The sequence below is a fragment of the Lutra lutra genome, chromosome 13, assembly GCF_902655055.1.
Source record: "Lutra lutra chromosome 13, mLutLut1.2, whole genome shotgun sequence".
NCBI lineage: Eukaryota > Metazoa > Chordata > Mammalia > Carnivora > Mustelidae > Lutra > Lutra lutra.
The window spans coordinates 62386557-62449418 of NC_062290.1; the positions used below are offsets into that span (position 1 = coordinate 62386557).

Consider the following 62862-nt stretch of genomic DNA (forward strand, 5'->3'; position numbering starts at 1 on the left):
GGCCTCAATGGAAAGGGTGTGTTAAAACAACTGACATAGCATAAAACTCCAATTTAGGCCGGCCAACTGAAAAAACACACACCATTTTCTCCTGACTACAAGATATCCATTCCACTAGAAGACCTCAGAATGAGGATTCTTAGGAATTTTCCAGAACGTACAGACTTTGGAAGTAGATAGCTTCTACCCAAGATGACAGGGTAAGATTAACTTTCTGATTCTACAAAATCCTTTTTCTTTCCCTTTGCCCATTATCATATATTGATGCTCTCCCTTTTCTCTCTCTGATTTCCATTATCTTCATCCTGTTACTTTTGACCCCCTATGATCATCAGGACTGCCTGACTCACAGGCATGGAGTCCCACTGAGCATAGCATATGACCAGGGGATTCACTTCATAGTAAACAGCGTCTGGGAATGAGCCCATGGCCATGGGATGCACTGCTTGGTATCATGTATTGCACCCAGGGAAACTAGCCTCATAGGACGCTGAAATGCCCTTCTAAAGGCACAAGGTACCATCTCTAAGGCAACACCCTGAAAGGGAGAGTGTTATCCTCCAGGATATACTGCATTCATTAAATAAGAAACCCCTATATGGTGGTGTGCCCCCCAGTAAGAAGGATAGATGGCCTGGGAACCAAGGGGCAGAAGCAGAAGTGGCCCCACTAACCATCAGTCCCAATGACCTACTGGAAGATTCTGTGCATCCCATCCCCACACCTTTGGGGTCTGCAGGGTCACACTTCCTCAATCTCATATGAATCTGGTCAGCTTATTATGAGTCTTCAGTTGGACTTTTTTTCTTCCGGTTGGACTTGACTGGAACTTATTGTTTTATTAGGAAATTAGTTGAGGGGCACCTGGCTGGCTCAGTCAGAAGAGAATGTGGCTCTTGGTCTTGGGTGTGTGAGTTTGAGCTGCATATGGGGTGTAGAAATTACTTCAAAATAAAATCTAAGAGACACCTGGGTCACTCAGTCAGTTAAATGTCTGCCATAGGCTCAAGTCATGATCCCAGAGCCCTGGGATCGAGCCCCGCATCAGGCTCCCTGCTGCCTGTTTCTGCCTCGGCCTGCTGCTCCCCCTGCTTGTGCTCTCTCTTTTTCTCTCGATCTGACAAATAAACAAATAAAATCATTTTAAAAAATAAAATAAAATCTTAAAAAAATATAAAATAGGGGTGCCTGGGTGGCTCAGTCAGTTAAGCCTCTTAAGGCTCTGGTCATGATCTCAGGGTCTTGGGATCAAGCCCTGTGTCAGGCTCCCCACTCAGAGTCTGCTTGTCCCTCTGCCCCTCTTCCTGCTCATGCTTTCTCGCAAAGAAATAAATAAAATCTTTAAAAATAATTTTAAAAATAAAATATCACTTAAAAAAAGAAAAGAAAATTTGTTGGATTTGCTTATTTTCTTGACTGTGGTGATGGTTTCACTGGTATATGTATGTGTCATAACTCATCAAGTCATACATTTTAAATAGTTTACCTCAAAATATCCACAAAAAGAAAAAAATGGGACAGTGACGTGAAATACATGATCTCAAAAATATTAAAACTTCAATAGGGATTTCGATAAAAATATAGAAACTAAATAAGAAAAATCAAGAAACCCTTCAAAGAAGTAAGTAAGGCATGATTCAAAATTAACCAAATATATTTTCATAATAACTCTAACAGCTCTCTTTAAAGGTTGGAGTATCTTAAAGATAAGTCCTCACCTACTCAAGTCAGGATGGGCTTGGGTGTGCAGACTGGGGCAGGGCCTAGGGAGAGGGATTGCTCTATAAAACCAGAGAGAAGAATGACCATGCTGGGCAAAGTGGCAGCGGGTGGGGCCTGGGAGAGAGGGAAAAGGGACAGCAGGGCAGGATGCTGCATGGGTAGAGGAGGAAGAGTCGAGAGCCCTTGGGAGCAGAGCAACACAAAAGGGACTTTGGGAAGAAAAGAATTAATCAGAGAGGATCCTGAAGGTGATTTCCATGGTGTGTGCCATGGGCCTCTTTCTCTCGGGTCTCTCCTGCACTATCTTTAGCAAAAGCTGCATTGCTCACTAGTTTTTTTTTTTTAATATGAAAGTGGATTCTTCTGGAATACTGAAGGGGGTGGGATAAGGTGTACGCCTGTGTTGATGCAAGACAAAAACAGATTATGCAGAGAATGAGAGATTTTGTGCCCTTCCTCAGAAGAGATCTCCTAATTGAAGAAAATGAACTGAGGACTCTACACAGAAAACCCTTCTCTGAGATTTTCTTAAAAAAAAAAAAAGAAAGAAAAGAAAATAGAAAGTAGAAAATACTTTTATCCACTTTATAAATGAATAAAAGGGAAGGAACGTAGAACTCCATTAATGCATTATAGAAAAATTATCCATGAATTATGATCTATCCGTGAATAAGGTCTAGCAAGGAAAGAGTAAGAACTGAGCCCAAGCTCCTCATTCATTGTCTCTCAGCATCAATGCAGAAGGAAGAAGAGGAGCAAAGAGGGGGCATTTGCCTGTTCAGGCCAGAGCTCTCAAGAATTAAGCTTATCATAGGGAAAGAGAGGAAAAAATAAAACAAGACGAAATCAGAGAGGGAGACAAACCATAAGAGACTCCTAATCATTAAAAAAAAAAAAAGAAAGAAAGAAAAAGAAAACAAAAAACTGAGGGTTACTGGAGAGGAGAGGGGTGGGGGAATGGGGTAACTGGGTGATGGACACTATGATGTGATAGACATGATGTAATAAGGACTGGGTATTATACAAGACTGATAAATCACTGACCTCTACCTCTGAAACCACTAATACATTATGTTAATTAATTGAATTTAAATAATTTTTAAAAATTTTTAAAGAGTTAAGCTTAGTCTCTCCTTTCCATGAGACCCTGGTCTACAGTCTCCTGCTAGAGTCCACCCCTCTCTGAAAACAAAGTTCTCAGCAAGGAGACTCATAGGAAGGAATCAGACCTGAATGTTTTTGAGTTCCCTGCCAGGTCCATCAGTGGAAATGAAAACTGATGGAGCTGGGCAGTGGGTCTTGCCCACTAGATGGCGGTGTGAGGTACAATGGTAGGACTCTAGGTCCTGATTGGGGACAAATTGTCTAACCTTCCTAAGGCTCATATTCCTTGTTGAGATATCCTTGGCCTGCGTCCCTCACAGCATGGTTATGAGGATCTGATGGGATAAAGTAAAAAGCGCTATTCCATACCTGAGCCCGTCAGTTGCTGTCACTGATTTGATCTTATACATGAATGCTTGGGGATTTCAGAGTCTCATGTCCCAAAGGACCATTTTACTCAGCCTCCTAGATCCTTTTGCTGTTCCCTTCACCACACGTGACCGAGTCTCCTGGTGTCCCAGGTAGGAGAGCTTGCCAGAAAGGAGCTCATGTGACATGGGACCTGCTTGCTCTTTGGAAAAGTATTGATCAGTCTCTTTCTTCTTGTACTTCTATTCCTAGCATGGCCTATGTGATTCCAGGGCCCTGCTGCAGCTGAACTTGAAATGGGAAGGTAAACTTAAAGGGAGGGAATGTGAAAGAAAGCCCCTGTGTGAGAAATTATAGAAGTGTCATGAGGTCATTGATGTAGGGGAACAAGACTCCTGCCAGGCCTGCTGGGTCCCCCATCCCCACCTTGCTCCTGGCTGAGGCCTGTACTTCTTGTCTTGTGCTGCCACCTGGGCTAACTTCTTCACGAGGGCAGCAAGATCCCTGCTGGGAAAGCTTCCCCTTACCCTGAGGCCTGTCTCTGGGGGACTTGCAAGCAGGTGCATTGAGATGGTAGCCTCTCTCCCTCAGTCCTGATATCTGAAAGTTTCTGAATATACAAGTCAGGAAAGGAGTGCATTTCTGGATTATGGAGGAGAAAGAATAGGAGGAGGGGTATTTCCCAAACAATTGAAGCACATCAGTAAAATCTTCTGGGACTACATTAGTCTCTTGCCGACACAAGGGACACCGAAGTTTCTCAACCCTTGTGGAGTAACATAAATAAACCAGAGCAACTGCACCATCCTCGGTTCCCAAGCCCTAAACACTGGAGGGAGGTGGGAGGCTCTCTGCACAGAAATGGAACCAGCTCTCCCAGAGTCTCCCCTCTCGGCAGTCCTTGGGGCTACTGTCCTGGTCTCTGGACAGGGTTGATCCCCACTAGTGTCTTTCTTTATCTTATTTAGTGGATTCCCTAATGGGTCCAGTTCATACCCAGGCTGAAGAATCCCCACTGGCCTCAGTCCCTACCCCAGGACCCACCTCCAATTTCTCTCCCACTATGTCAGCCCCAGTTAGAACCTGTGGAATGTCCTTCCTAGACCCCAGGATGAAGTATAGTCTCTCACCTAAGGGAAATTCAATCCCTGGATTGGCACCTGTAGAAGCAGCTGGAACATTTGTGATGTTTGTTCTCTTTTATTTCAAAGATCTCAGGAAATCTTTAATCCTTTGGCTCCCAACAGTCTTCAGTTTAACAGTACAGGAGATTCTCTGTCTCAAGTACCAGGCCCCATCCTTCGTGGAGAATTTCCTAGCAAGGAGATCCGGGGGCAGCTGGAGCATCACCTTTGAAAGCCTCATCCAGCACTCAGCCCATCTAGTACAGATACAGTCTCAGGGCAAACTAGCAGGGACTTCTCAGCCAAAGGGCAAATGTGGACCTTCACAATCCTCTGCCTTAGGTGCCAAAGGAGCAGGGAAGGATCTAGGCCAGATGACACAGAGGCATCCAGGAAGTTTCCATGTGAGGGGCTTGGCAAAGTGCCAGGTAGGGAATGGCCTCCAAAGAGTATGGAGCATAGCCCACTCCCCAACGATAATCTAGTATTTAGAAAGCTACCCCATGAGGAGCTTAGGGTCTGATTCTGAAGAGAGTGACTTGGTATGCCACTAGGGAATAACTCATCAAAGGGTTCAAAGGAGAACCTAGACGAGAAGCAACTGGAAAACACCCTAAAGATTCACTTGGACAAAAGTTTGGGTAGATATCTCCAGCAGGAGACCTTGTAGGTGTGTGTAGTTCATGGTTTGTTGCCAACTGCTCCCTCATTGAAGTACTATAGCTCATAGGAAACTGGAAATTTGGCACCTTCATGAATCAGGAACACTGCCTGAATACCTCTTGGAAGCTCTCCTTCCTTAATCCAGGCATTAGATAAGCACTAAAAGACCAGGTTTTATAGTTTGGGGTATAGACGAGGTAGAACTTACCTCTCAAGGTCATTGAATCCATACAGTTGTTACGTTGATAGAGACTCAATCATGATTTCTTCCTGGTCCACATTTCTCTCCCAGCCACCCATGTTTGAGGGATGGCTAAGCCAAGGTTCCTTATTAGCTCTTTGAAAGAAACCATTCATTGCACAGGTCCGGAGACAAGCTGATGGCAAAAAATGCAGTTCCTAGCCTGGACAGTCCTCTCCTTGCCTTTCCAGTGTGAGCAAGGAAATCAGAGGGCTCTGAGATGTTGGTCATGGTTCACACAGGACTGTCAGTCCAAGGAGAGGAGGAGACAAACTTTTGCCCATTATCATGGACAAATCGTAGCACAATGTCACTGTATGGGGGACAAGAGAGGTAGTCCAGAGTCACTCCAGACAAATGATGGCAAGACATGTCCTAAGGGATAAGAGTACTGTTGTGTACCCAGACTCCAGCCATGAAGGAGTAGTGCCCCACAGGCAGAGAACAGAGAGAAGAGTGTCTGGACGGGATCCCCACAGAGAGATCTTCTTGGAGTTTCCACTTTAGAAAAATACTGGAGGTAAGTTCACAGATTCTCTCAAGGATCAAATGGTCCAGGAGACAGTAAAGTCCAAGAAGACTTCAGCTACTAAATTATAATTGGAAGATGTTCTGAGAATCAGTGAACTAAGAGATCCTCAGAAACTAAATGTCTGAGTGGCCAAGGGGCTCCAGTGGCCAAGTATTGTCCCCATCCCAAGCATCAGCTACCCAAGATCTGGAATAGCCAAGCCTTTAAGAACAGCTTACTGATGGAATGGAAGTAGAGATGCAGAGCCAACATCAGGGTTTTCCAACCGAAGTTCCCCTTGCCCCAGAGAGCCTGCCTACTTAATTTCCTTGAAATTATAAATCAATTTGAGAGTTGATATCTTGATACTATGTCCTCTGATTCACATTGTAGGTATTTCTATTTCTGCAATTTCTCTCAGCAATGTCCTGTAATTTTGTGTACAGACACCACACATATCTTGATAAAATTTTCCCTATGTATTTCATTTTATGTAAATGGCATTTTCATTTAAAATTCCAATTGCTCATTACTAAAATATAGACAAATTTTATTGTTTTTTGACCTTATATTCCATACTTTGTTAAACTCATTTATTAGTTCTACGTGGCTTTTGTTGATTTAGGATTTTCTTCATAGATATGTGATCTGTAAATAGGGAAATTGTATTTCTTTCATTCTAATCTCTATGCTTTTTCTTTTTCTTGCCTTACTGCTAGTACCTCCAGTACAATATTGAAGTAGTGTGTGTAGACATCCATGTCTTGTTCTTGATCTCAGGGTGGAAAGCATTCAGTCTTTCACCACTAAATATGTTGACTGTAAGTGTTTTGTAAATTGCCCTTTATCAGACTGAGGAAGTTCCCTTCCATTCCTAGTTTTGATTGTTCTTTTTAAAAAAAATTTTTATTTATTTATTTGACAGAGATCACAAGTAGGCAAAGAGGCAGGCAGGGGAGGGGAAGCAGGCTTGCCACTGAGCAGAGTCCGATGCGGGGCTCGATCCCAGGACCCTGGGATCATGGCCTGAGCTGAAGGCAGAGGCTTTAACCCACTGAGCCACCCAGACACCCCTTGAGGGTTCTTTTAAACCAGGAATGGATATTAGATTTGGTCAAGCACCTTTTCTGCATCAACTGAAATAATGTGTGTTTTTTAAGATTTTATTTATTTGTGAGGAAGAGAGAGTGTGTACACAAGTGAGGGGGAGGGATAAAGCACTACCACTAAGCAGGGTAGCTGAAGAGCGGCTGGATGCCAGGACTCTGAGATCATGACCTGAGCCGAAGGCAGATGCTTACCCCGACTAAGCCACCCAGGCGCCCCAGTTTTTTCTTTCTTAGTTTGTAAATATGATGACTTACACTGATTGATTTTTTTTTTTAATGTTAAACCACCACACATTCCTTGGATAAATCTTATTCAGTCATGATGTATTATCCCTTAATATATTGTTGGATTAAATTTCCTAAAATTCTGTTTTAAAACTTTTGCAACTATATTCACAAGAGATAGCAGCATGCAGTTTTCTTTCTTGTAATATATTTTTTAAAGATTTTATTTATTTATTTGACAGAGAGAGATCACAAGGAGGAAGAGAGGCAGGCACAGAGAGAGGAAGGGAAGCAGGCTCCCTGCTGAGCAGAGACCGATGCGGGGCTCGATCCCAGGACCCTGGGATCATGACCTGAGCCGAAGGCAGAGGCTTAACCCACTGAGCCACCCAGGCGCCCCTCTTGTAATATTTTGTTTGGTTTAGGTATCAAGGTAATTTGGGATCTCAAAATGAGTTGAAAAGTATTCCTTTTCATATTTTGAAAGTTTTTTTAGAATTCTTTTTCTTCCTATAAAAAACAATCCTTGACAGACTTCCCCAGGGAAGCCATCTGCATCTGAAGCTTTCTGTGTTGAGGTTTTTAAACACAATCTGAATTTGATACATGGGCTACTCGGGTTATTCATTTCTTCTTAAGTAGATTTTGATAACTGGTATCGTTAATATTTTTTATTCATTTCATCTAAGTTGTAAAATTTATTGGCATAAAGTTGTTCATCGTAATTCCCTTAAACTATCTGTAGAGTCTAGAGAGGTGTCACATCTCGTTCCTGACATTATTAATTGGTGTCTTCTCTTTCTCTAATCAGTCTGGCCAGAAGTATATCAGTTTTATTGATATGAAAGAACCAGCTTTTAGTTTTAGTGATTTCCTATCTTTTTTGTTTTCTATTTCATTGATTCCTGCTTTGATCTTTACTATTTTCCTCCTTCTGCTTACTTTGGGTTTCATTTGCTCTTTTGTGCTGTCATTTATTGGGATTTTAGCAGGCAGCAGAAACAAATGCGTGGATTCACGCTATGTTTATCCAGAAATCAGAGATGTGATTTGAGAGAAAGAGTTAATGAGCTCGGTTTTAGTTTTCTTTTCTTCTTTTTCTCTTTCTCTCTTTCTTCTTCTTCTTTTTTTAATGGAACTGCCATTTGTAGATTCTCCTGGCTGGAAACTTTGAAGTTAGTATTTAAGAATGCTGGTTCTGCAGTGTGACAAGACTCTGGATTTATATCCTAAGGGACTTATATCCCTTCCTAGCTATAAAGTAATTAAATGTCCCTGAGCCTCAGTTTGCTCATATGTACAATGGAAACATCATCATCTTTCCTTATAATGAGTTAACCATGTAAAGCTCCACCTGACCCATAGAGCTTGAAAACCATCAGCTATTATTAACTCTTTTATTACCTTTATCACAAAAATCTATCCTACCCGAAAAGACCCCTTCCTATTCAAGGACTTTTTTTCATGTTAATCCCTATTAGATAAACCAGATTTCTACTGCTCCCTTCAAGAGTGTGGTAGCTAGGGGCACCTGGGCGGCTCAGTGGGTTAAAGCCTCTGCCTTCGGTTCAGCTCATGATCCCAGGGTCCTGGGATCGAGCCCCGCATCGGGCTCTCTACTCAGCAGGGAACCTGCTTCCCCCTCTCTCTCTACCTGCCTCTCTGCCTACTTGTGATCTGTCAAATAAATAAATAAAATCTTAAAAAAAAAAAGTGTGGTAGCTAAATATTAAAAGTTAGCTTTTGTAACAAACCACCCTAAAATTAGTGCTTGAAATAACATTATTTTCCTCTCACGTTTCTTTGTATTGGCTGGGCTGTTTTTCTGGTCTAGAATAACTCAGATCTAGATGATATAGGATATCTTTATTTACATGCATGGTGACTGGTTCAGTGTCATCTGAGACTCAGCCATTTATTTCTAATTATCCAGTAGCCTAATCTAGGCTTCTTCATGAGGTAGTAGAAGGATTCCCAAGAGGAGGAAGGGGTAAGCTCTGATGACCAAGTTTCTCCCACCTTATGAACCTGTGGACATTTTGTGCTTGGCTTCCCTAATTTTATGTCAATTGTTTTCCCCTTATAGTCATTTGCAAACACTCTATACTCACGTCTGACTATCTATTAAAGATATCTTTGAATGTGACCTTTTATCTTGGCAAAGATAGGAAATTAGGCAAAGAACTAAAAAAGAAAAATATCCAGTTCTAATATGAGACCTGGATAATCTGCCTAACCCCTCTGGGATTCAGTCCTGCCTTGGCTCTGCCAGTTCTCTCAGACCTCAACTCCTCTCCCAATGCAGGCAAGAGCCTGAGCCTCTAAATCAGTTGAACAGCCCCACTCCACCCACAACTCATAGGCTCTGCTCTGCCACCTGCCAACATGCCAGCCGTCCTTCCTCCAAGTCTGCCCCACCTCCACCTCAGCACAGCCCCCTTACCCAGGGACACAGTTGATCACCAGCTCCAAGCTTCTCCTTTCTTGCTGACCCAGTTTCCATTCCAACAGTGGGTAAGGGCCAGCTCTGGGGAAACAGGAACAGCAATCCCCAGCAGTCACATAGTCTGTGAGCTTACTAAATAATGCTTCAGTGGGTGGAACTGACGAGTGAATGGATCCTACAAGCAGAAACCCATCCCTTAGTCCAGATCGGATGGACTGCACAGGCTTGGTGAATACAGGGCTAAGGCACTCTCCACGGCTCAGCCCCGTGCCAGCAACGCCATTTGCACAGTGCCTGTTTTTTGCCTGGAGGCACTATGTCTTATCCAAAACCCTCTCTCTGGAAGAACAGAAAAAGTCAGTGCACCCTCGTCTAGGCTCAGTCAGTTTATCTGCCTCAAACTGGCTCAGCTCCACAGCTGATACATGAAACCTGGTCTGTTTCTGGTTTTATGATCCACATGTGATACTCCAGAAAAAAACAAAAATGTCTCTAACTCTATTTACCAGACTGGGGGTGGGGGGGTACATATAGTTACGTATTTCGATACGTAAATCTAACTTATTTAAGATAGAACCTTTTGCTCTCCTTATGCTCCACATACAAAAATGTGTGTTCATCATTTTAAAAATCCACAGCATACTGAAGAGAATAAAGTTCCCTTTCTCAATGAGTCCCCAGAGACTAACCCCTAGAATCAATTGTTGTTAACAATATTTTTATTTATCATTCCAGAAATTTTCTACATGTGTGTAAACATGGATTTCTATAACTTCATTTTACACAAATGAATAGAATGTTTTAATACATACTTAGTATTTAGGTCATTTCTAAGTTTTTTCACATGGCCCTATGACTAGATACTTTCAAAAACACAGATAGTCCTTGATTTAGAAGCACATGATAACCTAAAATCTCAATTTGTAAATAACCTTTCTGAAACTCAAAGCACCTTTTCAGAGGAATAATGTTTTAAATCCGGATCAACAAACTTTTTCTACAAAGGTCCAGATAATAAGTATTTTCAGCTCTACAGGCCACAGTCTCTGTCACAAGTTCTTCTCGTTGTTTTGTTTTGTTTTGTTTTTATTTACAATCTTTTTAGAATGTAAAAACCAATCTTAACTCTTAGGCTATACAAAAACAGGGTGTGGGCCAAACTTGGCCTTCGGATTATAGCTTGCTGACCCTGTTCTAAATAGCAGTTAGGTGCCAAGCTTAGCTCTCAGAAGCAATGGGTTGCTAAGATACGAAAAGAGATACTGTCTTTTATTTTATTATTATTTTTTAAAAGATTTTATCCATTAACTTGTCAGAGATAGAGCACACAGGGGTGAGCAGCAAGGCAGAGGTTGAAGCAGGCTCCCTGCTGAGCAAGGAACCCCATGCGGGACTCCATCCCCAGACCCTGGGATCGTAACCTGAGCAAGGCGGATGCTTAACAGAATGAACCACCCAGGCTTCCAAAGATAATATACTTTAAACTGCTCTGTAAACCATAACATCTCTACCAATGTGAAGAACTATTAGACAGTTCTTCAGTACTTAGCATGTGGGTAACTTTAAAACTGTTAATACTGAATAAAAAAGTTTTATGTATCTCAAATTGCATGAATTAGTGAAGAATCTGAATAGAATTCTCAAGTGAGAATCTATAAGGCAGCAGAGATAGATAACATCATGTTACATCCAATCCTACCTTTTTTGTCAACACAACATAAACACACCTTGATTCAAATTTGATTGGTTAGTGTGGTGTGCGTTCACTGGATAAGTAAGTGGCTCCTTCCATCAACAAAAGAGTAGACCACTGAATTTCTACCTCCTATGGCCACTGAAAAGGCTTTTCTTATGCCTTTTCACAGACACATGCACTGACCTAGCCTTGAATCCTCTGTCAGCTGTACCTGCTGTAACCTACAAAGGCGGAGAAGAGGCAGAGAGTAGAATAGAGAGGATGCTGGAGAGTCATCTGGTGACTACCTGTATTAGGAGCCTTATTTTAACAGTAACAGAAAATCCCGGTCTCATTTCACTGAGCTTTAACCCTTATGACTTGCCTCTTCTCTGTCACAGAGAATAACTTCATAACATGACTACACTTTTATCTTCTTATAAAAGAAATGCAGAGTTATTTCTGAAGCATCTGGGCTGAAACAGGAAAGAAGGTCAAAAAGAAAGGCACTAAAGAGGATCACGTGTGAGAAAGGGGTTGACGGGTTGATTTTATACACAGGCAAAGAAGGCAGTTCGTGACATACATGCAATCTGAGAAGGGAAGGCCGGGTGGAGGGAAGATGCTGCCCTGGGCATGTGGCTTCATGTCAACAGGTCCTTAATGCAGCGGCATTCTGTGATATTTCCTTTAGCAAAGCATCCTATAACTTGCTAAAAGGGGTCCTTTCAAAAAAAAATTCTGTAATAAAAAAAGAAAACAGTGGCTATCCATACCTTGTATTTTAAGGACCCATTGGTTCCTCTGAGTCTTCTTGTCCAAGCAGGTGAGCCAGAGCACAGTGGCAAAAAGAGTGTCAATGATGACAGGCACAGTAAAAATATTACCTACATTTGTACACCACTGAAGAGTTTAGAAAATACTTTCCCAAGTACTATCCTCGTTAACAACTCTGTAAGGTCAGGGATTTGGAGATGGGTGCGGTAACTTGCCCAGGGTCACACAGCTAGCAAAGGGCAGAGCAAAAAACAGCACTTGAAGTTTCTGAGGCCAAATTCAGTACTCTCCACATCTCCCACACTGCTTTGCAGGAGGTTCCACAGAGACCTGGTAGGAATAGGCATTTCTACTTGTATTCCTCCCCCTGTTCTGTATTTAGTGCTTGGACTCCCATGAACATCACTCTAAGTGTCCTGCACTTATTAAACACATGAAACTGCTGACCCTCAAATAAACAAGCATGGTTTGCTGAGCATTTGCATCTGCACAGGGGAGATCGCAGAGCCACGATGGGATGGGAGCCAACTCTGGGACCGGACTCAGTGGGCTGAAATCCTCAGTGCATGGCTGACCAGCTGTGTGAGCTTCAGCATGTTACTTAACCTCTGATCAGTGTATGAAAAGCATATAAGCCCGGTGCCAAGGACGTAACAGAAGTTCAGTAACTGATACAGATTTCACTCTTGCTGAGTCTTCACCTACCTTCTTTGGGACCAAAAGAAAAACTATCAACAAGAGGCTGATTGGTATCTTCAACTCCACTCTCTTCTTTCCAAAGAAAAAAGTCACAAATACATGAACAGAGGGAATGCCTTGTATATACATGTTCATGGGTTTGGCTAATGAGTCTATCTGGTTGTGCACAGCCTCCACATGCTAAAATAATCCATCCTAGCCCTTAAGCCAAGCTACAATTTAAAAATTTAATAAATGGCACTCATCCTCTAATCTCTCCCTATACATGATTGACAAGCATCAGTGGAAGCATCCTGTGGAAGTTACTGTTCTGGAAAGCTGGGGTAAGTGGGCTGAAAGCCAAAATTACCCAAATAATTGAACTCCTGGAATTTATTTCCCAGCTAGTGAAAATAATCAGTTATCAAGGGCTCCCCCTACTGGCACCAAAAAGCAAAGGCTAAAATTCAGATAACATTTATGCAAGGTACAGAATATTTTGTCTCTTTCTTCTTCTGGACAAGTTCCCGCAACAAAAAGGAATATAAGACTTACTTCAAACTATTTCTCTTTCTGAGGGATGGAAGTTCATGACTTAAAGATCCAAATTTCCTCATAACTAAAAATACATGCATAGAGAGAAAAGCTCACACAGGGGATTCAAAAACTGGGGATGGGAGAGACTTAACATCATGCTGAATGGGAAAGCTGAAGGAAATGGGGGTGGCTCAGCGGAGAGACAGGACCAAAGGGTACATAGCAGGAATGATATCTGACAGGCTAGCATGGAAGCAAGATAATCCTTATGCTATGCAGCCCCACTAGAGGGCGGAGTCATCAGAGAACAGATTTTACCTTATAGAAAGGAAGAACAATTAATAATGAGCACTATCATACATAAGGAACTACAAAGGGCAGGTGTGAAGGATCATCACTGACTGGTGAGTGGGCAGAGAACTAAAATGGATTATATTTAGGATTTTAGTTCTAAAATCCTGAGAATGTATGTTAAAATTCCAAACAACTGAACAGTCCTGTTAAGGCTGGTTGGTGTCATCCTCAGACTTTTTTTCAATATTAAGTTGAAATTGAAATTTTTCAATATTAAATTGAAACATACTGTGCTTCAAGCCCTGATTTAGTCTCAAAATAATTTTAAGAGAAAAGATGTCAAAATCAAAATAAAGGGTAGATCATGCCAATGTCAACTTCCTAGTTCTAATGTTATACTACAGTTTATGTAAGTTACCATAGGAAGAAGCTAGGTGAAGTGTACCCACGGCCTCTACATTATTTTTGCAACTTCCTGTGAATCTATAATTACCTCAAAATAAAGAGCTTATACAAATCAAAGATATCTCCCTACGGAGCACCTGGGTGACTCAGTTGGTTAAGGGTCTGCCTTCGGCTCAGGTCATTATCCTGGGGTTCTGGGATCCAGCCCCACATTGGGCTCCCTGCTAAGTGGGGAGCCTACTTCTCCCTCTCCCTCTGCCTCTGCCACTCCCACTGGGTGTACTTTCTTGCTCTCTCTGTCAAATAAATAAATAAATCTTTAAAAAAAAAAGTTATTTCCCCAAGAGGTTCTAAGTAACCTCAAAGACAATCCAGTTCGGTTCAAGAGTGCAGTGTCATCAGCCACAAATGACTCTGTGCAAGTATCCACAGGTAGCAGAGCTCATTTCAAAACCATGTTCAATCAGCTATTAAGATTTACAGTTGTGATTAGGAAAGCCTGTCATGCTGACAGGTGTCTAATTTGGTTACGCTGATCATAAATCTTCAGCTATCTCAGATCACATCATCAAAATCACCTATAGGCAATACATTCTTACAACTGCTGCCTACGTTGTACTACAAAGGAACCACATACAGACTTCATTACTATATTTATCTAACTGTAACACAGTAACATGCTCATATCTTCCTCCTCCCCAACTATGACTTACAACAAGAACTACAACCTGTTTTTATCTGACTTTATCACCAAAACCTAACCCATTAATAGTTTTTTAGTAAATACTCATAAAACAAGTAAGAAATAAACCAGTAATTAAGTTATTTTCTTCGACTTCTGGGACTTTCTTTGACTTTCTTTTCTGATACAAAGACACCCAAAGAAACATCAGAGTCCCTCTTTGGAATCAGGATTAAGTATATGTATACATATACATACAAATGTGTTTATGATAAAGTCTACAAAACACAGGTGTTTAATTTCTAAAGACCTTTAGAACCACTTGTTTTTGATCTGCTAGTTTCCTAAGACATTGTTAACTCAGTTTGATTTTTTTTTTAAGATTTTTTTTTATTTGACAGAGAGAGAGAGAGCAGAAGCAGGGGGACCAGCAGGTGGAGGAAGAGAGAGAACAGGTTCCCTGCTGAGCAGGGAGCCCGAAATGGGGCTCAATCCCAGGACTCTGGGATCATGACCTGAGCTGAAAGCAGATGCTTAACCTACTGAGCCACCCAGGCACCCCAATTCAGTATGATTTATAATGAAAGAGAGAGGTCAAGCTTTTCCAGATAGGAAAACCAATATGAACTGTTGAACAGATCCCCTGAGCTTATAAGTTCCTGCTAGAATGATCTCTGCCTAGTTTTACCAAGTGCCAAAAACATTCAGCCTCTTTCAGAAATTACTGCGATATCATCACCTTTGGATTCTTTGATATTAACCAAATGAAAAGCAGATGGAAATTTCTCTAACTTTTATCTGTTTATTAAAAATCTTTTTCAAACAAATACTTCGAACAACCATTAACAATCAAAGCAGTGAGATCACTGAGTGTTGCTTCTTTGTGCAAAGAAGGCATACCATTAGCTTGTATAGTTAATGCAACAGCCACATCCAAAGTCAATTAGGCTGTTTTAAACACATGACGGACACTACTTATGATCCCAGAGATACCAAGGACTCCTCGGGGTCAGTCATCTGAATAGGCTCTGAAGCTGGCTTGATCCTTAGAACCTCTGCAAAGCCATCACCAAACCAGCAAGTGACATGTGCTATGTCTACAGTAAAATAGAAAAGGCGGTCCTGGCAGAGCTTCCGTCGATACACAGACCGCGGGTCGGCTGACAGCACAGCCTCAATGGCATGCCTTGCTTCCTCTGCTGATTGAAAATACTTAAATGAAGGCTGACTGCCATCTGCAATGAGAAGAATACAACTTAATGCTGGTCAAATTTCAGTACAGTCAACTTCAACGTGGAGTATCACACTGAATACACTATCACTTGAAATGAACTGGGTTTGGCAATCTACTCAGTTCTTACAGAGAATGTTGCTTTCAAGTGGTTTCATTAGATTAAACTTACGCGTGCCCCAAATTTTCATTCGCTGAACAAAACCTTCTATGTTCAATGTCGACTCTGATTTGATTCCTTGTCATTCCGTTTCTTCTCAGAATGGAGGCATGGTCAGGGAAATGCATGACAGTCCCAGCACTCTCAGAAAGCCACAAGAAAGAAGACTAAACCCACCTATACCCAGAGCACCAGCCATAAGCAAGGGATGGTGTCTCAGAGAGCTGGTGTAACAAGCCCTAGTTAAAGTAACACCACATTCCCTAAGGAACGAGGACTTGGGAGAGTCCTGAACAAAGTAGTATAGATACTCTGAGAAAGTTAAATACCATCACTAGAGAACAAGCCACCCCAAACCACCAAGGTGAGGATGTACAGTAAACAGATGTACACCCTGTTAAGTGGCAAAACTTCCTACATCTGTGTCATCTTGGATGTTTTTTAATTTTTAAAAATACAGTATGAACAAAACTTAAATAAAAAATTAACTGTGACTTAATTTTTAATAGCTACAACATAACATACATCCAAATAAAGGCCAGGCCCTTCCAGGAAGGCATGTGCTTTAAACAATGTTGTTCCTGTTCAAAATACCATCTGGAGTGGTGGTGGATCTTTATTCTTCTGAAAGTAAATTCAGTTTTTAGAAAACAGCCAAAATCACTTGGGTAGTAAGTTCGTAAATAAAGTCATGAAGTTCGATCTTTGGTCAAAAACCAAGGACCAATTCAACTGCTGATCATGTGGAATCCTTAAAAAAAAAAAAAAAAAAAAAAACCACCAAGGACCAATTATGCAGTGCTAAGATTCCTTTACTGCATGGCTCATGAAATGACTCCAAGGCCACCAAAAAAGAGAAATTCCAGAAACATCACACTCTTCAGTAACAGTGTACCTGGTAAAAGCTTCAGGACTTTGCACAGTTGTTCATTTGGCACAGGTGCCCTGCCATCACTTCTCTGCCTACTTATTCTCCCAGGCTCAGCTCAAATACTTTTTCCTCCAGGAAGTACTCCCAAATTTTCTCCCTGTTCCCCAAGTCATAATCCTTTTCCCGTCATGTGCCCATAAGCACTCCATTCCAGCGCCAATCCCCCCACTCCTACCACCAACACACGGCCACCATTTCAGTATCTTTTATCTTTTCTAGACTCTAAAGCTTCTAACAGGGTCATTTCTTATTTCTGTATTAACTCCAAATTCTGCTGGTCCAAATCAGTCCCTGTTTCATAGTTACATTTCATAATTTCTCTTTTTAGTGCTTTTTCAAATCAACAAGGCACATTATAACCTCTCAGACACCCAGCACTATAGTTTGAAAAAGATAAAACTTTCCAGAGTAAGAAGCAATCACTGCTAACTGCAGACGAAAGGGTAAGTAGAAATATAAAGTATCTTCTGAGCAACACTGCTTTCTTTGTTCTTTCACAAAATCCCTTTAAAACTGACCTTCCTCAACTGTATACAATGAGGAAACAACTTTCATAAACAAAACTTTTTTAAATAAAGAGCTCAATTTAAAAATCAGACGCTTTGTTTAAACATAAAGCCTTTGGAAAGAATAAGAAACACACCGTGGAGTGGCACATGAAATCAGACATGTCCTTGGCAACTAACTGGCTGTTCTTACTGGGCTCGCTGCAGCCACCTTCCTTCTAGACTGCTGCCTCACATCTGCTACAGGCTGGGGAACCAGGGGACGGCATCTGTTACAAACTGTGTGTTAAAGTAAACGAGTCCAAGTAAAAGCCCTGTGGCCTCTCTTCTACAGTAAAGGGCACGTCTCCAGTGCTGGGACTTTTTACAGGGACAATTACTGTGCTAAGAGACTTCCCTTCTACCCCTAGGCTCCGTGCCACAGGGAGAGCTATCAGCCGCCTGACAGAATGAGGTGGGATATTTCTCTAGTCAGATAGTAAAACATGAAAAAACTTAATCCAAGTATAGAATGAGCAGAATTTAGCTTCTGAATGCTGTTTGAAAACTCCAGGAACTACTGTAACAGACTGACAAGAGGCCCTAAATCATGCGCCACCTCATGAGGCAGGAGCCATTCTCAGCAAACACTTCACTGAGTGTCTGGGACTCACTGTGCTGAAAAAGGCTCGTCGTCAGATGGTGCTGTTGCCCAAACAGAATTTTATACTCCTACAGTTCGTATAACCAGTCATACTGACAAATCCTCTACATAACTGCCCTCAGAAATACCAAATTGGGCTAAAGCTCTCATTCCAAACTGAGAGACAGAGGGTACCTGGCTCACCTTCTGAACTGAGGTGCTCGAGGTCTGTCACTGCGTGAGGAGTGAAGCGGACTTCCAAGGGGGTCACGGGGGCCTCTCTAACCCAGTCAGGGACTGCGCTGCGGCGGGCTGCACCAGCCATCCTGGAAGGACAGTGAAGAACCACCGGCTGCATCTCCACACTGTTTCCTTGTGCGACCACTGCTTCCTTCCCTCTCTTTAACCTCTTTTCTGTACCTTCCTCTGAAAAGCTCTTCCCCGGGCAATTTGAGCCAATGTGTTCTTCTGCCACACTCAGACTCTGATCACTTCTTGATTCTACACCCAAATCTTCTGCTATCTCCCTGGGCTGAGGGGAGTTTTGCTGGACTTTTGTTGAGTTATCAGGTTTCATGTAGTTTGCTCCTGAAGTTCCATCTTCATGACATTTAGGTTTTTCCTTAGTATGACTACAGGCTTGTGGTTTATCACACCTTGAGAGCTGTCGCTGGTCACAGTGGTCAGTCTTGCCATCAGACTGGGATGTGTTTTGGGATTTATATTGGTTATTCTGTAAATTAAAGTCCTGTAGAGGCTCAATCAAATTTTGTGGCGAGTCATACTCAGCTATGTAGGGCTTTATGTCTAGGACAGGTGTGCCATGAATCATGTCAATTCCAGAAAGGTATATAGCTCCACCTATAATGTGAAAAACACATCCTCTTAGAAATCGTAACAATGAAGAACAGCGCAAACAATTAAGAACCAACATCATCTGCTTATGCCTCACCAAGCTCACTCACAATTCTCTTACACACCAGGTTTTCTTATACCTGGTGTCAACACACCCTTTTCATTCTGCCTGGAAACCCATCTTCTTCTTCACCTGTCAAACTCCCACATGCTCTTTAGGGCTCCTCTATGAAACCTCGCCTACAGAGCCTTTCTGGCTCTTCCACACATAAGCACTCTTTCCTCTGTGTTCCACAGAGAAACTTACGTAAAAACCTCTACTACACCCCTTTTCATATGGTCTGGCAATGACCTAGTCAGTCTCTCTCCCTAGACAGTGTGGGTAGGCCCTTGAGCACTGACTCATTTTTGCATCACTGGGGCTTCTAACTCTGTTCCAGGCATAGCAGAGTCTTCAATATATCTCTGTGGGATCAATGAGGATTTTCACTGTGGCAAATATACACGAAAGTCGCCCCCAGAATGCCCACCTCCTGGTGTTCACACCCTTGGATAATCCCCATCTTTTGAGTGTGACTTGATATCACTCCGATGACTGTGTTACATTATCTAAGACTCCTGTGCCTGCAGGCAGATTCACTAGAGATATTCTCCAGGTGGGCTTGATGAAGTAAGCAACCACCCTGAGAAAGCCCATGTGGCAAGGCACTGCAGAAGCCTTTAGGAGCTGAGGGCAGCCACCAGCCAACAACCAGCAAGCAACTGTGGCTCTCAGTTCCACAACTACAAGGAAGTGAATTCTGCCAACAACATGAGTGAGCCTGGAAGCAAATTCTTCCCCAGTTGAGCCTCCACATAAGAACTCACCTAGATCACACCTTATTTGCAGCCTGGTAAGATCCTAAGCAGAGGACTGGCTTAGCTGTTCCCATATTTCTAAACTAATTATTATGAAACATAGTAATATTTCAAAGAGATAATAAATGTGTGTTGTTTAAACTAAGTAGGGGCCTCTGGGTGGCTCAGTTGGATAAGTGTCTGCCTTTGGGCTCAGGTCATGATCCCAAGGTCCTGGGATCAAGCCCGGTATCAGGCTCCTTGCTCAGTGGGGAGTCTGCTTCTCCCACTCCTTTTGCCCCTCCCCTCCACTTGTGCTCTCTTTCTCTATCTCTCTCAAATAAATAAAATCTTTAAAGAAATTAAAAAAAAAAACAATAAAGTGTATGGCAATTTGTTACACAGCAATGGAAATCAACACATCCATCAAGACTCAAACACTTAAACAGAACAGAGGCCACCACTGCCAAATATTAACAGGTCTTTTGTCTCACTTATACAGCTGCATGTCCAGTGCCTGCCACTGGTGCAGATTCTACTAACTTGATTCTTGGGAAATTGGCCAAATGAGAATCAAAAAATTGCATGTGATCACATTCCATTCTGTCTCCATTTAAGAAAAACAAGACTAACAGAGGACTGATTTCTACAACATGCTCACTACGAATGAGCCTGGAACTTTGGAATAATGACTTTGGACTTCCTAACTAACGGATATGCCCAACAATGTCTGCAGAAGGAAGAAAGAATTGTAGTATACATAAAAGTTCATGGGATTTAGACTTACACAACCACGTGGCTGGATGCTATTAGGCGTATTATCAAACATCAAAGAGCCTCAGCTTCCTCATCCATAGGAGGATTACTACCCTATCAAACCCAAACAGCCACAGAGAGATTACGCACAGCAACACGCTTTATAAACTGTAAAGCACCACGCAAACACTTGTAGTCACCATAACACTTACTTGTAAGAATGTCTACAGTGTTACTGTGTTTGCCTTTTACATTCTAATTTGAGCTCCCCCATGAGAATTTTAAGTTCTTCAATGCAGGGATTTTGTGTGTGTGTGTAAATTTTTATTTTTATCTATTTCTTTTGGTGACACACAATATTTTAATAATGAGAACTGCAAGTGATGACATCATAACAGGATATATTAAAACCTGAAAAAATACAGAGCACTTCATGAATTTGTGTGTCATCCTTGTGCAGGGGCCAATTTTAGCATATGTGCTGCTGAAGCAAGCACAATGCATGGATTTTTATCTAATTTGTTTACCACTATACCCTCAGCACCTAGAACAATGCCTGGCATATACACAGTGCTCTGATAATAAAATGTTTATTAGTACTATTACTCAAGCTGGTTGGCTATCACAAATTGACAAAGCTCAAGTTGGACTGGTTTCAGAAATTTCTTGGAAAACCTATCCAAGGCTGGGCTGAATACAACCCAGGGGACGGAGTTCAAGTTCTGGAAAAAAACAAACAAAATAACTGATCTTACCTATTTAACACTCAGTAGCCTGAAAAGTACTTACAGCTTTTGTCTCATAAGATGCTAAAAAAATAAATAAATAAAAATAAAAAAATACTATGTAGTCCCAGAGAGGGCAGGCCCTACTCCTTCACCCACTTTACAAACCAGGAAGCTAAAGCCTAGAATGGTCTCCTGACCTCCAGTCTTCTGCCTCTCCAACAAATGTGCTTATTGTTAGAGTGATTCAAGAACGGGATGCTTTACTAACAAACAAAACAAACAAACCAAAACTCAAAGATACAGAGAACAGATCACTGGTGGCCAGAGGGAACAGAGTAGGGAGATAAATGAAATGGGTCAAAAGGATCAGGAGATACCAACTCCCAATGATACAATAAGTAAGTCTTGGGGATGTCATGTACAGCACAGTCAGTAATATTGTATCGTATATTTGAAAGTTGTTGAGAGTAGATCTTCAAAGTTCACACAGTAAGAAAAATATTTTAAACTATATGGTGACTATATAGACAATATATCTATATATATATATATAATATATCTATATATTATATATATATGTAATATATATATATCTATATATTGTCTATATATACAATATATAGACAATAATATCTAGACTTATTGTGGTGATGATTTCACAATGTATATAAATACTGAACTATATTGTACACTTGACACTAATACATCAATTATACTTCAAAAAAAAAACCACGGATGCTTCCAAAAAATGTATGGCCCAGTAACTAGGCTATATCTGAATACACAGTTAAAATGAACCTGGTATTCTACACAGGTACTTCCACAATCTGACAGGTGTTTAAATGTTATTATACTGCAATTCATAGCAGACCCTCTGCCACACATCAGAGTTAACAGGTGTACTACAACCACAGCACATGTTCATCTCCTCAAAGTGCTAGAAAGAAATAATACACCACCACCCTACATGTTTACCGTATCTACACATACAAGCAGTTATTCTCTGTTAATTCTGAAAGTGTCCAATTATTGTTGAATAATTTTGTATTTACTGTATTCTAAGTCAGAGAAAATTTGGTTACTAATTTAATTATTTTTTAATAATGTAATAGTTTCTAATATATGGGATGATATAATTAAACTCTGAGTATCCTATAAGAGCTGATTTCAAAGGGTGACATTCTTTTTTAGTCATTTCTTCTTCCATGCCTGGTAATCCCCAGGGGTTAACACCACTGGTACTCCTCCAAGTAACAGCCAGTTAATACTAAGTTTGTTTTATAAGACTTCTTTTAGATAAGGAAAAAAGATAAAAGTAGAAATGAAATTTGTTACCTTCTACCTTTTCCAGTTTGGCCAGGGTCAGTCCTATTGCATTGGGACGATGTGGGCTCCTTGTGGAGAAAACTCCAGTCTTTATTCCATTCAGCCTAGGAGGCTGCACTTTTGCCTTACAGCTCAAATGACCATTTTTGTGAAAAACAAACAAAATCCTATTGAAAATAAACCAAACCACCAAGTAAGGAAAGAATACTAATCAATTTATCATAATAATTTTATGGGGAAAAAGAACTTTAATCTTTAATCCCACAAGTTAAAGCTGAACGAATGCTTTTTAACGGTACTAAAATGTAATCAGTGGGGAAAAAAATAATGCCATTCTCATTCCTTGAAGGATGGCAGCGTCTTATCTCTATATCCTAACAAAATTACTGGTATGTTGCAGGAACTTTTACAAGTAAAAGTGCCTGAATAAGCCTGAATAAGCAATATTTACAAAGTAAGAGCCTGCTATTTGCCAGGCAGTCTGCTACACATTTTTATACTTATTTAACTCTCTTAACAAGCCCAGGACTTGTAATTTATCCTCCATTTTAAGAATGAGGCAATCCAGGTTCAGAAATGTTAAATAACTTCACTGGGTCTTCCTAAATAAAACAGAAAAGCAGGAAGCCATAAAGAGAAACAATAACAGATTCAAACTCATTAAATCATTAAATTTATGACTATAAAATGTAATCCCAGGAGAAAATGTTTGCTACATGTGCAATAGATAATGGGTTAATATCTGTGGTATATAAACTGTTCCTACAAATCACAAAGGGGAACTCATTATAAGAAATTAAGCAAAGACAGGGTGCCTGGGTGGCTCAGTTGTTGGGCCTCTACCTTCCGTTCAGGTTATGATCCCAGAGTCCTGGAACTGAGTCCCACATTGGGCTCCCTGCTCGGTGGAGAGCCTGCTTCTCCTTCTCCCACTCCCCCTGCTTGTGTTCCTTCTCTCACTACGTCACCCTCTGTCAAATAAATAAATAAAATCTTTAAAAAAAAAAAAAAAGAAAGAAAGAAAGAAAGAAAAAAGAAAAAGGGGCGCCTGGGTGGCTCAGTGGGTTAAGCCTCCATCTTCAGCTCAAGTCATGATCTCAGGGTCCTGGGATCGAGTCCCGAATCGGGCTCTCTGCTTAGCAGGGAGCCTGCTTCCCCCTCCCTCTCTGCCTGCCTCTCTGCCTGCTTGTGATCTCTCTGTCAAATAAATAAATAAAATATTTAAAAAAGAAAAAAAAGAAATTAAGCAAAGAACATGAATTGACAAAAGAGTAAGAAATAACAGCAAATCAAATGAAAAGATGTTGAACCTCAATAATAATTAAGAAATTTAACTGAAAAATAAAATATTGTTTTTCTCAGGTCACCTGGATGGCTCAGTCGGTTGAGCATGTGACTCTTGATTTCAGCTCAGGTCATGATCTCAGGGTGGTGAGATCAGTCCCCGCTTAGGATTCTCTCCTTCTGCCCCTCTACCCATGTGTGTGCATGCTCACTCTCTCTCTCAAATAATAAACAAAATCTTTTAAAAAAATCTTGGTTTTGGGGCACCTGGGTGGCTCAGTGGGTTGGGCCTCTGCCTTCAGCTCAGGTCATGATCTCAGGGTCCTGGGATCAAGCCCCGAACCGGGCTCTCCGCTCAGCGGGGAACCTGCTTCCCCCTCTCTCTCTGCCTGCCTCTCTGCCTACTTGTGATCTCTCTCTCTCTGTGTCAAGTAAATAAATAAAATCTTTGAAAAAAAAAAATCTTGTTTTTCCCTGTCTGACAAAATGCAGAAAAACTGGAACATAGACGGTGTTAGCAAGGATGTAAGGAAAAGGTCATTTTCATACACTTACGATACACAAATTAAGCTTTTTAGAGCAGTCTGGCAGTAGCCCTCCAAAATTATAAATATGCACACCCTCTAGCTCAATATAACCATTTCTGATACTTATGTGTGAAAATGTACATGTGCCAAGATCTGTGTCTAAGAAGGTTTGCTACAGCATTACTATAATAGTAAAATAACTATCCATTAACAAAAGAGTGGTCAAATCATGTCATATCTATATTTTGCAATAAGAGACAGCCATTAAAGCAAAAAGAAGAAATCTGTATGCATTGTCATGATATACACTGTTAAATGAAGAAAACATATTCCATTGTTTAAAACAAACACCTACCCTGGTGTGTATGTTTATGCTTCTATATATATTAAAAAAGAAAAAGAAAAATAAAAGGCCTGGTAGCATGTAACCAAGCTATTAACAATAAAAATCTCTGAAGAGTGCTGGGGCTAAGGATGAGAGAGAAGACAAATAGGAGGGATACAAAAAATCTCTTTATATAGATCTGGACCCATTTTTTTTAATTATCAGCAATGGTCTTAATTTAATTAATTTAACCAAGATCATACAAACTAGGTCAGACACAATGTTGCTTTTACTCTACCCACATCTCCAAATTAACAAAAACATAAGCTATCTCAGAATAAATACTTCATTTATGTCTTCACCCGTAAAATTAGACCAAGTCATACTGGTGATGCTGGAGTGGGTAAGAACGGATAGAGACAGAATTCCAAGTGACAGTAACACTAGTATAACACAGGTGCTAATATAAGTAACACTTCATTTAGTGTCCAGATTTCTTTTTTTTTTTTTTTTAATTTTTTTTTTTTTTTTTTTTTTTTTAATTTGACAGAGAGAAATCACAAGTAAGCAGAGAGGCAGGCAGAGAGAGAGGAGGAAGCAGGCTCCCCGCTGAGCAGAAAGCCCGATGTGGGGCTCGAACCCAGGACCTGGGATCATGACCTGAGCCGAAGGCAGCGGCTTAACCCACTGAGCCACCCAGGCGCCCCAGTGTCCAGATTTCTAAAGTCTCTTTTGTCTCTTAGGAAGAACAAACTTAATTGTTAATGGTCAAGAGCAGAGTCTGCAAACTTTTTCTGTAAAGGGTCATACGCTAAGTATTTGAGTTTACATGCCAACAAGTCTGTTGTAACCATTCAACTCTGCCACTGTACCACAAAAGCAGCCACACACAATATATAAACGAATGGGAATGGCTGTGTTCCCATAAACTTATTTACAAAGATGGGGAAAAAACAAAGATGGAGGGGTAGATGGATTTGGTCCACGGCCTGTAGCTTGCTGACCCCTAGTCCAGAGGATAGAATAATGACTCACAGGCAGAATCACAAAGGTCCATAGAATACAACTCAACAGAAGGCATTCATCACAATCAGGACCAACTGCAAATGGAACGAGTCCCCTCAGTGGATCCCAAGCTTCCGTGAGAATGCCCAAGTTATGCCTACAGTCACGTGTGTGAATATGCAACAGGAATTCCATGCAACAGCTAAGTGTGGTCTGGAGGGAAGACTCTAAGGTTGCCTTCGATGGGAGTACTTTACTCAAGAGCAGGTTCTGACCCAAAGACCCACTTCTAACCATAAAACAACTTACCAAACATGAGAAAACTGTTCTAAGCCCATCAAGGAATGTTCAGGATTATTAAAGATGCTCTTTCTAATTCTCAAACAAGCCCGTGAATGGCTACAAATAGACGGCTGCCTTGGAGTACCATTCTTGGCTGAGAAACAGGATTCCAAGTAGCCAATTGGCTCAGTTAAAAGATTCCCTACAGAAGAAAAGTAGGTAAGAAATCATTAGTCAAAATGTCAAATAGAGATGTAGGAAAACATGTTTTCTTTAATGACTGATTTCATAATTTTAGCATCTACCAAGTGTTATGCAACTATTAAAAATGATTCATATGTCATGAATACATATAAATAAATATATCATCACCACACACATATTATTATATCCCTTTTGACAGCCAGAGAGAGTAGAGGTCTAAGAAAGACAGGGGGCTCGAGGCACCTGGGTGGCTCAGTGGACTAAGCCTCTGCCTTTGGCTCAGGTCGTGATGTCAGGATCCTGGGATGGAGCCCTGCATCGGGCTCTCTGCTCAGCGGGGAGCCTGCTTCCTTCTCTCTCTGCCTGCCTCTCTGCCCATTTGTGATCTGTTTGTCAAATAAATAAATAAAATTTTTTAATCTTTTTTTTAAAGATTTTATTTATTTATTTGACAGAGAGAGATCACAAGTAGATAGAGAAGCAGGCAGAGAGAGAGAGGGAAGCAGGCTCCCTGATGAGCAGAGAACCCGATGCGGGACTCCATCCCAGGACCCTGAGATCACGACCTGAGCCGAAGGCAGAGGCTTAATCCACTGAGCCACCTAGGTGCCCTAAATAAATAAAATCTTTAAAAAAAAAAAAGAAAGACAAGAGGAATTCTCAGAAGTTCTACTATGACCATAACTCAAATTCAATGTTACCATTACTAAGGTATGTGACTTTGGTCAGAGCTAAAAGAGTATTTAGGGGCACCTGGGTGGCTCAGTGGGTTAAGCCTCTGCCTTCAGCTCAGGTCATGGTCTCAGGGTCCTGGGATCGAGCCCTGCATTGGGCTCTCTGCTCGGCAGGCAGCGTGCTTCCCCCTCTCTTTCTGCCTCCTCTCTGCCTACTTGTGACCTCTCTCCGTGTGTCAAATAAATAAATAAAAATAAAAAAGCATTTAAAATACAGGGAATTGGGGCACCTGGGTGACTCAGTCAGTTAAGCATCTCAACTCTTGCTTTCTGCTCAGGTCATGATCTCAGAGTTGTGAGATCAAGCTGCAAGTTGGGCTCTGTGCCAAGCATGGAGTCTTGTCCACATTCTCTCCCTCTCCCTCCCCCGCCCCTTCCTCAGCTCACGCTTGTGTGCACACTCTCTCTAAAGAATAAATGAATTCTTTTTTTGTTTTAAAGGTTTGATTTATTTGACAGAGAGAAACACAGCAAGAAAGGGATCACAAGAAGGGGGAGTTGGAAAGGGAGAAGCAGGCTTCCCGCTGAGCAGACAGCTCAATGTGGGGCTGGATCCCAGCACCCTGGGATCACGACCTGAGCCAAAGGCAGACCCTTAACAACTGAGCCACTCACGCACCCTAAGAATAAATGAATTCTTAAAAAAATTTTTTTTTAAATAGAGGGAATAACATGCACAAAGTTAAATGACAAGTGTTACAGCACATGCAGAGAACAAGTTATTTTGATTGGCTGGAGTGTGAAAGATAAGGCAAAGAATAACAAAAGAAAAGGAGACAGATTGTATACAGACATCCTCATGCTTTTCACAAGCTTGCGTGTAAGCCACTGTGTGTTTGTGAAAGACCTACCTCAGTACCTGTTTTTGCTAATCAAAAGAAATCCAAAAAGAATGTTTGATTTTACCAAAAAAAAAAAAAAAAAGGCTAAAATGGAAAGCGCTCAGCATCTGTTTTCCAGCAAGCTGTTATAGATGCAGGATGCACCCCAAGCAGTGAGATCAGCCCCACCCAGGTCCTTCCCCAGGAACTACACTCAGCATCTGAACATCAAGCCACCAGAGCTTTGAACTGTGTCTGTGAGCATCTGTGCTTTATCTTGATTTATTTTGTGCATCAACTAACAATATGTGTCCTGAAGTAACAGAAAAGCCTAAGAGAGGTAATTTTTTGGGCCTGGGAACATTCAACAATTTTTCCACATAAATTAATGGTAATTGCTTCTTCACATTATGCCATTTCAGGTCACAAAAAATTTCATAGGAATGATCTACTTTCACATAGTGTGGGCAACATGTTCCAAATAAGCATACATTCAACTAAAAAGAACCGAACAGGGACGCCTGGGTGGCTCAGCTGGTTAAGCAGCTGCCTTCGGCTCAGGTCGTGATCCCAGCCTCCTGGGATCGAGTCCCACATCGGGCTCCTTGCTCGGCAGGGAGCCTGCTTCTCCCTCTGCCTCTGCCTGCCACTCTATCTGCCTCTGCTCACTCTCTCTGTCAAATAAATAAATAAAATCTTTAAAAAAAAAAAAAAAGAACCGAACAGGGGTGCCTGGGTCGTTCAGTCAGTTAAGCATTTGCCTTCAGCTCAGGTCAGGATCCCTGGGATCAAGCCCCACTTCAGGCCCCCTGCTTAACGGGAAGCTTGCTTCTTTTCCCTCTGCCTGCTGCTCCCCCTGCTTATACTCTCTCTCTGTCAAGTAAATAAATAAAAATCTTGGGAAAAAAAAAAAAGGAACAGAATATATGAAACAAAGTAGTTTAAGCAATAAAGGGAGTACATGGGATCATAATCATACTACTAAAATATCTACAGACAGAACAGATTTCAGGTTTGGCTTGGTCTAGTAGCTCTCAGCCCCTAGAATGTAAGCTCCATGTGGCAGGAGTTTTTCTACCTTGTTCACTGCTACGTTCACGGCCTAGTACATTGCGTGCAAGGGGGTAGGTACTCAAAAAATTCATGTTACATGGAAAAAAAAAGGATTGTTTAAGTCTAAACTGGTTAAAATGGAAAGTGAGAGGCACCTGGGTGACTCAGTTGGTTGGGCCTCTGCCTTCAGCTCAGGTCATGATCTCAGGGTCCTGGGATCGAGCCCCACATTGGGCTCTCTGCTCAGCGGGAAGGCTGCTTTCCCCTCTCTCTCTGCCTCTCTGACTACTTATGATCTGTCAAATAAATAAATAAAATCTTTAAAAAAAAGAAAAAAAAAAGTGGGCGCCTAGGTGGCTCAGTTGGTTAAGTGACTGCCTTCAGCTCAGGTCATGATCCTGGAGTCCAGGGATCAAGTCCCACAGGGATCAAGTCCCATATTGGGCTCCCTGCTCAGCAGGGAGTCTGCTTCTCCCTCTGATCCTCTCCCCTCTCATGCTCTCTTTCTCAAGTAAATAAATAAAATCTTTAAAAAAAAAAAAAAAGGACAGTGAAAAATTGAAAGAATATAATGTCATTTAAGAACGTTTGTTTTTACATTTACCTATTTAAATATGTAACTGTATATGTTTAGAAAGCTGTCTGAAAGGATATTTCACCAAAATGTTAACATTTTGGTAAAATGGACATGGTAATATGGTAAAAATGGATAGTGAGATTTCTGGACTATTTTTATACTTTGTAATTTGTATAATATTCAAAATTTTTTAAATCATCAGAAATCCTCTTCTTTTTTCTTCCTAAGTAGTAACTCCTTTCAAAAGACAAGAACTTGGCAAAGCAGAACCAATATAGGTTTCAAGTCCAAGGTATCCACAACTAGCATTTTGAATTTACAAATAACTTTTTTTTCCACATTTCATGAAAAATGTACTAACTTCTTTTAAGAGATGACATACAGACACTCTAGACCATCATTTTCTTTTCAGCTTCCATTAATTAAATCTATCTACCAGCACAAGTGGTAAGATTATAGGCCTGGTGTTGTCCCTCACAGTACCTAATGTTCATTACTTTTCACTTATAAAAACTGTATTATTGGCTACATATAAAATATTACATGTATTAAATGTGTAACAGAGCATAATACTATGAAATCCTGTGTACCCACCCACCCAAAGAACTAGAGCTTTACCAACAAAACGTATCTTTTTATGTTGCTTCTCTCCTATGGCAACCCATCCTTTCTCCCTGAGATAAACAGGTGCCTGAATGGGATCTTTATCACTCACTACCTTTAATATAATTTTATCACATGCATATGCATGCCTAGATAATATTTATTTTGTTTTGAATTCCATAAAAACTGGGATTGAACTGCAGGTTATCTTCTCAGACTTGCTTTTTCTCTCTCAGTATTACAATTCTAAGACCCTTCCATATTGTGTATGCTTTTGATGACTTTAAAATATTTTTCCAAATATGCTTACAGGCATTCTTTTGTTTATCCTCATCCATGTTTCTGTGGAATAAAGATAGTAAACAATTTAGAGATGAAGAAACTAAGGCCAAACAATTCTCTGGTCTTCATTAAAACGCCATAAAGAAAAATGGCCAAAAAAAGACCCCTCACCTAGTAAGATGGGATCCCTGTGTCTTGTTTTCATTTGTTTAGCAAACATTCCAATATTCTACAACTGCCAGACATTGAGCTAAGTAAGCTTGGGTAAAAGAAACAAGAATTCTTATCACAGCAGAATTAACAGTTGGTTGGGGAGAACCTCACAATATGTTTCAACATCATGGGAAAAATATGGAAAGCACCTAGTGCCACACAAAGTGCTCAGCAAATCGTGGTTTTCCAAGCTCTTACTTAGGCATTTCTCTCATTTTAACAATACTGCAATTGTACCAACTGTGTAATACGAGAAAAACCAACAAGTTATTAATGCAGAGTTTTTGTACTCAAAGTTTATCTGTATGTCTTAGTGCTGACAGAAAGTTCAGGTCCTTATGACCCTCCTGTCCAGACCGTAAAATTACCCTTGTTATAATTCATGTCCCCAGCACAGTTCCCTCCCCTTCTTAAAATACACTACACCAGTACTCCAGACTCTGAGTTCCTTAATTTTATGCTACCTCCAACTAAATTTTTCACTTTTCTGTTAACAGACATTGTATTTCTTAACCTGGTATTCAAGGTTCTCTACAATCTGAATCCAATCAACCTCCTTGCTCCATCCAGTATTTCAAATTTATACTCCCCAGTCTGGTGTTATGCAGACCTCTAAGCCCTGCTCCTTCCTGCCTATGAAAATATTAGGCCTGTAATCTGGCACTGTGCAACAATTTTTTTTTTAAATGAGCACAACCTTCTACAAGTAACAGTCCTTTTAGTAAATTCAATCTAAGTTAAACTTTTATAACATGCACAAACATTTCAGTCTTAAGAATTTTCTTCACAATGAAAACTGGCAGTAACCTAAAAGCCCAACAATAAGGAATTGGCTAATTAGAACACATCTCTAAAGCAAAGTACTCTGCAATCCCTTAAAACTATTAATGGCCACCCATTATATGAAATTTAAGTTTTAGAAAGAAGTTATAAGACAGTGGGGTCACATAATTCATTTTCTAGTGTGCATGCGCAGAAACAAGTATGTAAGGTAGGCACCAGGATATTAACAGCGGTTTTCTCTGGGTGATGGCAGACTTTTTCTTCCATTTGTGTCTTCTAATTTCTAATGCTAATATTCGGCTCTATATAATGAGGTGAAAATAAACTCAAGCCCAACTTTCCGGGCCCAGTTTAAAAAGATGTCCTGTCTCTCCTTTTCGCCCTAGAACTTTTCCACATCTCCCGTCTCACTTCCTACAGCACAGGATGCCTCTCTCGGGGGTATTTATTAATTCCTAACCCGCGTAACACCAGCGTTCACATCCTATCTCTCCTACGTGAGCAAAAACTCTGTGAGAAAGGCTGTTACACTGCACGTGTCTGTTCCAGCCACGGTGCCAAGCCCAACCCAACCGCAGCTACCAGGAACGGAACAGATGACATCATGCCGCTCGCCTCAGCAAAATCACGTGCTCCCTAGTGCACGTGATCCGTGGCTTCAAGAACTGCAACGACCCACGGGTTCACGTTGTCGCATTTTACATCCCGTTCCGAAGTCAGGTCTGCGCCTGCGCCCAGACCTCTTTTGGGTGCGGAACCGCTGGTCTCTCAGAAGTTACCTGTTTCCAGAGCCGGCTTCACGCACCCACACCCGGTCGCTGTGGGCTGAGGCCCCGGCTCTTCCAACACGCGCATGGCGACTGCTCACTGAGGTGTCGACTGGCAGCGACAGGCCTTCCGCTTCCGGTCTCCGAGCTGGGTGCCTGCGCAGTAGCCGCTCTGACGGGGTGGCGCGAGCCCAGCGCCTGGCGCATGGGCGGGTAGTGGGACGCGCTCTAGGCGGACGCTGCCTGTGGCACTGGTAAGGTTTCGATTTCCATTTCCCGGCTTCGGTTTCTCTGCCGGATCTGATTCTGATCCTTCGCGCTGACCCGCTGCGATTCCCTGCCAGTCAGCGACTCCGAATTCCCGCGCTTGTGAAGGGGGACACTGCGATGAAGATTTACGCACTAAGATGTCTCTCTCAAACATTGATATAAACAATTTACGTGACCAATGAATGGCACTGATTTTTAAAGACAAAAGATATGTTTATGCAGTTGACCACTTAGCATAACGATGGGATGTTAGGAAATTAGAAATTTTTTTTTTTTAAAGAAGATCCTGTAGTTCATGGGTGCCCACAAGGCATTTTTTTTAAAGATTTTATTTATTTATTTGACACACACAGAGAGAGAGAGATCACAAATAGGCAGAGAGGCAGGCAGAGGGCAGCCCCGCTGAGCGGGGAGCACGACTGGGGGGCGCAATACCGGGACCCTGGGATCATGACCTGAGCGAAAGGCAGAGGCTTAACCCACTGAGCCACGCAGGCGCCCTGGGAAATTTGAAATTCTTGAGTGGTGGGAATACACATGATTATACTTCTGTATACTCCCAACTTTTCCTCAATAAAAACGAAGTTTTGTCAGCAAGGAGCCCTAACTGAACCTTATTTCACGTCTAATGGATGGTGAGCGTCACACTAGAGTAGGAGTTAAGGAGTCCGAACTTTTCTGTGCTCCATACCCTATGGGAACTGAAGCAAGAATGAAATTCGGAGTCAATATGCTATGTACATGGGAGAGATTGTGATAGTTGTTTCTGGGCAAGCTGTGAAAGATTGAGAGCCAACAAGAATCCTGATTTCATCCCATGAGAAGACCAGTTACCCTTGCAGCGATACTATCCTTTCACCTACTTATTTGTAAAGTCATCTCTCCCCTGTATCAAGTTTCTCTGTACATAAAATTCTGTTTCTGGGTTTTTTTTATCCTGTTTGGGGTCGGGGAACATAGGGGTTGCAATATAAAATATCCAGAAGCATGCAAGTCCACAGATTTTTAAAGCTCAACCATGAAAATCTGTTGCTAAACCTTCTCATTTCTCATGGCGTTATATAAGATCACTAGTAGAAAATAACCGGCAACACCCAAAGATTTAAGGAGAAGGTTGTGTAAAACACACACTTTGGGGCACCTAGGTGTCTCAGTCAGTTAAGCATCTGCCTGCGGCTCAGGTCATGATCCCAGGGTCTTGGGATCTAGTCCGGTGTAAGGGTTCTGCACTCAGCCGGAAGCCTGCTTCTCCCTCTCCTCCCTGCTCCTGCTCTATCTCTGTCCCTCTCTCCAATAAATAAAATCTTAAGAAAATAATAAAAATAAAACACACACTTTAAAATTGGTCAACTTCATATATGAGTCCTAGGTCCATGAAAATTTGGAAAAGAATACTGTTAATCTGTTTCCAGAAGGAATGCCATTAATATGTGCACTTGCAGAAACAAGTTTGAAAACAATTGAGCTATACACACTTTATAAAACTGGGGCTGTAATAGCTGTGTTTGCCACTAGATGGTGGTATTAAAAGTGATGTCTTGCTTAATTTGTTGACAGACGAGTGTGGGAAAAGAGAGGTATTTGCCCTCTTGACACTAGATATCATTATCTAAAGATAATCACGAAAAATAATGCATTACCAAGTGTGACAAGAACTGAGATGCAAAGCAGATTTGGAGACACTGATGAAGTAGCTTGCTACATCCAAATTTCAAAGATAAATTTTCTTTTTATGGAAAACAGGAACTTAAATATATAGCAACTTTATTATGCGATCTGAGGCTTTTTATTACCCTTTCTAGAGTTATATCTGATTATTTATAGTTTATAAGGCAACTGTTCTTTGGAGGTGAGACCTAGGAATCTGCCTTTAAAAAGCCTAAATGATTCTAATACAGGTGATCATCAGCCTACACTTGGAGAGACACCACCTCTTAGAATGGTTCTTAACCTTCCATTTGGATGAAGGATCCCTTTGAAAAGCAATTAAAGCTTTGGGATTTTTAAGAACCACTATTGTACCTACCATGAGAGGAAAGTAGCACAAAGTAGGGGTAGATGTTTACAAAACCTTTGATTCTGTGACCTCAAGGTTCAAAGCCAAGGAAGAAAACTGGGAAATGTTTAGATGCACACTGGTGTTTGAATGAGAATAGTAAGAAAGCAGAGTTTGTGTGTATACAGGGAGCAAGGTAAGAGGACGAGCAGAAAGGATCCTAAGAGGTAAAAAGAGAAGATCCCTCTCTTTCTAATGTACTATAGTCCTCATTCCATCTACTTCCCCATCTCTTTCACCGTATGCCCCTGTGAATTGTACCTATGCAAGTATCTTATGGTTCGTTTTAATGCAACTCTCTTAGAACATGAAACTTCCATTTAGTCTTTTTCCTCTAATGTTGACCCACTCTGGCAGGTGAATTGAGACAAAATTTCTTAAGATTAGACCTAGCGTGAAAAGCACTGAAGAAGTTAGATGTAACTTTAGGTGAGTACCCAGCCTCTCTGAGGCTATTCCCTCATCTTTAAAACTGGAACTATAATCATTGTCCCGCCCATTTCACACTCATATGCAAATAAAAAAGTGTTTATGAAAACAAATTCTGTAATGTCATCCAGATGTAAATGACTATTATACGGTTATGCTGCCCTCAATATGTCACTGGAGTAATATGATGGGGTGTGAGTAAATCCCTATACGATGAACAGATCTCGAGAAGAAAAAAATGTAATGTTCATGGGTGTGTGTGTGCAAACAGAAGGGAAACAGCATTGTGACCGCCCATTTTATCAGTGGCCATTAACTGTAGCTGCACTTTAGGATCACCAGGGGAGCTTTTCAAATACCCTAAATGCAATGTTGTATCCCATTTTGATCCTGAAGCCAGAAAAAGGGCATTAGTAGAAAAACTAATGAAATCCAGATAATGGTAACATCACTGTCTTAATTTCTTAAGGTTTAATGAATGGACCATGGTTACAGAGCTTGTTAACATTAGGATAAACTGGTGAGAGGTATACAGGAACTTCTGTGCTATCGTGTTTTCTATAATTTTTCTTTTAAAGATTTTATTCATTTATTTGACAGAGATCACAAGTAGGCAGAGAGGCAGGCAGACAGAGGGGGCGGGGGAAACAGGCTCCCTGCTGAGCAGAGAACCTGATACAGGACTCCATCCCAGGACTCTGAAATCATTACCTGAGCTGAAGGCAGAGGCTTAACCCACTGAGCAACCCAGGCACCCCGAGTTTTCTGTAATTTCTAAAATTATTTCTCAATATTTAAAACAAAAAAACTATTTAAAAATTAATGTATCTATACCTGGATGCCATCCTAGACAGGTAAATCAAAATCCCTGGGGAGGTGTCTGGACAGCTGTAATTTTGAAATCTTCTCCAGTGGTTCTAATGGACCCTGAGCAGCTCTTCTACACCGTGATGCTTATGAGACTGGGATTCTGTCTTGTTCTTAGCTGTCTAGCTAGTACTTAGCACAGTGCCTCTGTACCTATATAGGGAGCTTATACAATCTCGTCCTTGCTGAACTAAACCCTTACCTGCAAAAATCCCCTTCCTTTGAGTCTTCTGTAATAACAGATGGAAAACTGCAAACAGCGCCCCGCCAAAATTCTGGGAGGTTCAGATATCTTCCCACACAAAATAATTCCTATTCATGCCCCCAGTCTCTTGTAATTTTCAGCTAACCCTGACCATTCTAAGATAGAAAGTCTTAAAATACTAAAACTGCATTGTTCAAAAGTCTTACTTCGTTCCACATTACCTAACACATACTTCTTAGGTGTGCAAAATTCTGTCCACTCTGATATGAGACTTTCAGCCTATTAGCCTGCTGTTCCACACGGACCGTGCATTAACTGTAGTTTGTATGCAGTTCCCTTGAAAATATGCTGAATTCATCCTTCTCTGTGTCACATACAGTGAGGCCACAATCCTCACCTACAGTACAAATCTTTTCCGTCTTTCAAGATTCCTTGAAGATGTGATTTTTTTTCAGGTCGCTCCAGAAAAAAAAAAAAAAAAAAAAGTGAGTGTTTCCTCTATTGTGTCTACTCTTCAAATGACATTAGCATTACTGTTATTTGTGTTCTGTTTTATTCCCCCCACGAGACGAGATTAAACCCCTGGAGGGTAAGGACTATGTGTTATAGATGTTCTAATCCTCGTGGTGCTTATCAGGATCCTGTCCAAACGGTGAAACATGTAATAAGGATTTAATGTATATTTTGCACAAATACAATATTTAAAAAGGAAAAAGAAAATCAAAATTCAAACACTCCAGGAAACTGCGTTGATCACTCATCCCCTAAAAATATCTTGGAAGGAGTCCCAGAATAATTGTTAAAATTAACTTAAAAAGACTACCAAAGTCTGAATAAAATGTTGCTATTGTTACATGGATAAGTGAACAAAGTTTACAAGAAAACTATTACTCCCCCAGATTTTAAGTGTTCAAACAATACTTTCTCTACTTTTAAGAATTAACCAAGGAAAAAATAAATTAAATATAGAAGAATTAAAGGTTCTTGATAAAGTTGATCAATTATTCAGCCATTCCTTTCCCATTTCTGTCTCTCCCCCACCACTATCCTCACCCCAATATGCATATATGTATATATACACACACGCACACGCACACACACACACTAGCAGGATATCATCTATGTAACAGAGCCTGAAAAAAACACCTTCATTCTCTCAGAGTCTATACATGAAAAAAAGAAAACGTTAAAATATTAATGAGTATTGTAGAGATCTACAGTGTTTTGAAAAAATCACACACGTAATATATTAAGATGTGTATTTTGTTGGACAACTATTGATGGTTGAGCATTGTTAAAACAAAACATAACTAAAGACGTCATTTTCTGGATGAATTTCTTGAGGAACATTTGCAATTGCTGGTATCTCTGGTTCTTCTGCTTCAGGTTTTTCTCTCATTTCTGTAAAATAAAATATGAAAATAGGTTCAATAAATGGTATTGAAACAATTAAGTATCTCGGGGAAAAAAACTCTGCCTCACACCTTGCACAAAAGCAAATTTCAAATAAACAAAAGTTTTAAATATTAAAATACCATAAGTTTTGTAGAAACAATAAAATGTTTTTTATACTCTTAGTGTTAGAAAGGCCTTTCTAAGCAGAATAGAGACCAGAAAACATAAAGGAAAAGAATGACTGGTTTGAAAAACTAAATATTAAAATCATGACAGTTTTGAATAACTAAAAATTAAAATCTTATCATGTAGATGACAAAAACCACTATAAATAAAGTTAAACCAAAAACAACAGGGAAAATATTTATAACTTATATGTAGGTGAAAGCTTAATAACTATGATATAAGGATCTTTAAAATCAATCCAAAAGATCAAATTTAAAATAGAACAGGAATTCAAACAGGCAATTCTCAAAAGAAAAAAATTCACATTTATAATAGTCATGAAATCCAAATTCATGATAATATTAATGCCTAGTAGCAGTAGTCATCATTAAAAAAGTAGAAATTAAAACAATTGGGTTTTTTAATTTTATTTTTTTAAGCCTAACACATAGGAAAAGGTTGTTGTTGGTTTTTTAAAAAGATTTATTTATTTATTTATTTTAGAGAAGGGGCAAAAGCAGGGGAAGCGGCAGAGGGAAAGGGAGAGAGAGAATCCTCAAGCAGGCTCCCTGCTGACTGCAGAACCTGACACAGAGTTCAATCCCAGGATCCTGACATCATGACCTGAGCCAAAATCAAAAGTCAGACATTCAACAAACCGAGGCACCCAGGTGCCCCAGAAAAGTTTTTTAAAGGTAATAATATGCAGTATGGGCAAGGGCCTAGTGGAAAGGCATTATATAAACTCTTGGTTTGTGTGGATTGCTACAATATTTTGGGATGCTGGTCTGACAGAATGTATCCAAACATTAAATGTAGGTACCTTTTGGCCCAGCATTTCAATTTCTAGAGATTTATCCAAAGAATATAATTGGACAGACAAGCTTCCTGTGCCTCAGTTTCCTAATCTATGAAATGGGGATAATATTGTTTTTCTGTTAGGGCTTTAACATTGAATAAAATAATTCACCCAAAAGGTTTAATAGTTTCTGGCACATAGAAAGTACCCCATAAATGTTACTTCCAATGATGTCCATCGAATGCTGTTTTAACAGTAAAACTTGGCAGTAATGTAAGTGTTCGTCATTTTAGGGATTGGCTGGATAAATTATTGCACATGTAATAGAACTGCTACAAAAGATTTCACAAGATGGCCATGATATATAGTGTATGTGAAAAAACGCAGGTTACAGAATGTATTCTACTATCTCATTTGTTTGTTTTTTTAAGATTTTATTTATTTATTTATTTGATAGAGATCACAAGTAGGCAGAGAGGCAGGCGGGTGTGGGGGGGAGGAGCAGGCTCCCTGCTGAGCAAAGAGCGCAGTGCAGGGCTTGATCCTAGGACCCTAGGCATCATGACCTGAGCCGAAGGCAGAGGCCTTAACCCACCGAGCCACCCAGGCCCCCCTACTATCTCATTTGTTAAAATGAAGGAAAACCACCTTCAGGATGAGGATCAAAGATAGGAAATGGTGTTAGAGTGGACTTACTCTACATTCACTTACATATTGCCCTCCTTTATCATGATGAACATTCATAATTCATTATTATGAACATTTTCTACTCAGTAAAAAAGGTAGATACTTCCACTTGTTTGGCCAGACAAAACCCCCAAAAAAGAAATCACGAATTAATTGCCCACATTAACCTTGGCAAGAATGAACCTTCTAGAATGGAGCCCTGTGTGGATGAGAGCTGCTTCTCCAGCAGGGGCTCCTGTCAGCACAGGCCCATGCTTCACCCATCTGCTTTTTACTCTAATTTTTTCTTTTCTTTACTCCAATTTTTTCAAGGTATTTCTTTAAAACCTGTGGGAACCCAACTAACCCCATGCTTTTGCTGCACTCATCTTTTAGGAAAGAGAATAAATAAGCTACCAGAGGGATTTCTTTAGGAAACAATTGCCTGGACAGAACTCTAGTCTGGTAGACTCAGCCCTTTGCTAACACTGTCCACAGTATTGTATGAAGAGTAAGTCAAACAGAAGAAAGGTCACATTATTTAAAAAGTGTTATGCTTAGGAGAAAGCTTTTCAGGAATAGGCATTGAAATAGAAAGGGGTTCTTGGCAAACTTGATAAATCCTACAAAAATCCCAGTAATAGGATCATATTTTCTCTTTATAAATCCCTCATACCTTGTACCCTGAGAATTTACTTGCTTTAAGTTTGCTGGGAAACTTTTATTCTCAAGAAAAACTGTATTCCTGAAATTTTCCTATTAATTTAGACTTGACTGTTCTTTAAAATATTTTGTACATAATTCATCTTATATTGGGTTCATTTCACTTTACTGGCTAAAGCTTCCCAGGTATATCAAACACCTACTATAAACGATTATATTTTCTTTTTTTATTATTAAAAGATTTTATTTATTTACTTGAGAGAGAAAGAGAGAGAGTGAGAAATCATGAGCATGGAGAAGGTCAGCGGGAGAAGCAGACTCCCCACGGAGCTGGGAGCCCCATGTGGGACTTGATCCCGGGACTCCGGGATCATGACCTGATCCGAAAGCAGTCACTTAACCAACTGAGCCATCAGGCGCCCCACACTTATATTTTCAATGATTTTCTTTCAATTCTTTGTAAATGTGCCAAACAGACATTGGTTGGATGAAAAACATTTTTTACTCGAAACTAGCTAATGACATTAATGGTATCCCTTGCAATAATGGGAGATACCCTAAGATTGTTAAGGCAGGCTATAAAATCACCACTCCGAGGGAGACGTACCTATGTTGGTGCTCTAATTATAAATGGGGAATCCCATTAAGTGGCAGTGTCACTGACTTATCCCAATAAAACACCCTACCTCGAGGAAAAGTATAAACATCCTTAGCGTCCTCCTGGTGTGCTTTAGGATCCTGTCCTTGGGGCCCACCTGTTTCTTGATATGGTTCTGGAAAGCATTCTTTGGGCAGATCCTTATTTTTATATGCCTTAGTAGAAAGATCTTCAGGCCCAGGTGTTTCTTGGTATATTTCAGGTGAGCCTTCCTCAGGCGCAGGTGTTTCTTGGTATATTTCAGGTGAGTCTTCCTCAGGCCCAGGTGTTTCTTGGTGTATTTCAGGTGGATATTCCTCAAGAGCAGGCACTTCTTGGGTTGTGTTATGAGAGAATGCTTTAGGCACAGCAATTTCTTTATATGTTTCACGAGAGAAGTGTTCAGGTTCAACTGTTTCTTGGTGTGTCTTTGTAGAAAGGTCTTCAGGCACAGCTATTTCTTGTGTCTTAGGAAAGAAGCTTTCAATCTCAGCCATTCCTTGTTCTGGTTCAGAATTGTATTCCTCAGGTTCAGCTCTCTTTTGGTATATCTCAAGAGCATACCCTTTAGGCATATCTGGTTTGGGGAATGCTTCAAGAGAGCATGCTTCCAGGTCAGCTATGTCTTCAGATGTTTTAGAAGGAAGGACTTTGACTATAGCTGTTTCTTGGCATATTGCAGAGGAGAGGGCTTTAGGTTCAGCCGTATCAGGGCACATTCTGGAAGGATGGTTTTGAAGTACAGCTATTTCCTGGCACATTGTAGAAGTAAAATCTTCAGGTTCAGCTGTATCAGGGCACATTATGGAAGAATGGCCTTGAATCATGGCCGTTTCTTGGTACATTGTAGGAGAGGGGGCTTCAGGTTCAGCCACATCTTGGCATGTTTCAGAAGGGTGGTTTTGTACAACTGTTTCTTGTAACTCAGAAGAATGATCCTGATGTATGTTTTCTTGATCCACTGCAGAAAATTGTGTCTCAGGCATAACTTTTTTGGGAGAGGCTAGCAGAGACAGCACTTCAGTTATACTCTTAGGTGGTTCAGTTTCTTTCTCCATAGGTGCCAGTGCTTTCTCCATTGTGTCTTTTTTAAATTGTGACTGAGGTTCCTCCTTCAGTTCCGTACTTTGTCGTCCCTTTCTGCCTCTTTTGTTTCCTTTTCCTGTCCTTGGCCGCTTGCATTTTTTCTCTCTGGGGAAGATAAGAATTAGTGTCAGCAATGGGATTACAGGATTGGAAGAAATCCTTAGTGATAACAGTCCCAGGCCTCCCGCGTCCTACTGTGTTGCATGATCATGAACAAATACTTAATCTCTCTAGAACTCAACCTTCTTGTTTGTAAAATGAAGGAGAAGTGCTAAATGTTCTCAGTTGGCAAGAGAAGAACTGTCCCTCGGGGAATTTTTGCCTCTGACACCTGGCTCACACAGAATCTTCCTGGTGAGTGTAGAGTGTGTGTGTGTGTGTGTGTTTGAAACCATATACTTAAAGATTGGTCATGGAAAGTGTATTACTCATGTTGTACAGGAATAGACTGGGATGCTGGTTTACACAGTAGTCTCTTTGGGTCGAGTCTATGTGACTTAGTCCCACTATGCCCTGCGCAAATGGATACAACTGTGTTTCTAGATCTGCAATCTAGGCACAGCTCCTTGTCTGTGCAGCCCGCAGACAGAAGATATATGTATAATTGCTTATCTAACTCAGCGTCTTGTGTACAGAATGTTAATCGCTGTGATACATATCAAATGAGATGTACTGTAAGCTGGGCCAAAAGCTGCAAAAACATTTCTGGAAATAAAGCAGCCTAGTAGAAAGGCATGAATGGCCATATTATACCTACTCCAAATTAATAGCTAGAGGAGGGATCTAAAAGATAAAAGGATATGCATGGAAATTGCAGTTAATGACAAATAGTTAGTTATTGCCACTACAAGCAAATACAGATGGCTAATGCAGATGGGCTGGGGGGTTGGGGGAGGAAAAGGTGCTATAAATAAACATTTCATCATTTTTCTAAACCTATTGAAATTCTGTTCTATGCTACCTGCTCTGCGGAGCCTTCTCTTATAGATCACAGGCTGAAATGTTCTCCTTGCTCAGGATTTATGATGAGGGTCATGCTTTTAGGGGAGGGACATGGGCTGCCTCATACTTTCATTTTTTCTGGGGAGATATTGAGAATAAATATTCTTATTTCTTTTAGCAAACAAGGTAAAACCAGTGCTTTTATATCTCTGCAGTGTTCATAATTCCTTGCATAGTTAAATGGGTACCCTATTCTACCTTTATTTATGTTTGGTGATTTCCATAGTTAAAAATTTTTTAAAGGTGGCCTCACAAGAACGAGTTTGAAATCAATGTTTTGAAAGTTGTATATGTGGGGCACCTGGGTGGCTCAGTGGGATAAGCCTCTGCCTTCAGCTCAGGTCATGATCTCCGGGTCCTGGGATTGAGCCCCGCATCGGGCTCTCTGCTAGGCGGGGAGCCTGCTTCCCCCTCTCTGTCTGCCTCTCTGCCTACTTGTGATCTCTCTCTCACTGTCAAATAAATAAAATTTTTAAAAAAATAAAAAATAAAAGTTATATATGTAATAAGACAGTCAAAAATAAGAATTAAAAGTAATATACAAGAGGGGTGCCTGGGTGGCTCAGTGGGTTAAGCCTCTGCCTTCAGCTCAGGTCATGATTTCAGGGTCCTGGGATCGAGCCCCACATCGGGCTCTCTGCTGAGCAGGGAGCCTGTTTCTCCTCTCTCTCTCTGCCTGCCTCTCTGCCTACTTGTGATCTCTGCCTGTCAAATTTTTTAAAAAATCTTTAAAAAAAAATTTAAAAAATTTAAAAAAGTAATATAGAAGAAAATGTGCAAAAACAGGATGAAACCTCAGCATTACAGAGTTTAATTCCAAGTAACAGAGGACACAAGATAATTTATAAAGTCCTCATTGTCAGATTTTTAAAAGACGGTGTACGTGACTTTTTCAGGAAACACATTTCATCCTAGATATTAAATCCTAAATAATTGGTTAGGTAGAACTCTGAGGGAAACTGAGTTATGTTCCATATTCTTCCTGGTTGTTTTTCAAAAGAGACAAATACATCTATGTGGCCTAAAATTTAATCCAGACTCTGTCATTCGTCAGCTATGTTATCACGGACAAGTCACTTAAGCTCTCTATGCCTTAGTTTCTTCATAGGTAAAATGGAGTAAATGGTATCTGTCCAACTTCATGTGGTAGTTGTAAGAATTGCATATAATAGGGGTTCCTGGGCAGCTCAGTCAGCTAAGCATCCAATGCTTGGTTTTTGGCTCAGGCCATGATCTCAGGTCCTGAGAGTGAGCCCCATGTTGAGCTCCCTGCTCAGCAGGGAATCTGCTTCCCCTCACTCTCTCCCCCGTCTCATGCACACCCTCTCTCTCTAAAAATAAATAAATAAATCTTTTTTTAAAAAGAACTGCATATAATAACTTGGATGAGTGAATTATTCAGATATAAATTAGTACTCCTATTAATACAGGAAGCCCAGTCCTTCTTATGTGCCAGGCACTGTTTTGAGTAATTTACTTATTCTATTATCTCATATAATCTTCACATCATCCACTTATGAGACAGATACTATTACCACGTCCATTTTGCAGATGACAAAACTGAGGCACTTTCTTGTCCAAGGTCTAATGGCTAGAAGTGGGGGAGCCACACTTCAGGTCTAGCCATTCTGGCTTTAACAGCCAGGGCTCTTAACCATGACCCTCTGCTGCTTCTTTCTGGAACCACCAAGGTTTCACTGTATGGTGTGTTACGGTAAGAACAGCCCTCAGCAGTAAAGAGATGTGTCACAAGAGCATGGCCAGCCAGCTGCGAAGAGACTTACCAAGGTGTCATCTACTTCAGTGGCTTTTTCAGCCTTGCCCCACCCCCACCCCAACCCAGCAAGCCCAGAAACCCAATTCCATCAGCACATGGAGAAGAGCTCCCTTTATCTGGGATAGAACTCATCAACCAGGGCGCCTGGGTGGCTCAGTGGGTTAAGCCGCTGCCTTCGGCTCAGGTCATGATCTCAGGGTCCTGGGATCAAGGCCCGCATCAGGCTCTCTGCTCAGCAGGGAGCCTGCTTCCCCCTCTCTCTCTCTCTCTGCCTGCCTCTCCGTCTACTTGTGATCTCTCTCTGTCAAATAAATAAATAAAAAATCTTAAAAAAGAACTCATCAACCAGCTCAGAGAGACTGATAGATAAGCCTAAAGACCAGTTTTTAAGGTAACAGTGAGAAAAGCAAAGTCACCTAGCAGAGGATGCTTGGACTAACAGACGAATGTATTCTTTCTCTGTACCAAGTATTTGAGAAGCCAAGTAACTATCAGAAGTTTGCTTGGCAAGTGTGGAATTAGGGGGGCTAATAGGATATTCTTCAACTGAGTCACCTGCCAAAGGACTCGAGTACAAAAGTTTCTGCTGTAATTCCTGGAAAACCATAACTCCTGGAAAACCTTTCTGCAAATCATTCACTAAAAGTGCAGCGCTTGGGGGGAAAAATAAAGGCAAATAACTAAAATTCTGTGCAACTTTTTTGTTTGTTTGTTTTTATTAAGTAGATCTAACGTGGGACTTGAACACTCAACCCTGAGATCAAGACCTGAGCCAGATCAAGAGTCGGGGGGCTTAACTGACTGAGCCACAAAGGCGCCCCTTGTGCAACACCAACAAAAATAATGGGTACCCAGGAAATGACTTGAGTAGTCCAGACAGGCCGCTTACCCCAGCTGGAGGCTACCTGAGACAGAGTGAAAATACTCAAAAGCGGGGCGCCTGGGTGGCTCAGTGGGTTAAGCCGCTGCCTTCGGCTCAGGTCATGATCTCAGGGTCCTGGGATTGAGGCCTGCATCGGGCTCTCTGCTCAGCAGGAAGCCTGCTTCCCTCTCTCTCTCTCTCTCTCTGCCTTCCTCTCCGTCTACTTGTGATCTCTCTCTGTCAAATAAATAAATAAAATCTAAAAAAAAAAAAAAAGAAAAAAGAAAAAAAAAAGAAAATACTCAAAAGCAACAGTGTAAATGCAGGCTTTCAGCTGCTGAGATCATGCAAATGGTGGGGGTACTCTGAGCCAGCAGGCTGGGCACCGGAGGTAGTGCAAGCTACATGTGGGGAGCAGTGCAGGACTAATCCTGTCCTCTGGGGAAGGACGCCTGGATGCATCCTGAAAAGGCCCCTGCTTTTGCAGCAGCCAAGCTGAAGGTTTTTCCCGTTCCGACTAAAGGTTTTAATTGTATTCCCTTTTGACCAGGCAAAATCTCAAACCAATACAACTTCTACATTATACTGACATCATTCTCCTATTTACCAATCACATGTGAGCTGACTGGTGCTGTAGAAACTCGCCTCGTAGCAAACTAGCTGGTAACTCAGTCCACAGGGGGATAGGTGCTTTTTCTCCAGAAAAATGCTAAAACATCTACATTTTACTTAATGACACCTACAAATATGTAACCTATTTTATCTTTGCCATCAAAAGAAACATTTTTGCAGCACAATGAAGAAATGCAAATCTAACTGCTAATCTAATAATAATAAGAATGATGATAATAAGTGTTTAGATCAGTGGTTTTCAACTGGGGGCAATTTTGCCCCTTCGTTCCACCCCCCCAATGCCCCACCCCCTGTCCCATGTCAGCAGACATTTGACAATGTCTGGAAACACTTTTGGTTGTCACAACAGGGGTGAGGGAGTGCTACTACTTTCTGGATGCCAGAGAAGCTACAAACCATCTACAATGCACAGAACAGCCTCCCACACAAAGACTTACCCTGCCCACAGCCTCAATAGTACCCAGATTGAGATACTCTGGCTTAGATAGGCTAAACTCATACTCTGGCTCCTTGGGCTCCCCGTTTCTATCTCTAAGCATGTCCAAGTACCTCTGTTTTCAGAGTCCTATTTTAAATGAGTGTAGTTAGAAGCTGCCTCATTTATAATCATGGTTTCAGACTCCCTCCCTAAGGGAGGCAGGTGACTTTGCTTGGAGATTTAAGAACTCCTACACTCTTCCATCACTTGTTTCCATGGTTTACTCCATGGAGAGTTAGCACTCTCATTCAATTAGGATTTTACTAATTGAAAGCTTGAAAAAACTAGCTTGACATTCTCCTCCAAGATATCTACTGCTCCCAACAAGATGCTTCTATGTTTGTATTACCAGGGTAGTAGAACACCAGGCCCCTCTACAATATGATTCAGCTGCCTGGGGCTTTAATTTAAGAAGAACAGGAATAAAATTCTTTTCCCAACCCTTCACTAGCTATGTGATTTTAGTCAAGAGATTTAACCTTTGGAGACTTGGGGTTTTTTGTTTTTTGGGTTTTTTTGTTTGTTTTGTAAAATAGAAATAACCCCCCCCCCCCTCTAATTTCTGGGGTTGTTGGAAAGAAACAGTGTGTAAAAGCACGTCAGCACTCCTTGATCCAAAGCATATACTGGACAAATATAAGTTCTTTTCCCTCGCAATGATACTATACCCAAAATGCCACTGCAAATTTTGCTTCTCTTGCGCTTCAGCTTTCCTTTTTCTGAGTTGCTCTCTGTTTCGCAAATTCCAAGTTCCAGTGACTTCTGTAGGATCAAAATGGAAGTTAGAGGATGTAGTGATAAATTGTGGCATTTATCAGCAAGAGTCCTAGGTCACAGTGGTAGAACCTCTACACGAGGTGTCTGTTTCGCTCCCAGTTTTGGGGGGACAAAGACCATATCTTATTTATCCTTGGACTGACCTCCAAAGAATGCCTAGGAGCAAACATTCAGTAAACACTTTTTAAACGAAAGAATCAGTACATAAGTGTGCTATTAACCCATTAATGTCTTCAAAATAATTTTACATATTGTAGAAACATTAAAAAAATCAGCCATGTTCTGCCATCCTTAATGTTATAACCTGTTTTCATTTTATTTCTCATACCCATCTAGTCCTTATATTACATAAATCTGTAATGATTGCATACTATAATTTTATCATTATTAACCTGACATTATGTCAGATATATTTTCTATGAGATAGTCCTCATAATTGTAATTTCAATCAAGTTGATGTATTCCTGTTTGCCCAGTCATTCTACTAGCATTGGTTGTTGCCAATTTTATGGGAATTTTATGGCAAATTTTTTTGCCATTGTAGATCAAATTATAATAAGAACATTCATGCATACAGCTTCTTTCCTTTTGAATTTTTTCCTTAAGATGATGTTTCTCCAAGTTCTTTGGAAAGTTATCAAAAAAGGGTTCTGTTGCCATCTAAGTTTGTGAAAAGTTAGTGGGTCTTCTTAGAACTGTAAAGTGATTATAAACTTCCACTGAGATTCCAAAGAGACAGAGCATGCCCCTTGGACCACAGGACCTTTTGTTCTTAGAATAGAAGTACTTGGTGAACTTTGATGGGGGAATAACATACCTTTATTTTTACCAATGTTTAAGTAAATTTCCTTCAATTATGAATGTAGGTGACAAACCACAGCAATTTTTGTACAGTAACTGACTTTGTCACCAAAAGAAATCACAGTTTTTTTCATCACAATACAGTTGTTACAGATACCCAAAAATACAATTTATTTGAGATGATATATTCAATCTGATACAATGGTTTTAGACTCACCTTAATATGATCTTGTTATTTAATGCATTTACAAATAAGCATATATATTACTACATCACAATTTTTTAATTTTGGTAATTGTATCTTATAATTGTTCCCTCTGGAATCCTATCAATTTTTTTTTTTTTTAAAGATTTTATTTATTCATTTGACAGAGAGAGATCACAAGCAGGCAGAGAGGCAGGTAGAGAGAGAGGAGGAAGCAGGCTCCCCGCCGAGCAGAGAGCCCGATGCGGGGCTCGATCCCAGGACCCCGAGATCATGACCTGAGCCGAAGGCAGCGGCTTAACCCACTGAGCCACCCAGGCGCCCCTGGAATCCTATCAATTTTATGTATTTAAAATATTTATTTTATAAAGGGGTCTATAGGTTTATCAGAATGCCAAAGAGATCCACAGCACAAAAAAAATTTTTTTAAACTATCTCAAGGCCTAGGGTTCTGCAAAATGTTTTGAGACATGTCACTTTAGAACAGACTCAAGGCTAAGATTAGTGAGTCAAAAGAATTAGCTCTATTACAGATCGGACATTAGGTAGACCAGATCTCTTTCCAAAAATCATAACAAATTTACACTACCATAGAAGTATAAGCATGTACTTGTCTTACCACAGCCATCCAGTATTGGGTATTTTCATTATCTTTCACTTGAATATATTATTAATAACTTGTTATCTCCTTGTGTTTCTCTGGCTTATTAGAATCAAGGCACTATAAGTCACCTCAGAAGGTATATAACCCCAATACTTCCCATCTAAGGTTATATGAACATACTCAATTTTGTCCTTTTTGGGGGCCAGATCCATAAAATTTAGGAAAATAATCACAGCCCCAGTTCTTCCCAACAGTCACCAAGTCATCTGAGTGGCCACTAGAGACCTCTGAAGATCTCTTTCCATTACCTGGAACATGGTTCTCTTCTTGACGAGGATTAGGTGTCTGACGGCGTGTCAAGCGAGATTGGTCCTTTCCCAAATCCATCTTGCTGTAATACCTTCTGCTATTTGGTCTAACTTCCACAAGCAACCTTTTTAAAAATATCAAAAGCACCTAACAGTTAGACACACACAGGCACACAAGTTTACTTGTCACTTAACTTCCCGCCTAAAAGTTTTATCTGGTTGGACCACAGCTGTTGGGCACTTCTACTTTCTTTATCACACTGCACAGGTATGAGTGAGTAGGGGGTATGGTTGGTCCTACTATCCTCATCCTGTAGCATAGTTACTGGTTAGAGAGGGAACTCCATGGCCACAGCCTGGCATGGCGCAACCTCTGGTACAGCAGTCATTTATTTCTGTTGCCTGAAAAGTGCCTGAGTCTGATGGTCCTTTATGGAAGGACCTTTCTACACTATGGAAGTAACATAGTGTAGAAAGAACCCTAGGTCTTGGACCTAACCAGTCCATGTCCTAGAATAAGTCACCCCCCCCCCTTTCTGTGACTCTGTGCAAGGTGGGTAAATAATTCCTGACACCCCACACAGTTCTTGCAAAAAAGTGAAAATAATGAATGTGAACATTATGAAGGGGTGAAATTAGACTTACATGCTTTTCCTGCAAATGGCATTCTTTCTACCTCAATCCTTTGCAAAATAATGTAAAGTCTTGCTGTAGATGCTGTGAAATTTAGATGATAGCGCCCAAGAATGAAATTAGGAAACTGAAGCAAATCTGAACTCTTTTCTGTTCACCTGATCATTCTCCAGTGACTCAAGGTAACTAGTGAAATCCACTGTTACTTGTCCAGGAAATGTCAAAAAGAATTTCTTGATGAAAATATGACCGTGTTATGCCACAGAAATTAAGTTGGAACCAAAGGAATTACTCCAACCCCGGTCGGTTACCCCATTTGAGAAGGCAAGGAGGCTGTTCAAGTAGGGAAGGATGACTGAACACACCCGGATGTGAGCAGCCCGTCTGAGAAATGCGGGATTAACAATATTCTAGAGTCACAGATTGTATTGAAGCGAGTTTGAACTCCAGTGTTGCTCAGGTCAGTTAAATAGCCTGGGGGCCAACTGACCTAGCTACACCCGGGGACAATATCGGTATCTATCTCATGGTATTATTGGGAAGATTAAATCAAATACTCTGTATAAAACATTTTCTATGTGCCCAGCATATTGAACTTGCTAACAAGTATTAGCTGCTTTTATTAATATTATTAATATACTAACCAGATTTTGGTAAACCAAGTCATTGTTGTTGTTGTTTTTCAAAGACTTTATTATTTATTTATTTATTTATTTGAGAGAGAGAGAGAGAGAGAGTACAAGTGGAGTGAGAGTCAGAGGGAGAAGCAGACTCCCAGCTGAGCAGGAAGCCAGATACAGCACTCAATCCCAGGCCCCGAGATCATGACCTGAGCCGAAGTCAGACACTTAACTGACTGAGCCACTCAGGTACCTCCCACAACATAGTTTTAAATGCACTAAAGAAATGTAGGAAATCTGGAAAGAATCCTTTATAAAGAGAAAACTTTTATTTTTTTTTTAAGATTTTATTTATTTATTTGTCATAGAGAGAGAAGCGAGAGTGAGCACAGGCAGACAGAGTGGCAGGCAGAGGCAGAGGGAGAAGCAGGCTCGCTGCCAAGCAAGGAGCCCGATGTGGGACTCGATCCCAGGACGCTGGGATCATGACCTGAGCCGAAGGCAGCTGCTTAACCAACTGAGCCACCCAGGCATCCCAAGAGAAAACTTTTAAAATGTGAATAGGTGCCCCCTGCTTTTCTAAACTCTTATGGCATTGGAAGTAGAAGGGCCCGCAAAACCATCTAGTTCCCTCCCCCATTTTATATATGGATAAACTAAGAGCCAAGGAGGGAATGATTTACCTGCCCCAAATTTTCTTATATATTGCCAACAGTACCTCTTACTGATTATAAGACAGCTTATCTTTTTCAGGCTTGATCTTGTCTGGGTATGAAAATGTATGAACAGGGCGCCTGGGTGGCTCAGTGGGTTAAGCCGCTGCCTTCGGCTCAGGTCATGATCTCAGGGTCCTGGGATCGAGTCTCACATCGGGCTCTCTGCTCAGCAGGGAGCCTGCTTCCCTCCCTCTCTCTGCCTGCTTCTCTGTCTACTTGTGATCTCTGTCAAATAAATAAATAAAATCTTTAAAAAAAAAAAAAAGAAAATGTATGAACAGATGAGAGAAGCAAGTTTTTCAAACACACTGGAAAATATTGAGAATCACATAACAAATACCCATATATACCCAGCACCCAGAATTAATGTGGTTTTCAGTCACCAGATCCTAATGCTTTAGCTTTACATTCCTAAATTTTCCAGTCTTTCTCATCAGAAAACATCTAAAAACTCATAACCTCAGAGACTGTCTCTACAAAGGAGTCCTGGAAGGAATGGAAGGTGTAATTTGCAATTTGCGTCTTGATCGTTTTTGGATTTTCAGATATAGGGCTTAAAGAAATCAAATACAAATTGAAGTAACTTTAAAAATTTTAAAGTAACATGTTGGTTAACTGAACATAATAAAAAAATAAAAAATTTTAAAGTAGTATAAAGTAAATGATAAAGTTTATCATTTACAACTGGCATCTTAAATATTGATCCCTTTATTTGAAATGCTTTAATTCTTACTAAGTTGTTTCTTATGATAGCTCAGTTAAATAACCTTATCAGATATCTCTGGGGTACCTTACAGAAGATGCGGAAGTACTTCTTAATGAGAATGATCTTTACTCAGGGTTTATTATGTTCAGTTCAATGATTTGGTAAACCTTAGGGAATGCCACGTATTGTGCCAAAAGTTGACCAAGACTGTCAGGACGCAAAGACCGATGGATATAGTCCCTGAATTCTGGGCACCGTATGCTCAAGAAAGTCATACACATCCTTATTGTAAGGAAATAATAGATTCTTTGGTCTGCTGCAGCCTTCCTAAGTTAATTCCACTCCTGCCTCATGTTCCCTGTATCTAGAAGCAGACTGCGGAGGGACTATGAGAGGGTGGGGTCTCAAGTTAACAGTAGTAGGGCCAATACAGGGCGGAGGGGGCCAGTGGAAGGACCTTGGAGTAAACTAGATTGGAAGTCAGGCAAGGTGTCTTTGATGTGATAAGCAGGCCAGAGCAGGAACTTGTCTGGGACAGAATAGCCACACAGGAAGTTCTGAAGCCATAGTTCATTGTCCCTTCTCTCTGTAGAAAACTCTGGGGCCATTACCAGAATGTGAGATATTAGCCATTCAAGGCTGGCTACTTTTTAAACAAATGCTGCCTGGTTCTAGAGTTATTTGCATATAAACACACATGAAACCTCTCTCCAAGCATCAGACTCTTGGGGGTGGGGTTCGGTAGTTACCTCTCCTGACTCCCCTTTCCATCCCCACAGTATAGTCTAGTGAGAGGCAGTTGCAGAAGCACCCCCATAAATGCCCACACTCCTGTATGCAGGGCTTGCAGCCTGTGAAGGCACTTTATGCACTCACAGGACCTGTGGTGGCTGTGACTTAATAATAGTAATCCCATCGTCTGTTCCAGAACTCTGCCTGGTGTCACTCACGGGCACCGTCCTATGTTCTGGAGATATGGCAGCTAAAAGACAAAAACCCCGGGGCACCTGGGTGGCTCAGTGGGTTAAAGCCTCTGCCTTCAGCTCGGGTCATGATTCCAGGGTCCTGGGATCGAGCCCCGCATCGGGCTCTCTGCTCGGCAGGGAGCCCACTTCCTCCTCTCTCTCTCTGCCTGCCTCGCTGCCTGCCTCGCTGCCTGCCTCGCTGCCTACCTGTGATCTCTGTCAAAAAAAAAAAAAAAAATCTTAAAAAAAAAAAAAAAAGACAAAAACCCCTGTCTGGATAGAGCCTACGGTCTAATGGGGAGAGATAAATACTAAGCAAATTTGTTAAAAATGTAAAATACCAGATGGTGATGAGTGTTTTGGAGAAAACTGAGCATGGAACAATAGGCTAAAGAATGAGGGGGGAGGTCGATGCCGGTTGCTGTGTAAACAGGATGGTCAGGGAAGGCTTGACGGATAGTGACAGTTTTTTGGTTTTGTTTGGGTTTGTTTTTAAGATTTTATTTATTTATTTGACAGAGAGAGAGAGAGAGATCACAAGTAAGCAGAGAGGCAGACAGAGAAAGAAGTGGAAGCAGGATCCCCACTGAGCAGAGAACCCGATGTGGGGCTCGATCCCAGGATCCTGGGATCATGACCTGAGCTGAAGGTAGAGGATTAACCCACTGAGCCACCCAGGCGCCCCTGTTTTTCTTTTTTTTAATCTTTTTAAAAAATTTTATTTATTTGATAGAGACAGTGAGAGAGAAAACACAAGCAGAGGGAGAGGGAGAAACAGGCTTCCCGGCCAAGTAGGGAGCCCAATGTGGGACTTGATCTCAGGATGACCTGAGCCAAATGCAGATGCTTAACAACTAAGCTGCCCAGATGCCCCAATAGTGTGACAGTTGAGCAGAACTGAAAAGGTGAGGGGCCAGCCAGGCTGATAGCTGGGAGGGTATTATTCCAGGCAAAGGGACACAGGCAAATGACCTGTGGTGGCAGGAAGTAGGTTCAGAGGAGTAAGTCTGTTGCTCTTTGTAGGGATTTCTACTCCGATTGAGATGGAGAGTCATTGGATGGTTTTGAAGAGAAGACTGATGTGATCTGACATATATTTAAAGGATTCTTCTGACTACTGTGTGGAGAACAGACTCTTATCGACAGGGGAGGAGGCAGAAGCAGGGAGACCAGTTAGAAGGGTCTTGTAATAATCCAAGTGAGCTATGATTAAGCCTTGATCTGTGATGGGAGTGGTGAAGAGGTCAGATTCTGGAGCAGCTTCCAAATCGGATATGGAGTGAGAGAGAGTCAAAGACAAAGACAAGGGTTTTGGTCAGAGCACGGGGAATGATGGAGTTACTGTTAATACATGAGGAAGGCTGGGAGGAGCAGGATTGCCAGAGATGATGAGGAGTTTAGTTTGGTAACATGCAAACAGATTAGGGAGAAAACAGCAAAGGAACAGCCAGCGAAACAGAGGAAATCCAGAAAAGTATAGTGTCCCAGAAGTCACTTGGAAAAGATGTTTCAAGGAGGAGGGAGTGGGGGGCGCCTGGGTGGCGCAGTGGTTAAGCCACTGCGTTCGGCTCAGGTCATGTTCTCAGGGTCCTAGGATGTTCTCAGGGTCCTAGGATCAAGCCCCACGTCAGGCTCTCTGCTCAGCAGGGAGCCTGCTTCCCCAACCCCTCTCTGCCTGCCTCTCTGCCTACTTGTGTTCTCTCTCTCTCTGTCAAATAAATTTTTTTAAAAATCTTGGGGCGCCTGGGTGGCTCAGTGGGTTAAGCCGCTGCCTTCGGCTCAGGTCATGATCCCAGGTCCTGGGTTCGAGCCCCACATCGGGCTTTCTGCTCAGCAGGGAGCCTGCTTCCTCCTCTCTCTCTGCCTGCCTCTCTGCTTACTTGTGATTTCTCTCTGTCAAATAAATAAATAAAATCTTTAAAAAAAAAATCTTAAAAAAAATTTTTTTTTAAATATTTTATTTATTTATTTGACAGACAGAGATCACAAGTAGGCAGAGAGGCAGGCAGATAGAGAGAGGGACGGAAGCAGGCTCCCCGATGAGCAGAGCCCGATGCGGGGCTCGATCCCAGGACCCCGGGATCATGACCTGAGCCAAAGGCAGAGGCTTTAACCCACTGAGCCACCCAGGTGCCCCTAAAAATTTTTTTTAAAGAAAGAGGAGGAGGGAGTGATCAATTGTGTCAAATTTAGCTAATAGGTAGAGTAGAAGGATTGAGGGTTGTCTATTTCCTAACAATTCAATTCATTATAGACTGGAGCCCAGAGGGGCCTTATAGGCAGGATATAGTTACAAGATTTGCATTTCTCAGTGCACAACAAAGAGGCATTGCTCCTCCTACAAAAATTAAGAATTTCCAGTCGAGGGCGCCTGGGTGGCTCAGTGGGTTAAGCCACTGCCTTCGGCTCAGGTCATGATCTCAGGGTCCTGGGATCAAGCCCCGCATCGGGCTCTCTGCTCAGCAGGGAGCCTGCTTCCCTCTCTCTCTCTCTCTCTGCCTGCCTCTCTGTCTACTTGTGATCTCTCTCTGTCAAATAAATAAATAAAATCTTTAAAAAAAAAAAAAAAGAATTTCTAGTCGAGGGGCTCCAGGGTGGCTCAGTCAGTTAAGTATCTGACTTTGGCTCAGGTCATGATCTGAGGGTCCTGGGATTAAGCCCCATGTCAGGCTCCAGGCTCAGCGGGGAGTCTGCTTGTCCCTTTGCCCCTCCCCCTGCTCATGCACACACACACACACACACACACACACACACACACTCTCTCTCTTTTTTTCTCTCTCTCTCAAAAAATAAAAATAAAATCTTAAAAAAAAAATGAGAAAGAATTTCAAGCCAACCACAGCAGAAAATTAAACCCAGCACAGGGCCTTCCCTACTTTCACAAGTGTTTCACAGGATCCTTGCAGTAGACATAAAATAATTATGGTCATTTTTCATATTTTTCAGACCAATGTATGGTCATTTTTATACTGGTGCTAAGTATCGAGTGATTTCAGGTCACAGAGCTAGAGTAAATCTGGAACCTGGGCCTTCAGCCTCTGAGCTCGGTCTTCTTCCTACAAGACCAAACCAGTTATTGAGGGAGAGAATGGCTTTTCCACCTCCTGACCCATCTGGAGCAAGTTTAAATATTGAGGCCCTGTTCATGCTTTTCAGAAGGCTGATTGAACCATGCAGGTGTGGGGAGAAAGGAAACATGGCTAAGAACTTCTGCCCCAGGGCTTTATGATGGGGGTGAGAAGGGAGGAGGGCACATGAGGTACTATCCCGTCAAAAACATGGTCTGAGCTTTTCTGCTCATGGATGCCGCCAAGTGCACATCATTAAAGTTCCACTCCCACCGCCATCAGGTCTAAGTCAGAGTCTCCCAAGGAGCCTGAAGAGCTGTGGAAGCTCTTCATCGGAGGTCTGGGCTTTGAAACAACCAATGAGAGTCTGAGGAGCCATATTGAGCAATGGGGAACACTTAAAGACTGTGTGGTAATGAGAGATCCAAACACCAAGTGCTCCAGAGGCTTTGGCTTTGTCACGTAGGCACCTGTGGAGGAGGTGGTGGCTGCCATGAACACAAGGCCACACAAGATGGATGGAAGAGTTGTGGAACCAAAGAGGGCTGTCTCAAGAGAAGATTCTCAAAGACCTGGTGCTCACTTAACTGTGAAAAAGACTTCTGTTGGTGACATTAAAGAAGACACTGAAGCATATCATCTAAGAGATTATTTTGAAAGGTATGGAAAAATCGAAGTGATTGAGATCATGACTGACCGAGGCAGTGGCAAAAAGAGGGGTTTTGCTTTTGTAACGTTTGACGGCCATAACTGTAGATAAGACTGTCATTCAAAAATCCCATACTGTGAATGGCCACAACTGTGAAGTAAGGAAAGCCCTATCTCAGCAAGAAATGGCTAGTGTTTCATCCAGCCGAAGAGGTCGAAGTGGTTCTGGAAACTTCGGTGGTGGTTGTGGAGGTGATTTTGGTGGGAATGACCACTTTGGTCATGGAGGGAACTTCAGTGGTCGAGGTGGCTCTGGTGGCAGTTGAGATGGTGGTGGATATGGTGCCAGTGGGGATGGCTATAAGGGATGCAACTTTGGAGGTGGCGGAAGCTATAATGATTTTGGCAATTAGAACAATCAATCCTCAAATTTTGGACCTACGAAAGGAGGAAATTTTGGAGGCAGAAGCTCTGGCCCCTATGGTGGTGCAGGCCAGTCCTTTGCCAAACCAGGAAACCAAGGTGGCTATGGTGGTTCCAGCAGGAGCAGTAGCTATGGCAGTGGCAAAAGGTTTTAATTACTGCCAGGAAACAAAGCTTAGCAGGACAGAAGAGCCAGAGAAGTGACAGGGAAGCTACAGGTTACAACAGATTTGTGAACTCAGCCAAGCACAGTGGTGGCAAGGCCTATCTGCTACAAAGAAGACATGTTTTAGACAATACCCATGTGTATGGGCAAAAAACTCTAGGACTGCATTCAAGACTATTTGTATAACAGGTTATTTTAGTTTCTGTTCTGTGGAAAGTGCAAAGCATTCCAACAAAGGGTTTTAATGTAGATTTTTTTTTTTTTTGCACCCATGCTGTTGATTGCTAAACGTAATAGTCTGATCCTGACGCTGAATAAATGTGTCTTAAAAAAAAAAAAAAACAAAAAAACATGATCTGGTACAAGTGCTCCAAAGCTAATGTGGTTATGTGTTTTTAGGCTATACTGATAATTATAGAGCCCCCACACCAGGGGAGATCAGAGTCCTGCTACACTGTGGTTTGTCATGCCATATCCAGAGCATCATACTGTGAGGACCATGGGAGTGATATTTGAGAATGTTCAGGAAAAAGAGCAAAGGGTATGTAGCAGTACCACTCCCCAGCGGTGTAATCCGGGGGGAAATTGCTGCATTCTTGCTAATCCTCGGCTTCTTCCCTTGTAAAACAGGAAAAGTAAAACTTCACCTGGATTCTGTGGTGGACAAAACCAATCATGAGAGCTTTTTGTAGAATGAAAAGCACTGTGCGGATAGGAGTGTCCTAAACATGGGCAGTGTTCGTGGTATTGTTGGAGTGGTCTCGTGATGCACCTAGGCATTTTCCTAGAGTGCATTTGCGCACACAAGTCAAGAAAGGGAAGATATCATGCACTTACTTTTCTTAGTGTTCCTTCCTTGCTAAGATACTTTTCCAAAGCTTTCGAATTCTTTTCAAAGAGTGGATCAAACTTTGTTTTCCTAAGTGGAGAGGGAGAGTTTCTGGTTTCCCTCTCTCATGGTCTGTGGATACGTGATAAATGAGTTCTGTCTCTGCTTAACCAGATGCTGCAGGACTCCTAGTGATAACATGGTCTACGGTTCTAGAACGGCGGCAACCTGCCTTTCAATCTAGTTTGTGGCAAAGGTTGTCCTCTGGCCTCCTCCACCAATGTTTCTTTCTACTTCTTACTGTATAGACAATAAGCACCTCCTGATGAAACGTGAGTGGTCATTTGTCTGGGGAAGATCAATTCTGCTCCCACCTTAGCCGCCATCACATCTTTCTTTCCCCAATTTCTTGAACTCCTTCCATACTCAGTTGACCTTCTTTTCCCCACAACCCTTCTTCCTTCCTTCACACCTGCAGTCTAGTTTTTCTTTCCACATTTCGTTCTCTCATCAGTGATGCCTAGCGGCCAAGTCCCGTGGCCTCTCTGCAGTTCTACCTCTGAGAGGGAGAAACTTGCTCACAACCCCTCCCAGCACTTCCACCCTCCTTGAAACCTGCTCTGGCTCTTGGCATCTGTGAGGATATATTTTTCACCTCTCTCCCTCTTCCTCATCCTTCCTCACAGGCTTCTCTTTCACTCCCCGCAATGTGGGAGGTATTTCCCAAGGATGATTCCCTGATCTTTTCTCTGTATACTTCCACCCTTCTTAGGTGGTTGATCCAACTGTAGACCTTCTGCTATTACCTCTGTGCATATATCTTCTAAATAAATATCAGTCTGAGTTCTAAGCTCAAGTTTTTAAGCGTCTCCTGTATGTCATTCATTACAGAATATCCCACTGCACCTCCAACTTAGCATAACAAAAACCAAATCTGTCTGCCCCCTCAGGCCACTTTCCTCTTTGGTTTCTTTCTGTCAGAACAATAGCACCATGCTCCTGGTCATCTAGTTGTAAATCTTCACAACTGTCTTCTCCTCTGCCTCCTCACGCCTTCTCACATCCAGAGGGACACAGTTCCATGAATTTCTTCTTCCCAGTGTCCCACATGTTCATTCCCACTTATCCTTCCCCATGCCACCATCCCAGAGAGGGACCTCACCTTCTCACTCAAGTACTGGAAAAGCTTCCTAGGTGGATTATCTGTTTCCATTTTCCCTCACTATCCCCAGACTGTCCTGCAGAAACAGCCAGAACATTCCCTTTATGGCTCACTCTGAACCGGTCACTACCTTGTATACAATACTGTCAAGTCTCAGTAATACTTTCAGGATAAAGACTTAATTTCTCATCCTGGCCCTTAAAGCCAACTTCCTGATCTTCCTTCCCATTCCTTTCCCGAAAATACCCAATATTCTAATTAAACAGTGCCATTGGTCCTCTCTGTTTGCCCTTGGTTCTTTCTAACACCCACAGTACCTTTATTCACACCTCCTGGCTGTTCAGTGTTCTTTCCTTGTGTCTGCCCATCCAGGTAGTGAGCGCCTCCATCACAAAGCCTTTGATGACAGTGATGATGATGGCGATGAGGAGGAGGAAGAGATGTTAGCCACTTTACAAACACATAATAGGTACCTAATGTTTTATATACATTATCTCATTCAGTCTGTCCAGCTAATATTATCTCTGTTTCACTGATAAGGACATTACTGGTTTAAAGAGATTAGGTTATATCCCAAGATCATCTAAGCGCATTAGTGCTAGACTTAGGGCTTAAAACCAAGGCAGTCTGTCTTTAAAGTTCAGATTAACCATTCTGTTCTACTACCTCTTTGTACCTAGAAGTGATCTCTCTTTCCAAACTATAATCACACTTAAATGAGCTTCTTGTATGGTAAATACCACATAATAGTTTAAATTTTATTGTTCACATGTATACATCTTTTCTATGATATTCATTTGGCAAAAACGTAACAAACATTTACTGCCAGGTTCTTCACGGAGAATTGGTGACATGGAGAAGAATCAACAAGAGTCCTTTTCCCCAAGAAACTCAGTCTGATTGAGGGTGAGAGATAACAAGCAAATCTGAATTAGAATATAACACAGTGTGGTCATTTTAATATCGATATTTCCAAATGCTCTGAGAGTAGATATGGAGTACTGATTCTATTGCCATAGAAGCGGAAAGAAAAGGATATTACACTGTGCACCACGGCTATAATTCTTATTTGTAACTGCCATGGAATGAATCTGCATTGATCAACAAGCAGATTTGGGAAAATGAAGAGGTTTTATATGTATGTAATAGTGTCATGGGTTTTTTTTTTTTCACTTTATACTAGTGGGTTTTTTCCCCTTTTAGTCATTTCACACACAAAATAATAATAATAATAATAACCAATGTTTATTGAGCACCTGCTTACCATATACCAGGCACTATTCTAAGCACTTTATATAGAATTCATTTGGTCTCTGCAACTTCCTTTAAGGTAAGTAAGTATTGATATCCTTGTTTTACAGATGAAGAAACTGAAGAAGAGGCATGACCCTGCACCATAAATCACCCACTTAGTAAATGGCCCAGCTGGGTGGTTTGGATCTAGAGATTTATTTTTTTTTTATTTTTTTTTTTTAGAGATTTATTTTTTTAAGATTTTATTTATTTATTTGTCAGAGAGAGAGTGAGCGCACAAGCAGGGGGAGTGGCAGAGGGAGAGGGAGAAGCAGACTCCCCGCTGAGCAGGGAGCCCGATGTGGGACTCGATCCCAGGACCCTGAGACCATGACCCGAGCTGAAAGCAGACGCTTAACCGATTGAGCCACCCAGGTGTCCCAGCTGGATCTAGAAGACCATACGTTTAATTACCTTGTTCTCTTACCTCTCAAGTCTACTTCTTTCTTATTGAATAAAATAAGATAGCAATATATTTTCTTTTCCAATCCCCTCCCTCTCCTGGCTTCTCCTTTTCCCTCTCCCTTATACATCTCCTCTTTTCAAAGAGTCAACATTTGTTGACTCTTTATTCTGCCCAAAACAATGCAGGGTATTGGGGATACAAAGGCAAATTAACAAAACACAGCATACATAGAACAGTAAGAAAACATGGATGAGGGACACTAGCCAAGGTGGAAAGAGAAGGACTTCTTTGAATAGATGATCTTGAGCTTAGTTTTGAAGGGTGAATAGGAACTAACTATCGCAACACAGCAAGGCTAAGAGCAAAAAACACAGGCTCTGGAGTCTGATCTAAGGTTATTTGCATCAGGTTGTGTACAACCTAGGGAAAGTTACTTAAAACCTCCCACCCTTGATCCCCTTGTATATGGAATGGGTATCATAACACCTACCTCTCATGACTATTATGGAAATTTAAAATGAAAAATTATGGAAAACATTCAGCTCACAGATGACCTTAATATGCTGGCTGTTATTATGATTGCTCATAATCTAATAGAACCACTAAAAAGTAAAGCTGAGCAAGGTGTTAGATTATTTTCAAGGTAAGAAAGTGGAGATCCAGAGGGAGGCCAGTGTCACATAGGCTTAGTGGCAGTTAGAACTGGAACCTGGATCCTTTAAGAGTTCTAACATTTTCCCTTTACTTGTCTGGTGTTCTGAACTCTCCTGTCTACAAGTCAATCTATTTCATTCCCTTGTTTAATGTGTATTTCCCAAACTTTCCAATTGTTTACATTGTGACTTTTGCCAGATTCTTTTAATAACATCTCCTATATTATTATTTGCTTAATATTTTTTCTTCAGATAAACTTATTTTTAATGAAAGCATTTCAAACATTTTTTTTTTTAAGTAGGCTCCAGGCCCCATGTGGAGCCCAAGGTGAGCCTTAAACTCACCACCCTGAGATCAAGACCTGAGTTGAGATCGACTGTTGGATCTTTACTAACAGTGTTTCAAACAGAAATTTTATATCACCATTGTACACAGAAAACCAGTCACAGGTTTGTGCTGTAATATTCTATTTCATCCAAGGCACATTAAAGTAAATACCAAGCTATTAAAATAAAAAACATTTCATCTAATTATCTGCACTTCCCCAGGTGGAATGCGTACCACATCTGGGAAATGCTGGCCTATATAATTAATCAATGAACCTTCTCATTTTACAGAAGTTCTAGATCATGTCCAAATCCATCTGAAAACCAAACTGCCCTTTGTGGTGGCTGGTTTATGACTCAGAAGGAACAGAGCAAAAGACTCACCTCACTCCCTGGCCTGCTACTGACTCACCATTATTCATATCAGCAACTCTCATTAACATCTTTAGTTGAACACTAGCCTCTCCTATTTTTGCTATTTCTTCATCCCCTGGAGGTTTAGCAATTCTGGCAACGAACATACTCTAGAAACTAATATAATGGGGCTCATGGGTGGCTCAGTGGGTTAAGCCTCTGCCTTGGGTTCTGGTCATGATCTCAGGTTCCTAGGATCAAGCCCCACATCTGGCTCTCTGCTCAGCGGGGAGCCTGCTTCCTCTCTCTCTCTGCCTGCCTCTCTGCCTACTTGTGATCTCTCTTTCTGCCAAATAAATAAATAAAATCTTTAAAAAAAAGAAAGAAAGAAAGAAAGAAACTAACATGATGCTTTAGTTCCGTTTATTTGCAAGTTTCAAATCCCTGCTTCCAGCAGATTCTATCCCCCCGACTTGGAATTTATAAAGAAACCTAGATCAGTCCCCGCCCCAAAAGGGACCCCAGCTGAGGAACTGCAACCTTCTGAATGGTTCCGCACGCCACGCCGCTGCTGCCCACCCCCACTCAGAGGGCCCTGCGCAGGTGTGTTTGCAGTAAATAGTCATCACCTGAACCAATTGGGGTAGAGGGGCTCTGGCTAGAACTGCTGCCACTAGGTGGACGTCTATGGCAATTGCACCATTCTCACCTGCCAATGAAGTCAGAGCTTTGGCTCCAGCACTTTCTTTCGGAGGCAGCCAGCCTTCCTCCCTCATTTACTGACACTCTCTGTTCCTCCTCCCCGCAAGCCCTCCTCTGGTGAGTTAGCACTGGGGATGTTTGCATACCAAACACTTAGCTAATTGATAGTCTGTCACAATCTGCTCAACAAATGGTAGGCTTTTTTGTTTTGTGTGTGCCCCCTGTGTGTGTGTGTGTGTGTGTGTGTGTGTGTGTGTGTGTTTAGTGACATGTTGGTTGTATTTTTAGCCAGGTTGGGAAAGGAAGAGAAGGAGTTACTCTGGCAGGCAGAAAATGTCTTGCCAGGGTCTTTCTTGCCTGGCGTTCTCTTAAGTGGCTGTGAGCGCCTCTAATAGATGGAGTTCAGTTATATGCTCCAATCTGATTTTATCAGCACATATCCTGGGCAAATTCAACTCGAGGATGAAGACTTCCTTTGTGCTTCTATATGTGTTGTCTTGTCACCCTTTCTTATTAGTACTCTCTCCTCATT

At 41.3% G+C, this 62862-nt stretch overlaps 2 protein-coding genes and 2 pseudogenes across 9 annotated transcripts; 1 reads left to right on the forward strand and 3 right to left on the reverse strand.

The window, feature by feature from the left end:
* Positions 1 to 14204: 14204 nt before the first annotated feature.
* On the reverse strand, positions 14205 to 32113 carry TRMO (tRNA methyltransferase O). 3 transcript variants are annotated; one of them, XM_047700528.1, is made up of 5 exons: positions 31987 to 32113; positions 25965 to 26139; positions 22524 to 22681; positions 18217 to 18873; positions 14205 to 15797 (listed from the first exon to the last, which is right to left on the reverse strand). In XM_047700528.1, the coding sequence occupies exons 1-5, from the start codon at positions 32060 to 32062 to the stop codon at positions 15538 to 15540; spliced, it is 1326 nt and encodes a 441-aa protein (XP_047556484.1). In that variant the 5' UTR covers positions 32063 to 32113; the 3' UTR covers positions 14205 to 15537. The 3 variants fall into 3 exon arrangements, with proteins under 3 accessions (XP_047556484.1, XP_047556482.1, XP_047556485.1); XM_047700526.1 differs by having other exon boundaries at positions 18208 to 18873; XM_047700529.1 differs by lacking the exon at positions 14205 to 15797 and adding an exon at positions 15804 to 16242.
* On the reverse strand, positions 20876 to 20957 carry LOC125084169 (uncharacterized; annotated as a pseudogene).
* A 4410-nt stretch (positions 32114 to 36523) lies between the features above and the next one.
* On the reverse strand, positions 36524 to 62352 carry HEMGN (hemogen). Of its 6 annotated transcripts, none has more exons than XM_047699699.1 (6): positions 58913 to 58992; positions 57442 to 57565; positions 48660 to 48784; positions 46633 to 46726; positions 40176 to 41317; positions 36863 to 37202 (listed from the first exon to the last, which is right to left on the reverse strand). In XM_047699699.1, exons 3-6 carry the CDS (start codon positions 48736 to 48738, stop codon positions 37096 to 37098), a joined length of 1422 nt encoding a protein of 473 aa, XP_047555655.1. In that variant the 5' UTR covers positions 48739 to 48784; positions 57442 to 57565; positions 58913 to 58992; the 3' UTR covers positions 36863 to 37095. The 6 variants fall into 6 exon arrangements, with proteins under 6 accessions (XP_047555660.1, XP_047555655.1, XP_047555658.1 ...); XM_047699702.1 differs by lacking the exon at positions 58913 to 58992 and adding an exon at positions 58596 to 58891; XM_047699701.1 differs by lacking the exon at positions 57442 to 57565 and adding an exon at positions 62338 to 62352 and having other exon boundaries at positions 36864 to 37202.
* LOC125082989 (heterogeneous nuclear ribonucleoprotein A1-like) lies at positions 55388 to 56703 on the forward strand (annotated as a pseudogene).
* Positions 62353 to 62862: the final 510 nt, after the last annotated feature.

What these genes read in the sequence shown, in the direction of transcription:
- HEMGN (XM_047699699.1), bottom strand. Translation starts at nt 48,738, where the DNA reads ATGGATTTGGGAAAGGACCAATCTCGCTTGACACGCCGTCAGACACCT. An exon ending in AGAAGAGAACCATGTTCCAG is followed by an intron (nt 46,727 to 48,659) that starts GTAATGGAAAGA and finishes TTGATCCTACAG; the next exon opens with AAGTCACTGGAACTTGGAAT. An exon ending in AATTTGCAGTGGCATTTTGG is followed by an intron (nt 41,318 to 46,632) that starts GTATAGTATCAT and finishes TATCTTCCCCAG; the next exon opens with AGAGAAAAAATGCAAGCGGC.
- TRMO (XM_047700526.1), bottom strand. Translation starts at nt 32,062, where the DNA reads ATGCGCGTGTTGGAAGAGCCGGGGCCTCAGCCCACAGCGACCGGGTGT. An exon ending in GAACAGTTTTCTCATGTTTG is followed by an intron (nt 22,682 to 25,964) that starts GTAAGTTGTTTT and finishes TATTTTCAATAG; the next exon opens with GATTTTGTTTGTTTTTCACA. An exon ending in CAAACTGGAAAAGGTAGAAG is followed by an intron (nt 18,874 to 22,523) that starts GTAACAAATTTC and finishes TTCACATTATAG; the next exon opens with GTGGAGCTATATACCTTTCT.